This window comes from Dasypus novemcinctus, chromosome 19 (genome assembly GCF_030445035.2).
Source record: "Dasypus novemcinctus isolate mDasNov1 chromosome 19, mDasNov1.1.hap2, whole genome shotgun sequence".
NCBI classification, from domain to species: domain Eukaryota; kingdom Metazoa; phylum Chordata; class Mammalia; order Cingulata; family Dasypodidae; genus Dasypus; species Dasypus novemcinctus.
Window position 1 is genome coordinate 79,696,249 of NC_080691.1, and position 56,606 is coordinate 79,752,854.

General features: G+C 59.4%; 6 protein-coding genes across 8 annotated transcripts; 5 read left to right on the forward strand and 1 right to left on the reverse strand.

Moving 5' to 3' along the window:
• Positions 1–550: 550 nt before the first annotated feature.
• Positions 551–8,460, forward strand: LOC101439928 (phospholipid phosphatase 3-like). The gene is made up of 7 exons (XM_004450552.4): positions 551–737; positions 1,824–1,992; positions 3,999–4,156; positions 5,118–5,398; positions 5,491–5,545; positions 7,703–7,879; positions 8,055–8,460. Exons 1-7 carry the CDS (start codon positions 612–614, stop codon positions 8,133–8,135), a joined length of 1,047 nt encoding a protein of 348 aa, XP_004450609.1. The 5' UTR covers positions 551–611; the 3' UTR covers positions 8,136–8,460.
• Positions 8,461–8,523: 63 nt separating this feature from the next.
• TUBB4A (tubulin beta 4A class IVa) lies at positions 8,524–16,744 on the forward strand. The gene is made up of 5 exons (XM_004450548.5): positions 8,524–9,252; positions 9,956–10,113; positions 10,556–10,664; positions 10,780–10,890; positions 15,000–16,744. The coding sequence occupies exons 2-5, from the start codon at positions 10,057–10,059 to the stop codon at positions 16,055–16,057; spliced, it is 1,335 nt and encodes a 444-aa protein (XP_004450605.1). The 5' UTR covers positions 8,524–9,252; positions 9,956–10,056; the 3' UTR covers positions 16,058–16,744.
• A 4,330-nt stretch (positions 16,745–21,074) lies between these two features.
• Positions 21,075–29,959, forward strand: DENND1C (DENN domain containing 1C). Of its 2 annotated transcripts, none has more exons than XM_058281987.2 (23): positions 21,075–21,456; positions 22,385–22,449; positions 22,525–22,568; positions 22,692–22,741; positions 23,390–23,509; positions 23,591–23,660; positions 23,763–23,843; positions 23,937–24,002; positions 24,094–24,147; positions 24,265–24,375; positions 24,921–25,021; positions 25,102–25,147; positions 25,254–25,355; positions 25,446–25,571; positions 26,390–26,494; positions 27,317–27,407; positions 27,497–27,537; positions 27,765–27,836; positions 28,462–28,506; positions 28,583–28,690; positions 28,824–28,891; positions 28,983–29,190; positions 29,285–29,959. In XM_058281987.2, exons 1-23 carry the CDS (start codon positions 21,185–21,187, stop codon positions 29,909–29,911), a joined length of 2,673 nt encoding a protein of 890 aa, XP_058137970.1. In that variant the 5' UTR covers positions 21,075–21,184; the 3' UTR covers positions 29,912–29,959. The 2 variants fall into 2 exon arrangements, with proteins under 2 accessions (XP_058137970.1, XP_058137971.1); XM_058281988.2 differs by having other exon boundaries at positions 23,390–23,455.
• A 168-nt stretch (positions 29,960–30,127) lies between these two features.
• CRB3 (crumbs cell polarity complex component 3) lies at positions 30,128–34,966 on the reverse strand. Its single transcript, XM_012522233.4, has 6 exons — positions 33,059–34,966; positions 32,511–32,981; positions 32,124–32,299; positions 31,284–31,354; positions 30,738–30,881; positions 30,128–30,404 (listed from the first exon to the last, which is right to left on the reverse strand). The coding sequence occupies exons 3-6, from the start codon at positions 32,203–32,205 to the stop codon at positions 30,333–30,335; spliced, it is 369 nt and encodes a 122-aa protein (XP_012377687.1). The 5' UTR covers positions 32,206–32,299; positions 32,511–32,981; positions 33,059–34,966; the 3' UTR covers positions 30,128–30,332.
• Positions 34,199–47,435, forward strand: SLC25A23 (solute carrier family 25 member 23). Of its 2 annotated transcripts, none has more exons than XM_071209993.1 (11): positions 34,199–34,218; positions 36,296–36,422; positions 36,950–37,037; positions 37,398–37,509; positions 38,487–38,645; positions 38,745–38,897; positions 39,083–39,190; positions 40,167–40,334; positions 44,448–44,598; positions 45,497–45,677; positions 45,782–47,435. In XM_071209993.1, exons 2-11 carry the CDS (start codon positions 36,392–36,394, stop codon positions 46,461–46,463), a joined length of 1,833 nt encoding a protein of 610 aa, XP_071066094.1. In that variant the 5' UTR covers positions 34,199–34,218; positions 36,296–36,391; the 3' UTR covers positions 46,464–47,435. The 2 variants fall into 2 exon arrangements, with proteins under 2 accessions (XP_071066094.1, XP_058137972.1); XM_058281989.1 differs by lacking the exon at positions 34,199–34,218 and adding an exon at positions 35,101–35,256.
• Positions 47,436–51,394: 3,959 nt separating this feature from the next.
• SLC25A41 (solute carrier family 25 member 41) lies at positions 51,395–56,286 on the forward strand. The gene is made up of 6 exons (XM_058281994.2): positions 51,395–51,581; positions 52,189–52,341; positions 52,898–53,005; positions 54,671–54,838; positions 54,934–55,081; positions 55,843–56,286. The coding sequence occupies exons 1-6, from the start codon at positions 51,450–51,452 to the stop codon at positions 56,025–56,027; spliced, it is 894 nt and encodes a 297-aa protein (XP_058137977.1). The 5' UTR covers positions 51,395–51,449; the 3' UTR covers positions 56,028–56,286.
• The last annotated feature ends 320 nt before the right edge of the window (positions 56,287–56,606 follow it).

Sequence of the window (56,606 nt, forward strand, 5' to 3'; positions counted from 1 at the left end):
CCCCAGGGCACACAGGCCCCTCCCCTCACAGCAAACAAGTTCCACCCCTAGGGAACTCAGGTTCCTCCCGTCAGATCAGCCAAATTCCACCCCCAGGGGACCCAGGCCCACCCCTCAGACCACCCAAGCTCCACCCCAATCCCCGGAGGACACCCAGGCTCCTGCCCCTGGGGGGGCATGCCTCCTCTCCCCCTCTCGAGGTCCACCTCTGGGCCCCTTCTCTTCGCAGCTTCACCGAGTGCAGGCGGCGGGCGCCCCCTGGCCGACCAGGGGCCTCGGTGCAGGGGCCGGCGCCCTGGAGCCGTGAGGAGTGGGGGGGGGGGACGACGGGGGTGGGGGGGGCGTCTTCCCAGCATCTGCTGCAGCTCCCGGAAGGGAAAGAGCTGGGGGAAGCGTGCCCGGAGCCGGAGCCGACGGCCGTCGGCCCCGGGAGCTGAGCCGGGAAGCAGCCAGGGGTCGCAAGCCGGAGTCGAGGGTGGTGGGATGCAAGACCCTCCTCCGCCCGCCCCCACCATGCGGGCGGGCTTCCCATTGGTCCGCGGCCACCAATGAGGCACGGCGGAGCCCGGAGGCCGTTGACTCCGAACGAAGGGACCCGGCGCCGTCCGGCCATGGCTCTCAGCCCGAAAGACAGCGCCTGGGACCCGGCCCAGATGGGCGAGGCGCAGCGCCAAGCTACCTGGACCGGGAGTGCCACCACAAGCGAAGCGGCTTTGTCGCACGGGGAACCGAAATCGGTGAGCCCGCCCACCCCGGACGGCCAGCCCGGCCCGCTCCCCCGCCCGCTCCCCTGCAGTTCTCGGTGGGGTCCTCCCACTTCCCAGCCACGTGGCGCTCAGGCCCTGCCCACCCCCCCGCCTGCCCACTTTCCTGTCATTCTCCCTAAGCTCCTCCCACTTCCAGCTATCGCTTTTCCCAGCCGTGCCCACACTCTCCGCCCCGCCCACTCCCCTGTCATTCTCCTTGAACTCCTCCCACTTCCCAGCCACTGGCCTCCCAGGCCCCGCCCATAACCCGGCCCCGCCCACTCTCCTGTCATTCTTCTTAAGCTCCTCCTACTTCCAGCCATCACTTTTCCCAGGCCCTGCCCACCTCTCCGCCCCCGCCCACTCCCCTGTCATTCTCCTTGAATTCCTCCCACTTCCCAGCCACTGGCCTCCCAGGCCCCGCCCATAACCCGGCCCCGCCCACTCCCCTGTCATTCTCCTTGGGCTCCTCCCACTTCCCAGCCCCGCACCTCCCAGGCCCTGCCCGCCCCTCCCCCACCGCCGTCCGCCCACTCCCCTGTCATTCTCCTGGAGACCCCGCCACTCCCACCCACTTTTCCTGCTTTCTTGGTCCCGCCGCATTGGCTCCTCGGGCTCCGCCCCTCTGCGTCTCATCTAACGTACCCGCCCCCTTCTTGGATTCCACCTTCCCAATCGAAGCCTTAGCTCTACCCCGACCCCTCATCTGACCCCCCTAGAGATTTGCCTGTCTCTGATCCCTTTGTCTTATTCCTTTAGGTCTCTCCCCTTTTAATCTGCCTTACCTTCTTCCAGGCCCCCCACCCACCCAACCACCAAGACCCCCCCAAAAAACTGCTGGGCCCTGGTGTGGGAAGGGGGCCCTGCTTCCCTCGCTGCTGGGGCTAGAGGGACATCGACCTTCCGGCCCCGCCCTCCCTGGGGAAGCCCCGCCTCCCTGGCCGTCTGGGGGCCGCCCTAGAAACGGGACCCCGCCTGGCCCACCGTGGGCTTCCCCCTCCACGCTCGCCTCTCCGCGAGCTCTAACCCCAGCCTCGGGGGGGCGCGCCCACCCCATCCCCCCCGTCCCCCCCGCAGTGGACACACTCACCACACACGGTCATGGCCCTGCCGGAGCTGGTGGTCCGGCAGCAGTGCCTGTGGCCTGGCGACCCGCGCAGGACGCCCCCGTCCACGCTGCCACCGCTGCCGTGCTCCGGGACCGCCAAGATGTTGGTGGCTTTGGACATGCTCTGTCTGCTGCTGGGTGAGCCCCCTCCCTGCCAGCCGGGAGCACCCCCCACCCATACCGATCCCCGAGGGTCAGCGGGGGTGTCTGTCTGTCTGTCTTTATCTGATATGTGTACTTGGGTTGTGTGTCTCTGCATCCCCAGGTGCATCGGTGTGTTTCTGGGTGTTGAAAAGGACACCCCACAGCTGTGGCTTTTGTGTCCACAGCACTCCACGTGTGTAACTGTGTGTTGGCCCACCCCTCCTGGGACTGTCTGGTTGTTAGGTTTCTTGGGGGGGGTGTGTACCATTGGGGGGGATTGCCTGTGTAGCTGTGTCTGTGGGGAGGTGATCTGATTGTGTTGCCTGTCTCTGTGCATGTGTGTGTGTGTGTTGCTATGTGTGTAACTGGCTCTGTCTGCATGTCTTCACTGTACTTGAATCTTCGCTGTACTTGACTGTGTGTGTGTCTAGATCTAGGTCTGGCTAAGCCTGTCGGGAGAACTGGGTTGTAGAGGGCATCTGTGCATACCTGGTTCTGTTTGTGTGTGTAGTTCTGTGTGTAGCGTGTCTCTGGGTGTGCATCGCACTGGATTGGGGGAGGTATGGTGTTCGCGGTGGATCTATGTGGGTGGCTTCTGTGCATGTACCTGGTCTGTGAAAGCCTGGAACTATGCATATGGGTTAGGGGTGGATCTCGTGGTATTTGGGTACCCGGCTGCGTACCTGGGTCTTTCCAGGCCTACGTGTGTTGTATGTATGTTGGTGCACTGTGTGTCTATCTGAATCCATGCATCTGGGTCTGACTGCAGGGTTGTATTGTGTAGCTCTGGGTTGTCCAACTCTATACGTTTCTGGGGCCTGAGCTTGCCTGGGGTATCTGTGTATGGCAGAGCCAGTGACCCAAGCCCTCTCTGGGGAGGGGGAAGCCAGCCTGGGACCCTAGCTTTGCCCTCCCAGTCCAAGAAGGGAGTTGGGGCTATGGCTCCACCAAACTTCAGTGGGAAGCAGAAAGAGCCAGATCAGGGAGGTGGGTGAGGAGCAGAGGCCTCTCCCCTGGCTACTCACAGGGCCTGAGACCCCCAGGGACCCACAGGGAGACCTGGAGGAAGGACTTTGAGGTGAAGGATGCCTGGCTAAGAGTCTGGCACCAGCTGGAGACGGGCTCCCCTCCCCTGCCCAACATCAGGGCTCAGATACAATATTCACATCCATAGCCCCCAGCTCAGTCAGCTACAGAGCCACAGACACACACACCCAGACCCCAGATCCCACCAAGCACACATGCATGCATCAGCAGGATCCACAGACACACACACACACCCAGATCATGGACAAGAGCCCACACACCCAGTGTACCCATCTACACCACGAACACACGTCCACACAGATGTCCAAGAGGTGCACACACCGAAAAAACACGTCTGGATTCATGCGATGTGCACACAAATGCATGTGCCACTTCCATAGACTCACACAGCCACAAACACGAAAGACACATATTCATAGCCACAGTCTTACAGCTATACAGAAATACACACATACACATACCAGAAAACACAGACTCATAGACATATGTAGTGAGTGTCATGGATATAGATATACATAAGTGCACATGAACACACACATTTACAGATGCAAAGACACACAGAGCCACAATCACAGATACAGATATGCATATTCACCAAGACACAAATCCAGTGACACCCACCCCAGTAAAGGCCAGCCCTCCCACCCTTAACCCCTCACTATCCCGAGTCACTTACACAGCCCGTGGCCGCCACACCTGCCCATCCCACCCACCCTTCCACCATCCCGCACAGCCAGGAAGGGATGTTGACTGCAGGGGATAAAAGACAAGTGATGGGTCCCTGGGGTTCCTAAGTCCTTTGGCCTTCACACCAGACCCTCTTCCCTGCACACACTTCCTGGCTTCCTGCCCTCCCACTGCCACACAGCTGCAGGGAGGACAGGCTGGAGAAGGCATGAGGAGACTAAGCCTTGGGTGACCCGTGCTGGGGTGGGTCTCCTCTGCCCCTGCAGTGAGCACCCCCACCATACTGTGTGAGAGCGGTTTGATGGTGCCCCACATCCAGGGCTTCTTTTGCGATGATACCTCCATCAGCTACCCCCGGGTGGCCCATTTCACCATAGAGGACTCAGCCCTCATCACCATGGGCTTCCTAATCTCCATCTTCACGGTAAGGGGCTGGCCACCTTCACCCCATGCAGCGGCCACAGGCCACAGCAAGCTTGGCCCCTTTTCCTGGTGACCCCCGAAGCCCTGCCCCTTGTAGGCCTAAGGCAGGGAGCAGTCCCACCTCTTTTCCTCATCGAATGGGAAATCTCACCTCATGATGGAATAAAGGAAAATGTAAGGCTCAGCCATCATAGGAGCAAGGCAAGGAAACGTCTGCCTTAGCCCTGCAGCAAGGAAGGAAGTTCAACCCCTTTCCCTAGTGGATGGGGTAGCCCGGTCCCTATTAAGCATAACGCAGGAAGAAGTTCTGCCCCTTTTCTGGTGAGTCGGGAACTCTCCCCCTTCCAAACCTAGGGAGAAAGTCCAGCCTCTTTCTCCTGGTAAAGTCCCACCAGTTTCAGGAATTTAGGAGGAAGTCTATCCTCTTTTCCTGGTGTAACAGGAAGTCCCACCCCTTTCAGAAACAGGAAATCCTGTCTATGCCTGAAATGAAATAGGGAGGTGCCCCACCGCTTTTTCTGGTATATCAGGAAGTCCCGCCCCTTTCAGATGCAGGACAGCAAATCCTGTCCAAGTCTGACGTGAAGTAGGGGGATGCTCCACCCCTTTTCCTGGTATAGCAGGAAGTCCAACCCCTTTCAGATACGAGCCAGGAAATCCTGCCCACATCTGACAAAATGGGGGCTTCCCACCCCTTTTCCTTACAAAATGGGAAGCCATGCTTCTTGCCCTAGTGAAATGGGAAATCCTGCCCCTTCTAGGCATAAGAGTAGAAATCTCCCGTTTTTTCACTGTGAAATGAGAACCCCCCCCACCCTTTTGCTGGATGGACAGAAAGCCGCCCTCCACTTCCCCACGAAATGGGAAACGCCACTGGAGAGAACGGGTGGGGGATTAGCCACACTTATTGCCCATTCCCACCTCCCACCCCCCATTAACACCCCCCTCCGTCCACCCTGCAGATCAGCCTGGGAGAGATGCTGCACGTCCAGAGCCTGCAGCCAAACTCTTGGGCCTTCAAGAACAGCACCTACGTGATCCTGGTCTACAAGCAGCTGGGCACCTTCGTCTTTGGCGGCATGGCCAACTGCTCCCTGGCCAGCATCACCAAGATGACCGTGGGGAACCTCCGGCCCCACTTCCTGGCCGTGTGCCAGCCAGACCCGACCTCCTTCAACTGTGACAGCGGCTTTATCTCCAACTACACTTGCACCGGGGACCCTGCCGACGTCCTCGAAGCCAGGCGAGCAGGTGGGCGGGCAGGAAGGGGGAGTCCAGGCAGCGTCCACGCTCCAGCCCCCGCTGACCCCCGCCCTCTCCCTGCCCACCTCCCAGGAAGTCCTTTTCGGAGCACACCGCCTTCGGAATATACGCCATGTTGTATCTGATGGTGAGTGTTGACAGATAGCGGTCACACACCTGGCCAGGCCAGCGGTACTCCATTGTAACACACGCGTGCTTAGTGCCAGCTGTGCCAGGCACGGCTTACACAGAGCTTGTGTGTGCTCCTGGCGTTGGGGGGCGGGGACAAGGCAAGGGCCTCTCTCCTCTTAGGGCTCATTCAGCGTTGCTGCCCAGGAACAGCAGCTTCCAGAACCCTCTGTCTCCCCTTCCCTGCAGCTGGAGAGAGCCCGTGCCAGGCTGTGTCCCTGGCTGGGCTCTGCCAGGGCAGAGGGAAAGGAAAACAGACCCAGCTAAGGTCTGGGCTGTGGTGGGAAGAGGGGAAGGGGTGCAGGGGGGAGCCCCTGGAAAGGAGCCAGTGATCTGCGGGCAGACAAAGAGAGTATAGACTTGGGAGCTGGAAGCCGAGCACCCAGAGCAGAGCCAGCCCAGAGCACCTGGCACCCGGGTGGGCAGGCACGTGACCCAGACCTGGGGCACATGATGGTCACACGGATGCCTTGACACCAGCAGCACTTTTTTTTAAGGCCAAGTAACAAAGTAATGACAGCAACCTGTCGTGATAAAAGAACAGGGGCTGTCGAACCCGGCTGTACAGATTCTATTCTCAGCCTCCACGGTGTGTGACATTGGGTGAGATACTCGTCCTCCTTGAGCCTCAGTTTCCTCATCTGTGAAATGGGCGTGCCAATAGCGTCCGCCTTCTAGGGACGTGGTCTCATGAGTTAAAACATCAACGAGCTGATTCACATGTGGCCACAGGATTGAGTCAAAATGTCACTACCATTATTACTAATAGGCAACAGGACTCCTTGGTCCTCTGGGGCGGTTGGGGGGGTGGGGCAGGAGGGATGTGAACAATGCCCTGAGGCTCTCGGGTGGGGTGGAAATTTGCTCCCCACCCCCATCCCCACGGATTCAAGTCCTATACGGCAGGGAGGCAGGGCCTTTCCCCCGTTTTGTGGACCTCAGAAAAGGTGGGCCATTTCATGAGCAGAATGTTCTGGGTCTCTGAAATTCCCTAGCACTTGAGAGTCTGTCGGGCACTGATGGGAGATGGCTCTTCAAAACACAGGACAGTGACTTTCCTTTCTTCCTGCTCATGTCAAGGAAGCAGATTTTTTTTCTTTTATATATATATATATATATATTTTATTAGAGAAGCTGTGACCTTATAAAACAATCACACCCAATGTGCAGAATTCCCAGGCATCACCCCTCCACCAACATCTGACATTGTTGTGGACCATTTGTTACAGATTATGAAAGTGATAATCATCAGGCTATTACCACTAGCTATGGTCCGTAGCGTGTATTTGGTATATTTTTTTCCATTACACCCTCTGTTATTAACACCATGCATTAGTACTGTACATTTGCTGTAGTTCAGGAGAGAACACTCTCATATTTGTACTGTTAGCCACCACATGGCTCACGGTATCATACAGTCCCTGTACAATCCATCCAAAGTCTCCCCTCTGCGGCTCTCATTTTCATCACAGAGTTGTGCAGTCAGTGCCGCGGTACATTTTTTAATGTTTTCCTTAGTCCAAAAGAAAAAAACCCCATACTCCCCTATTTTGACCCTTAGCACTATAGTTATTAAGGAGAGTCTATAAATTACATGAATTGTATTTTCCCGTGTAGCACCATGTTCTTACCACCTGGCAATAGAAGGAAGCATGTTAAAGGGGGGGGTTTCACATTTCTTTTTTCTATTTTTCTGTTCAAAAGCAGAAGCCCAATGCTTTCCTTTCATGGGCCCCCGATGAGCCCACCTGGCTTGATTAGAGACCCCAGGCTTGTAGGAGGTCATGGAGAGAGTCTTGGGCTAAGGCACGGCCCCACCTGTGCATTCCTGGCTGCCTGCCTGGGAAATCCTCAAGCAAATATCTAGCGATGCTCTCAGCGCTGACACAGAGTACAGAGTTTAAAACTCTCTTACAAGGATGGGGGTGGGCGGCTGGGGGTGTACCAAGCAATACCCTCTTCAGATTCTAAATTCCATCCTCCTTATGAAAATGGCCTTGCAACATGGCCGCCTAGCATCAGGCAGGCAAGTGGGGGACAAAAATGCAGTCCCCGGCCGCCTGGACATGCCCCGCCCGGGCTTCAGGGCACCGCCCGCCTGCTCCCTTGCTCCCAGGTCTACGTGCAGGCCCGCTACCGCGGATGCAAGTCCAAGCTCCTCCGGCCCACCGCCCAGCTCTTTTTCTTGACCCTGGCGCTGTGTGCCAGCTACATCCACACCTTGGACTACTGGAACCACCCCCACGACGTGGCCATCCGATTCCTGCAGGGCGCCTTGGTGGCCGCCTGGGCGGTAGGTGCTGCGGACAAGGTGCCCGGGTGCCAGGAAGGGGCTGCTGGCCTGGGGGTCATGAGCACAGGTGACAGCCTTTTACCTGCAGGGATTGGAGTCCTGGAGAGGCCAGAGCCGGGGAGTGGCGGCCACGGGGTCAGCCCATCCCAAACCCCTCTCCCCGTCCCCCTCGCAGGCTTTCTACGTCTCTGGCCTCTTTGACCCCCAAAAGGAGCTGCAGTGCCAGGTCCCAGCAGCCCCAGGTGCTCAAGAATGACCCGCTGCTTTCACACCTCTTTCCCCTTGCCCTCCCTGCTGAATTGTTGTTCCCTGGGGACCATCAGGGACCCCAAAGGACGTCCTGATACGCAGAAAGGTAGAGAGTCCAGCAGGGCCTGCACTGATAAAGCAGCTGTCCCCTTCCAGGTGGACCCATCCAGGAAGGCCCCTCCCTCTGGGGCTATACCTGCACCCCCAAATCAGCCCAACCCTGGTAGCCTGACACAGGAAACCCCATTTTTCTGGGGCTAAGCCCATTCCCCCAATCAGCCCCTCTCCACCTGACCCCTTCCACCACCCCTCTTTTTTTTTTTTTTTTTTAAGATTCTTGATACATTAAAAACTTAAGAAATACCAACACAGTTATAATTCCTGATCTGTATTAGCCCAGTTTGGAAGCCCTCCTATTTCCATCCCAACGATGCCGTTTTCTCTTGGGATCACTTGTAACAACACATTTGGTGATCATCTGAAAAGTCTAAAATGAGGTGGGTTTTTTTCCCCCCCACCTCGGCACTCTTGACATTTGGGGTGGGATAATTCTTGATAGCGAGGAAGCGTCCCATGTACTGCAGGACATGTCGCAGCAGCCCTGACCTCTACTCACTGAATGCCAGGAGCGCACCCCCAATTCACATGATGGAAAAGGTTGCCCGAGGTGGCCAAGTGTCTCGGAGCCAGGGGTGGGGGGAGTGGGGGTGGAGGGTGAAGGAGCAGAGTCTCCCCCAGGTGAGAACCACTGGGGAGAATTAGGGGCCGCTGGAGAAAGTGAAGTCCAAACCCCATGGCCAAGTTGACTGCCCCGACCCCCGCCCGGCTCTTGGCCAAGTCTGTGGATGGGTCAGCCCTGGGGAAGGGGAGGGGGTGAGGAGGTGGCTGCGTGGGATGTCAGGGCGGGAGGTGGCCCCAAGAGCTCTCAGCTTCACTTGCGGTGAGGGGGTGGGGGCGCGGCACAGGAAGTCAGGCCCAGTCCTTGGTAGCCACTGTCATCTAACAGCTACAATTTATCCTTTACGCCGTGCGAGGGTAAACCGGGGCCAGCTCGCCCTTAACCATCTCATCGACCCTCCCGAGAGGCCTAGAGGGCCACCCCTTGTTACCACTCTCTCTGCCAGGTGAGGAAACCCAGGCACCGAGAGGCCGAGCAGCCGGCCCAAGGTCACGGGCACTGCGAGGCCGGAAGGTGGTTTGTCTTAAATTATAATACCGGAGCAAGGAGGCAGCTCATCTGGGCGGGGGGGAGCCGAGGCAGGCCTCGGGGCTCACTATCCCCCCCCCACCCCTCACTTCGGGTAATCCAGTAATAAGTCTCCCTCCTTGACCACCCCTGTGTGGGGCCAGAACTCCCCAGAGGTGTCCCGCGGGAGCTCAGAGCGCCCCCCACCCACCGAATCTCCATCACCTTCCACAAGCACCCCCCCCATCAACCCCACGCAAAATCGTGGTTGACTTACTAGGCAGTTTCAAGTCTCCCGAAAGCTGCCCCCCCATGCCCACCCCCACCCAGGAGCCTTCCCACTCTACGCCAGAACACGCAGGGACTGAAGGAGGGAGGGGGAAGGCTGCAGACAGAGAAACTGAGGCAGGGCGGGGGGGGGGGGGGGTTGCGTGCGGAGGGAATCGGGGTTGCCAGGTCGAGATGGGGGCGGGGTGGGGGGGCGGTGAATGGATGGAGCCCGAGGACGCGGCGGGAGAGGAAGGGCCCCTCCACCCCCCCACACTCCCACCCCACTCCCCCCCACTCCCTGCATCCCGGGGCGGGGCCGGGGGCGGAGCGGACGGTGCCGGGCGTGACGCGGGCCCCGCCCGCTCTTATAGAGACGCCCCAGCGCGCAGGGACCAGCTCCGCCGCCGCCGCCCGCCCCGCCGCAGCGCCAGCACCCGCGCCGCCCCGCGCCCCGCCGCCGCCCCCACCCACCATGCGGGAGATCGTGCACCTGCAGGCCGGCCAGTGCGGCAACCAGATCGGGGCCAAGGTGCGCGGGCGGCGGCCGCGAGGCGCGGGGCGGGGTCCCGGGGCTCCCCCCACCCCCCCGAAGCACCCCATCTTCGGCCTCCGGGGGGGGAGCGCCCCCAGGAGACCAGCGCCCCAGGCACCGGGGGCCAGCGGAAAGGGCCAGGCTGGGAACAAAGGGGCCGCCGGGGGGTGGGGCCTGCCACAGCTGGCCGCACAGCTGGTGGACGGTGCCCCCTCGGCGCGCACAAAGAGACCCGGGCCTCTCCCCCCGGGCTGTGGCCGAGGGAGCGCCGACACCCTGCGCCCCGGGATGGGGCGGCCAGGCTGCCTCGCCCCACCCCCACGCCTTGCTTCTTGCTGCCTCATCCTTCCCTCGCCACCAGGCCTCTGGGGCCCCCTTCACCTGGCAGGGAGGGGGCAGGGGGCGCCCTCCCCGTCCTCACCCTCCGCCCTCGCCCTAGTTCTGGGAGGTGATCAGCGACGAGCACGGCATCGACCCCACGGGCACCTACCACGGGGACAGCGACCTGCAGCTGGAGAGGATCAACGTCTACTACAATGAGGCCACAGGTAGGGCCCGCGGCTGGAGCGGACCGCGGGGTGGGCCGAGGGGCCGGCCGGGCACCCGAGGAGCCCGGGAGCTCCTGGCAGCCCCCCAAGCGGCGCTCCATCTGCTCCGCTGTAGGAGGAAATTACGTCCCCCGAGCCGTGCTGGTGGACCTGGAGCCCGGCACCATGGACTCCGTGCGCTCTGGCCCCTTTGGCCAGATCTTCCGGCCAGACAACTTTGTGTTCGGTGAGTCGGGGAGCACAGGCGGGGGAGCCCCCCTTTTCCTTTCGCTTGGGAAAGCTGGACGGACGTTCTCTACCCCAGCATCTATCCACGGCAACCATGGGTCTCAAAGACCAGCGGGGAGTGGCTGGACAGGGCAGCCGGGACGGTGATGAGGAGGGGGGATGCATCTGTGGGACCCAAGGGGTGGCTGGGGTGGAGGCAGTTAGGGAAGGCTTCCTGGAGGAGGTGACATTTTAATTTACTCATCTGGGCTGGAGGCAGACTGCCTGGGTGCTAATCTCAGCTCTGCCCCTTCATTGCAGTCAACAGATATTTGTCGAGCACCTACTGCGCGCAGGGCCCTGTTCCAGAAATGGTGGGGGTGGCAGCAAGGAAACAGGCAAAGCTCCCCGCCCTCGGGAGCTGACGTTCTGGTGGAGGGAGAAAGGCAAGTAGAGAAGCTAAATGGCTTAAAAATCAGCCACTGCTTGAGTCAACTGGGGGTTCTTTGGACTGGCTCCCTAACCCTTTCATACCTCAGCCTCCTCCTCTTTAGAAGAGGGATTCTAAAATTCCATACTTTTTTGGACCGCAGGTTAAGGTAATGAAGATGTAGAGAACGTAGATCAGTGCGTGGCACAAAGGAAGAGCCAAATAAGCACGAGTTGCTGCCGTTTCATTATGGTGATTAGCAGCCGCAGCCCAAACGATGAGTGAGATGGGAAGACTGAGGGGCACTGAAGGCAGGAAGGATGTATGAGACACGTACATGGAAAATGGGCACATAGGAGAGACACTCAGGCTGGGTGTCTGACCTCAGCTCCCAGGCTCCACGCTCCCCCAGCGCCTCTCCTCCTCTGGTATTTAAGAGTCTGGCATCTAAGGACAGACCTGAGTTCAAATCCTGACTCCAGCACGAAGGAGCTGTGTGACCTCAGACAAGTGACTGTCCCCCTCTGGTCTGTGCAGAGATGCAGCAATGATACCCGTGGGGGACCTGGCACGTGCCAAGTCCTCAGGAAATGGTTGTGGGAAGAACAAAGGAGGTTGGCCAAAGGACAGGAGGGATTCACGGGCTGTGCCAGCTGGCCAAGGGACGCTTTGTGAGCTCTGGAGGCCAGAGGTGGGGGCCGGGGCATTGTGGCCTCTAGAGGCCTCCTGGTTCTAATCCTAGCTGTACGACGCGGTCGCGGTGTGACACGCAGCACATGACCTGACCCCTCTGTGCCTCCACATTCTCATCTGTAAAATGAGAGTTAGAAGAGAACGTACCCCATACCTGGCACATTTCCAGTACCTAAAGGAGTCGGTCGTTCTAAACGTCCTCAGCACCCTCTGTGCGCCGGCCACTGCGCTGGGTGCTGGTGATGCAGAGGTGGGCAAGACTAAGTGCTTAGCCTCCTGGAGGTCACATGCCAGAGGGGGGAGAGAGACAGGGAGACACACACAGAGATCCGATGTGTGAGGCCGAGTGGCGCCGGGTGCTGTGCAGGAAGAGGAAACAAGGTAAGACGTGGAGAGGGGTGAGGGGGCTGCATCACAGACGGGGGGAGCCGTGGGCGTCCATTATAGATGAGGAGTGATGGGGTCCATCATAGATGGGGGGAGCCGTGGGGTCCATCACAGATGGGGGGAGCCGTGGGGTCCATCACAGATGGGGGGAGCCATGGGGTCCATCACAGATGGGGGGAGCCGTGGGGGGAGCCGTGGGGCCCATCACAGATGGGGGGAGCCGTGGGGGGAGCCGTGGGGGTCCATCACAGATGGGGGGAGCCGTGGGGTCCATCACAGATGGGGGGAGCCGTGGGGCCCATCACAGATGGGGGGAGCCACGGGGGTCCATCACAGATGGGGGGAGCCACGGGGGTCCATCACAGATGGGGGGAGCCGTGGGGGCCATCACAGATGGGGGGAGCCACGGGGGTCCATCACAGATGGGGGGAGCCACGGGGGTCCATCACAGATGGGGGAGCCGTGGGGTCCATCACAGATGGGGGGAGCCGTGGGGTCCATCACAGATGGGGGGAGCCGTGGGGGGAGCCGTGGGGCCCATCACAGATGGGGGGAGCCGTGGGGGGAGCCGTGGGGGGAGCCGTGGGGGTCCATCACAGATGGGGGGAGCCGTGGGGTACATCACAGATGGGGGGAGCCGTGGGGCCCATCACAGATGGGGGGAGCCACGGGGGTCCATCACAGATGGGGGGAGCCACGGGGGTCCATCACAGATGGGGGGAGCCGTGGGGGCCATCACAGATGGGGGGAGCCGTGGGGGTCCATCACAGATGGGGGGAGCCGTGGGGTCCATCACAGATGGGGGGAGCCACGGGGGTCCATCACAGATGGGGGGAGCCACGGGGGTCCATCACAGATGGGGGGAGCCGTGGGGTCCATCACAGATGGGGGGAGCCATGGGGGTCCATCACAGATGGGGGGAGCCGTGGGGGCCATCACAGATGGGGGGAGCCGTGGGGTCCATCACAGATGGGGGAGCCGTGGGCGTCCATCACAGATGGGGGGAGCCGTGGGGGTCCATCACAGATGGGGGGAGCCGTGGGGTCCATCACAGATGGGGGAGCCGTGGGGGTCCATCACAGATGGGGGGAGCCGTGGGGGGAGCCATGGGGGGGAGCCGTGGGGGTCCATCACAGATGGGGGGAGCCACGGGGGTCCATCACAGATGGGGGGAGCCGTGGGGCCCATCACAGATGGGGGGAGCCGTGGGGCCCATCACAGATGGGGGAGCCGTGGGGGGAGCCGTGGGGTCCATCACAGATGGGGGGAGCCGTGGGGGCCCATTATAGATGAGGAGTGATGGGGTCCATTATAGATGGGGGGAGCCGTGGGGTCCATCACAGACGGGGGGAGCCGTGGGGGCGTCCACCACAGATGGGGGGAGCCACGGGGGCCCATTATAGATGAGGAGTGATGGGGTCCATTATAGATGGGGGGAGTGATGGGGCGCCGTTATAAATGGGGGAAGCCATGGGGGTCCACTATAAGTGGAGAAATGATGGGGGGTCCAGTGTAGATGGGGGGAGTGATGGGGGTCCATTACAGATGGGGGAGTAATGAGAAGAATCATTTAAGAAGAGGTTGGAGAATGTCCAGGGTGCCCATTTTAAGCTGGGCGGGCGGTGGCCAGAGATATTCTGAGGAGGTGACCCACCATGTGGGTACCTGAGAGAAGAGCATTCCAGGCTTTGGGAGCAGCATGTGCAAAGTCCCTGAGGCAGCACCAGGCCTGGGATGTCGGAGGAACAGCGAGGAGGCCCCTACGGCTGGAGCAGAGGGAGTGAAGGGAGAAAGAGGAGGGAAGGGCAGGGAGGCGACAGGGCAGGGCGTGCAGGGCCTGATGGGCTGCAGGGAGGACGTGGGCTTTTACCCAGTGGGAGGTGGGAGCCATGGAGGGCTGAGGGCAGAGGAGGGACAGGCCCTGCTTCAGGTGCTCACAGGCACCGTCTGGCTGCTGCAGAGAGGACAGACACAGGGGACAAGGCAAGTCCAGTAAATGTTACCTGTTTGCAGTAATCCCAGCCCCTTCCTGTGCCTTCCTGGCTCTTGCATTCCACCGTGAGATTAGAGGCAATAAGCAAGATTAATAAGGAAGCATGGGCTCGTCAGGGTTAAGGAGAAACATAAAGCAGGCAGCGGGAGGGATTGCAGCTTCAGACAGAGTGATCAGGGTGTCAGCCTCACTGAGGGTGACAAAGACCAGAGGGAAGAGAATTCCAGGCAGAACAGGGCCTGGCATGGTGGAGGAACAGGGAGGCTGTGTGGCTGGAACAGAGTAAACGAGGTGGCGAGCAAAAGGAGGAGAGGGAGGGAGGGGACGGGGCAGGCCGTGCAGGGCCTGGCGGGACATGGGCTTTTACCCAAAGACGGCAAGAAAGAACATGATTTGGTCTAGGCTTCACCAGAATCCTTCTGACTACTGGGCAAAAGGCACAAGGACAGAAGCAGGAAAAACCGTAATAATGATCATTATTGTTTTGTCATTATCGTTCTCTCCATGATGATGATGATGATGATGATACACGTCTATAGGGGCCCGTCCAGGTGACCGGAGCTGGGGTTGAGTTTGGGGGGCGCTCTCATAACTTCCTGCACGTGTCCCCCACTTCCCTCTTCAGGCCAGTCGGGAGCCGGCAACAACTGGGCCAAGGGCCACTACACGGAAGGCGCGGAGCTGGTGGACGCCGTCCTGGACGTGGTGCGGAAGGAGGCGGAGAGCTGCGACTGCCTGCAGGGCTTCCAGCTGACGCACTCGCTGGGCGGCGGCACGGGCTCGGGCATGGGCACGCTGCTCATCAGCAAGATCCGCGAGGAGTTCCCCGACCGCATCATGAACACCTTCAGCGTGGTGCCCTCGCCCAAGGTGTCGGACACGGTGGTGGAGCCGTACAACGCCACGCTGTCCGTGCACCAGCTGGTGGAGAACACGGATGAGACCTACTGCATCGACAACGAGGCCCTGTACGACATCTGCTTCCGCACCCTCAAGCTGACCACCCCCACCTACGGGGACCTCAACCACCTGGTGTCGGCCACCATGAGCGGGGTGACCACCTGCCTGCGCTTCCCGGGCCAGCTCAACGCCGACCTGCGCAAGCTGGCCGTCAACATGGTGCCCTTCCCGCGCCTGCACTTCTTCATGCCCGGCTTCGCCCCGCTGACCAGCCGGGGCAGCCAGCAGTACCGGGCGCTGACCGTGCCCGAGCTCACCCAGCAGATGTTCGACGCCAAGAACATGATGGCGGCCTGCGACCCCCGGCACGGCCGCTACCTGACGGTGGCCGCCGTCTTCCGCGGGCGCATGTCCATGAAGGAGGTGGACGAGCAGATGCTGAGCGTGCAGAGCAAGAACAGCAGCTACTTCGTGGAGTGGATCCCCAACAACGTCAAGACGGCCGTGTGCGACATCCCGCCACGCGGCCTCAAGATGGCCGCCACCTTCATCGGCAACAGCACGGCCATCCAGGAGCTGTTCAAGCGCATCTCGGAGCAGTTCACGGCCATGTTCCGGCGCAAGGCCTTCCTGCACTGGTACACGGGCGAGGGCATGGACGAGATGGAGTTCACCGAAGCCGAGAGCAACATGAACGACCTGGTGTCCGAGTACCAGCAGTACCAGGACGCCACGGCCGAGGAGGGCGAGTTCGAGGAGGAGGCGGAGGAGGAGGTGGCCTAGGGCCGCCCCGTCCCTCCTGACCTTTGACCCCTCCTGACCTTTGACCCCTCAGGAGCCCGGTTTCCCCTCTGACCCTTCCCCCAGCACCCCACATCACCTTCAACCCCGCCCACCTCGGACTCCGAGAACCCAGCATGCCCTCTGGCCCCGTGAGCATCGCTTCACCCCGACTGTACCTTTGACCCCCATGAGGCTCACTTCACCTTTGACCCCTGAGCACCCCTTCACTCCACCGCCTGTGAGCTTTTCCAGCTCTACCACCCCCATGAACCCTGCTTGACCTCTGATTCCACAAACCCCACTTCACCTTGAACCCCATTAGTCCAGCTTCACCCCTGACCTCCCTGTCCCCTCTGACCCTTCCGTGAACCCCATTTCACCTCTAGACCTAGAAACCCTGTTACTTTTGATCCCTCCCTGGGAGTGTCACTTCACCTCTGACCTTGTTTCACCTCTGACCCCGTGAGCCCCACCTCCCCTCTGGCCCTGCCTTTTCTCTGCCCCCCTCCCCAATTCCCCCCTCACTTTGCCCCCCTCAGCTCCTGCTTAATTTAACCCACCAGGGGTGGTGGAGCCCTGTTGCAGGGGAGAAAGAAGGCCTGGTGCCTGCAGAGGGAAGGGGTTGTCCCCACCACCCCCACCCTCCCCCAACCCACCCTCCCTCAATAAATTAATTGCCATCCTGTCGTGATTCTGTTGGGTTCGTTTTTCATCTCCCCGTGGTGGGGCAGTAAACAAGGTCTCCTCCCCGCAGGATGGAGATGGGCGCTGCTGGCAAAGGAGGGAGGCTGGAGGCGGGCGGAGATTTTGGAATCAGACCAGACTATGCCTCTAACTCTCTGGTCTTGGACAAGCCACTTGACCTATCTGAGCCTCAATTTCCCTATCTGTAAAATGTGTTCCCCCATTTTCCGCACATGCCCGGATCAGGGATGTTTGTGAGACCTGGTGGGTGCAGTGGCTGGCAGACTGTGGGTGCTCGTGGGGAAGCTGATGCTATCCTCTGGGGCCTCTTGGGAGGATCCCCAGTGGCAGTGTGAGTGGCAGCCCTACCAAAATAGCTAACGTGTGTTGAGTGCCTCAGTATGCCTGGCATGTGCATGATCTCATGTAACCCTCTTGAAAACCCTGCAAGGTATTGGAGAGTCCAAGTGTATCAGCTAGCTTTTGCTGCGTAACAAACTATCCCAAAACTTAGTCGCTTAAAACAGCAACAATTATTTATTTTGCTCCCAAATCTGCAATTTGGGCAGCTCATCTCTGCTTCTTGTGGCCTCAGACAGTGTCTTGAGGCGTGGTGGGGAAGGGGCTGAAAGTGGCTCAGTCACATGGCTGGCAAGTTGGTGCTGACTATTGGCCAAGGGCTCAGCAGAGGTAGTAGGTAGGATGAGGGTCCCAGAACCCCACCATAATCTGTTTAGACTTCCTCACAGCATGGTAGCTGGGCTCCCCAAGAGCAAACATCCCAAGGGAGCAAGGCAGAAGGGCATGGCATTTTTACGTCCTAGTCTTAGAAGTTATGTAGTGTCATTTCCTCTGTACTCCCAACTGAGACAGCCCCAAAGCCCTGTCCAGGTTCAAGGGGAAGGAATATAGAATCCACCTCTTCCTGGTGGCATGGCAAGGTTCGAGAAGAATGTGTGAGAGGGAAAATATAGCTGTAGTTATCTTTGGAAAATACAATATGCACACATAACTGCATGGCCCTGGTCCCATGGCAATTAAGCTGACAGTTTAATTCTGGAATTCAGATGTTTCTTTGTCAGAGTTCAGCCCAGGGACCCTTCTAGGGATATTAAGCAGAAGGGGATTTAATACAAGGATTTAGGGATTTACAACATAGTTGGAGGGACTGGGAGAGTGGGCTCTAGGCCAGTGCTTCTTAAACTTTAGTATACAAAAGAAACACCAGGAAAACATAATTAAACACAGATTCCTGAATTCTGCCCTCAGAGTTTCTGATTCAGTAGGTCTGGGGTGGAACCCAAGGCTTTGCAGTCCCAAAAGACTCAAAGGTGTTGCCAAGGCACTCATATTTTGAGTAGCCCTGAAACAGGGGGTGCTTCCAGTGACAACCGCTGGAACGTCCCCAAGGGAGCTGCAACCTCTGAGCAGTGAAGACGGCGGAAAATCAGAGGGCTGCCTCCGGAACTATCGATTTGAGGATCCCTTGGCCATAGCACCCACAAAGCTGGAGACAGTTCCACAGGAGTGCTGGACAAATATTAGTTAAATCAAATTCCACACCACCACAACCGCCTTGCCTACCAGCAGGATCAGCACAGAGAAAGAGAGGAAGAGAGAGAGCACTTCGGCTGCCAAACCTCTCATGAGCATGTCAAAGAGTAGGACCCGTTCTGCATCCAGAAGCAGAGCTGCAAAGGAGCCGGAAATGTAGTTTTTCGCTTTCCAGGCTCCACAGTACAAAAGAAGGTAAAATAGGAGAAAAGGCAGGAGGGAGGAGTTGGCAATCCAAGGTGTTCTCTGCCTCATTCGTCCAGGGGGTTTTCCCCTCTGTCTGCCCGTGTCCAATTTTCCCCCTTCTTATAGGGACCCCAGGCGTGTGAGATGAGGAGTCACCCTAGGTCATTCCGGTCTCGGGCCACATCCTATTTCCAAATAAGTTTCCATTCACAGGACCGGGGCTTGGGATTCAAACCTCTGTCTTTGGAGGACACAGTTCAAACCAGAACAGGTTCCAAGTGCTTGAGGCCCCACATCAGGGATGTGAATTTTTTTTTTGAAACAGCTGGGGCTCTCCACCCCACCCGCCCAAGGAATGCATCATCTGGGACTCGGCCTGAAATGGAGTGGATTTTTAGAAGCAAGGACGTCTCTTGCATCTCCAGGTCCGTATTAACCAGCCAAAGGGGTGCCAATGCAAAACCCTAGAACTGTATTAGGTTTTTATAAAAGGTATTTATTTGGGGTAGGAGCTCACAGATACCAGGCCATAAAGCCTAAGTGACTTCCCTCACCAAAGTCTGTTGCCACGTGTTGGAGCAAGATGGCTGCCGACCTCTGCAAGGGTTCAGCCTTCCTCTTCCCCTTCAGGCTCCATGGTCCCAGCTTCTTCCACTATCAGGAGCAGGCTGGGATAAGTCTCGTTTCTCTCCGGGCTCAGCCGCTCTGTTCTCTCCACAAGGTCAGCTGTAGACTCTCAGGCTCTTTTCCCAGGCCCTCTGCCGTGTCTAAGGAGCCATCTCTATTCCTCTCGTTGAGAAATAAAAAGCATAACCTTGCAGGAAAAAATATCTAATGAGCCACTCCCGCCCCAGCTTCTGTAAATCAGCCCGTGGGAATATGGCCTTGCAAGAGACTATCAAAGAACAACTCCTGCCCCCCACTTCTGTAATTTAACTAACCACTCCGGTCCCCCACTTCTGTAAATCAGCCCACAACCTTGCACCTGCATTCTGCTTCTGTAACCCCGCTTACAAAATTTCGCCTAGCAACGCATTAGCCAGTGAGCTAAAGTCATGCTGATCCCACATAAAATCCTATATAAAACTATGAAAACTGAAAAACGGGGCTCAGAATTTGGAGAGTGACTCTCCTCTGAGCCCACACATAATAAATCTGTTCCTCCACTTCTCCTGAGGGCCAGTTTTGGGTTTTTCTGCCGTTCAGAACTCCTGGCTTTGCCGCAACACTCTGTGCTCTTCTCCTGTGCGTTTACCTCCCTGGGCTCCAGCATCCAAACTGCAAACTCCTGCCAAGTCCTTTTCTCTATGAGTCCCCACCCACCAAGGGGGCGGGGACTCCACATCCTACAGGCATGGCCCACTCAAAGCCCTAACCATGATTTGATCAAGTAAAAGTGAAACCTCTGACGATAACACAATCTCATGCCCCAGAGCAACAGAGCGGTTTACAAACATAATCCAGTATCTATTTTTGGAGTTCACAAACACTACCAAACTGCTGCAAGGTCCAAGGGCGTGAGAGGAGAGGGGGATGTCCCAAGGATGCTGCAGACCCTCAGACCCAGCTTCCCGCGAGGAGAAAGGAGCCCCTGAGCTCTGATCACCCTCGTCCACCTGTGTCCCTGCCAGGGATTTTAGAAGTGGGGGGTGGGGGGTGGGGGGGAATTCTTCTCTCCCTTCCTCAGTTTCCTGCAAGATGTTGGGGGTGTGCGTTTGTATGAGTCCGCGGGTCTGGCATGTCTCGGGGTCCCGGGGGCCGAGTGGAGGGGTGGAGGGGTGTCAGTGCACTCGTGGGGTTTGTGTCTGGTCCCTCCTAGTGTGGGTGGGCGAGCCGGGTCTGCAGCGGGGGGATCTGATTCTGTGTGTCCGTATGACCGTGAGTACGAGGCGCTTTTCCCCGTAAGTGTGCCCATCTGTATCTGTCTGTGTGCCTGACAGTGGGCCTGCGTGTCCCTGCATCCGTCAACGGGACTGCATCTGTCCACCCGTGTGTCCTTCTCAGCCGGTATCTCTGCTTTGGGGAGTCAGCTGTAGCCTGGGTGGCTGGGTCTCTCAGTGTGTTTGTGTGTGTCTGTCTGTGCCATGTCCTGGCCGTATCTGAGTCCCAGTGCCTGCCCTGGTCATGTGTGTGTGTCTGTCTGTCTGTGCCATGTCCTGGCCTTATCTGAGTCCCAGTACCTGCCCTGGCTATGTGTATCTGTCTGCCTGTCTGTCTGTGCCATGCTCTGGCCCTATCTGAGTCCCAGTGCCTGCCCTGGCTGTGTGTCTGTGCCATGTCCTGGCCGTATCTGAGTCCCAGTGCCTGCCCTGGCTATGTGTATCTGTCTGCCTGTCTGGCTGTGCCATGCTCTGGCCCTATCTGAGTCCCAGTGCCTGCCCTGGGCACTGTGTGTCCCCCTGTCTGTCTGTGCCATGTTCTGGCTGTATTTGAGTCCCAGTGCCTGCCCTGGCCACGTGTGTGGCCGTTGTCCGTCTGTCTGTCCCTGTACTCTCCCTGTCCACTCTCTGGGCTGGCTCCCTCTGGTGGTCCTGCAGCAAACGGCCAGGCCAGAACGAGGGGACCGAGGGCCGGGAGAAGAACTGAAGAAAGGGGAAGCAGTTGGAGGCAGACTGCGAATCCTTGGCTGCCACAGGGTGGGGACGGAGGGATCTGGGCCCGGGTGTGTGCTGGCGGAGCTCAGACACGGTCCAGCCAGGCAGGATGGGCCCGGGGGTCCCGGCCTCCACGCCTGTACCCCCTCCTGCCTACCCATCCCGGGGCGGGCTGGGAGCCAGGATGCCTGGGTCTCTCGCGGCGGGTGGGGGCTGGGGCCTCCCTCTGGGGACGTCACCCGTTAAACTTCCTCTCTCAGCCACACAGGAAGCTGAGCCGGCCCTGGGCCCAGCCCTGCGCCTGCACAGGACCCCAGGACCCCCCGGGGCGAGGGCCCAGCCGGGGGCCGGCTCTGCAGGGACCATGGGATCCACAGTCCAGTAAGAGTGCCCCCCTCCCCCCAGCCTCCGGACCAAGATTCCAACCCGGGCCGGGCGGGGGCAAAGGGCAGCAGGGCCCGGAGGGAGCGTGACCCACGGGGGCCGAGGGCAGGTGGCTTCACCGTGGACTCAGCTGTGCTCCGATCCTCTCTGCGCCTCCTCTCTCCCCGCTCCGTGTCACTCTGAGTGTGAGAATCCCCGGGTGTGTGTGCCTCTTGGTGTGTCGGAGTGATGGTGAGCCGGGCTTTGGGGGGGCCAGCCGGATGGGGGTGCTGGAGGGGCCCAGGTGAGTGCGCAGTTGTATCTGCGATTGTATTCAGCGTGAGGTGCTGGGGGACCCCAGGTCAGGGACTGTGTGTGTGGAACGTGATGGGGCAGAGCATGTATAGTTTGTCCCCAGCCTCCTCTCCCCATCTCTGGGGCTCACCCTGGGCAGTGTGGGGGGGGCAGGGGCAGAAGGCAGAGATTGTAGAACTTACAACACCAGGATATCCTGCCCTGCCCTCACTGTGGAAAGCCAATGAGAAGTGTGGGAGCCCCACAGAGACTCACACAGAGACACACAGGCAGGGTCTTGATTTCCAGCAGCACCCAGCCAGGCACGCAGGCACACAACCTCACACTTCCTCAACCACACACTCACCCGGCGGGCACTGAACTTTCAGGCAGACCCCAGCCGGACTCACAAACGCACGCGCACAACGGCTGGCTCACCAGCTTGCCCGCTCGTTCACACGCGCCCTCCCTCGCGCGCACGACTCTGCACCATCGCGCACGCGCAATCGACGCTGCTGCGCGCCCAGCCTCGCGCAAGCACGCGCTCTCCTCCGCCGACCCGTGGAGTCATTCACGCGCACCCGCGAGCATGGCAACCACACACGCGGAGGAGCAGGTCCGTGGACCAACGAAGCCCTTCCACCTTCCACAGAGGGGACCCCCCTGCCGTGTTTGATTGGTTCTTCCAAGCAGCCTGCCCCGCCTCCCTGCAAGAGGGTGAGTTGGGGGCCCCAGATGGTGGAGGGAGGGCCGGAGGGGTGCTCTGGACTTAGGGACCCGCCCTCCCTACAGATCCCCCCATCCTGTGGCAGTTCCCCCCAGACTTCAGGGATCAGGTATGGAGGCTGGCTCCTCGCTGCCCAGGCCAGGGCCAGGCCATCTGGGGGGAGTGGGGCCTGGGCTGGGGGTGGAGGCTCAACCTGAGTGGCCAAGCAGTCTGTGCTTCTCTCCACCCCCAGGAGGCTATGCAAATGGTGCCCAAATTCTGCTTCCCTTTCGATGTGGAAAGGTAAGGAAGGGAGTGGGGATTCCTGGGACCCAGGGAGTCAGACCACCTGGGGACCCCGAGACTCAAACACCCAGGGATCCAGGTGCCCAGACACCCAGATGCCCAGGGACCCCAGGACCCAAAAACCCAGAGACTCAGACACCCAGACACCCAGGGACCCCGGGACCCCAAAACACAGAGACTCAGACACCCAGATATCCAAATACCCAAGGACCCAGATACCCAGGGACTCAGACACCCAGATACCCAGGTGCTCAGACACCCAGGGACCCAGAGCCCTAGATACCCAGACACCCAGATGCCCAGGGACCCCGGGACCCAGATACCCAGGGACTCGGACACCCAAATACCCCAGAGACCCAGAACCCAGGGACCCAGACACCCAGACACACCCAGAGACTCAGGCACCCAGGGACCCAGACACTCAGATACATAGCAACCTAGGGACTTGGACACCCAAATACCCAGATCCCCAGGGACTCAAACACCCAGAAACTCAGACCCCCAGGGACCCTAACACCCAGGAACCCAGAATCCAAGGGACCCTGACACCTAGACTCCCAGGTCCCAACACAATACTAGGGGCATTGCTGGGGGGAGGCTGGGCACTGGGCTGCGGGATCTCTCTGAGAGCCTTCCCCCCTCCAGGGAGCCCCCCAGTCCCGCCGTCCAGCACTTCACCTTCGCCCTCACGGACCTGGCTGGCAACCGCAGGTTTGGTTTCTGCCGCCTGCGGGCTGGCGCCCAGAGTTGTCTCTGCATCCTCAGGTGTGGGGCAGGGGGGCAGGGGCTGGGGTGGGTCACAGGGCCTGGGGACACTTCACAGAGCCCCCCCTCCTCACCCCGCAGCCGCCTGCCATGGTTCGAGGTGTTCTACAAGCTGCTCAACAACGTCGGGGATCTCCTGGCCCAAAACCAAGTGAGACCAGCCAGAGTCCCAGAGCCGCATCCCCCCCATCCCCGGGGTCCCCAGCCCCTCTCAGAACGCCCACCCAGCCTGAACCCACCCACCCCAATGCAGGTGTCGGAGGCCGAGGAACTTCTTCTGGATCTGCTGCAGCAACCCCTGCCGGGGGCCCAGGTCTCCATGGCGCTGGAGCTAGTGAGTAGCCCCCAACCCCAGGCCTGGAGGCGCAGGTGGACGCGGAGCCCGCGCCCCCGCCAGGACGACCCCACAGCTACACCTCTTCCCCAGGGCGGCGGAGTGAAGATCTCCAGCACGCAGTGTGCCCTGCCCCCTGCCCCCGGGAACAGCCAGCCGGTGAGCGGGGCGGGGGGACCCTGAAAGATTGGGGACTCAGGTGAAGCCAGCTCCCTGACTGACCCGGCTCCTCCGCCAATCCCCCCACTAGCTTTCTTGCTTCGTGGCCCCCGACTCCGGCCGCCTGCCATCCATCCCTGAGAATGTGAGTAGGGATTTGGGGAGGGGGGTGCTCACAGTGGGGGATGCGGAAAGACGTCGCGAACCCCGGGCGGGGCCAGCTGGCATCCGTCCGCGCCCAGTGTGTCCCTCTGCTCCCCAGAGGAACCTGACGGAGCTGGTGGTGGCGGTAACCGACGAGAACATCGTGGGGCTGTTCGCCGCGCTGCTAGCGGAGCGAAGGGTCCTGCTCACCGCCAGCAAGCTCAGCACGGTGAGGGCGGGGCCTCCAGGGCGGGGCCTGTGCCTGGCTCCGCCCCTGGGGCGGGGCAACGGGGGGCGAATCCTTAGCCTCCCATGGCTGGAGACCTAAGGACAATGTCCAGGCTCCGCCCCCTTGGAGCTCCAGGGCGAATGAACTCCTGACTCCACCTCTATGGGGCGGGCTCAGCGAAGGCTGCTCTGTAGCTCCTCCTCTTTGGTCTATAGCCCTGGCTCCACCCCCTATGGCAGGGAATTGCTCCGCCTCCAGGAGCGCTAAACTCTAGCTCCGCCCACAGGGGGCGGGGCCAGGGGCTCCACCCCCTAGGAGGCGGGCTCAGAGCGGCTGGGCCCTAGCTCCGCCTCTTTGTGGGTGGGACCAGTGAGGGCTGAGCATTAAATTCTCCCGCCTGGTTCCTAAAGGGGGTCTGAGTTTTCGCCCCTTATCCCGTAATGGGTGTTAGGGGGAGGAGGGCAGAAAATGGGGACGCGGGAGAGCGGCCGTCCTTGAAGCTGGGGGTCCAGGCCCTGACTCCACAGACCCCCACCCACCCCCAGCTGACCTCGTGCGTCTACGCCTCCTGCGCGCTCTTGTACCCCATGCGCTGGGAGCATGTGCTGATTCCCACGCTGCCCCCGCACCTGCTGGACTACTGCTGGTGAGGAAGGGGCTGGGGAGGGGCGGGACCCGGGGGGCCGGGGGCGGTGCCTGCGTGACAGCCCCGCCCTCGGCCCGCAGCGCGCCCATGCCTTACCTGATCGGAGTGCACGCCAGTCTCGCGGAGGTGAGTGGAGGCGCGGTGGGACGGCGGGGTCCCCCCTGCTTTCCATCCCTAGGTATCCCCCGCCGGGGCTCCCCGCGTTCTGAGCGGCCGCCCCCTTGCCCCGCAGAGAGTGCGGGACAAAGCACTGGAGGACGTGGTGATGATGAACGTGGACTCCAATACCTTGGAGACGCCCTTCGACGACGTGCAGGCGCTGCCCCCGGACGTGGTCAGTCACGCGGTCACACCCCCCCCCCCGCCCTCCTGCCGCAGGAAGCCCCCACACGCGCCCACCGCCACCCTCCCACTCCGCCTCCAGGTGTCCCTGCTGAGGCTGCGGCTAAGGAAGGCCGCGCTCACCCCCGGGGAAGCGGTGTCGCGTCTCTTCCTCAAAGCCCAGGCCCTGCTCTTCGGAGGGTACCGGGACGCGCTTGTCTGCAGCCCGGTGAGCAGCGGGGGCGCCGCGGGGCCGGGGCGGGGCAGAGGCGCCACGGGTCCCTAAAGCACAGTGCCTCCGTTTGCGCACCTGTAAAATGGGATCCCCTGGGACCCGCCCCAGAGGGTCGTGCGCGTCAGTGAGCCCGCAGGCGCAGAGCGCTTGGAATCGTACCTCGCCCCAGAGCGAGCGCTCGGTAACCGCTAGGCGTCTCGTTCACTGCTCACGGCAATATTATGGGATGGGTTCTACGATGGTCCCATTTCACACGAGGCAGCCGAGGCTTGGCGAAGTGCCCCCGCGGGTGAGTGTCGCAGGCGGGGTCCTGACCCCTCGTCTGCTGGCTCTCAAGTCCCGCCTCTCCCCTCCCCCATCTTTCACAACTATTCTATAAAAACTTGGGGGGTTCCGGGAGCATTTGGAGCATCTGACGTTCTTGAGGGCTTCGCCTTTAACGCACATCCCCAATCCGCCCACGTCTCCCCCCTCCGCTGCCTCCACCTGGTCCGGAAACCCACCGCCCACCTGGACCTCTGTACTGGCCCGCCACCTCCCGCCCGCGACCCCCACCGTCTGTCCTCCCCGCAGCCGCCAGAGGGCGTCTATGAGCCCCCGAGTCAGGGCGGGTCCCTCTGCCCACAGCCCTCCAGGGCTCCCACCTCCCTCTGGGGAAAAGCCCAGCTCCTTTCCCCGCGGCCCGCAGGGCCAGGTACACAGCAGGCGCTCAGTCAGTGTTGGTTACGGGGATGGATGGTAGAATGACGACGGCAGCTGGGGGGGCGGGGCGGAGAGCCGCGGGGAGCTCAGGACGCGGATCCCCCTTCCAGGGCCAGCCCGTGACCTTCAGCGAGGAAACCTTTTTGGCTCAGAAGCCCGGGGCGCCCCTGCAAGCCTTCCACCGGCGGGCTGTGCACCTGCAGCTGTTCAAACAGGTGCGGCAGGGCCCTGGGGGCGGGCCGGAGGGGAGGGGCTGGAGGCGGCTCCTGGGGGCGGGACGGGGCGGGCTCTGGGGGCCAGGGGGTGGGGCCAGGCGGCGGAGAGGCGCTGGGCGGACTCCTGCGTCCCTGGGGGCGGGGCCTAGGGTTCCTACGGGGAGGGCAGGAGCGAGGGATTCGGGAGTGTCCCCCACTCTTCTTGGGTCCTAAAGATGGGTGGCCCCGACTCCTGGGCGTCTGAAAGGGTGGGCTTGGATTCCAGGGTTACTGGGGGCGAGACCTATACATGTAGATCCCTTTGGGGTGGGGGAGGGGGGAGGGGTTGCAAATGCCTGAGTCCCTGAACTTCCGGGAAGCCTGAGTCGGGGGGTGGGGGTGGGGTGGGGGGGTGATCCAGACTGCCCACTCCCCTTCCTGGAGGGGTTATGGGAGGGGAGGTGGGTTCGAACCCCCGGGCTCCTAGGAACACTGGGGGAGGGGGCAGAGGGGAGGACTCCCGGGTTCCTGGGAGAAGGGGTCCTCCAGAGTCCTCCAGGGAGGGGCTGGCTCCTCGGGTCCCTGAAGGCGGCAGTGGACCTGCTCCGGGGTCACTGAGGAAGGGGGTGTCCGGGTTGGGTCCCTGTGAGGGCCAGGGCCTGGTTTCCGAGGAAGGGTCTTAACTGTTGGGGGTGGGAGAGAAGCGGGGGCATGCGCGGAGTGGAACTCTGGCCTTCCAAGGTGGGGTCCTGGGGGTGGGGCAGGGATGGCTCCTGGGTCCGTGCATTCCGATGTACCTGTGGCAGCCCTGCCTCTACCTTCCGACCTCTCCCCCACCCCCAGTTCATCGAAGGGCGCCTGGAGAAGCTCAATCTGGGGGAAGGCTTCTCGGATCCCTTTGAGCAGGAAATCACCTGCAGTGGGACCTCCTCAGGTGAGCCCCGAGATCCGCTGGGGAGGCCCCACCGGCACCCCCCAACCTCTCACCCTGCCGGCCATGACCTCGACCCCTTCTCATCCCAGGCATCCTCCGCTCTTACCAGCTCTGGGCAGACAACCTCAAGGTAATGAGCACCAAACGCTAGTTAAAGGCTGGTTATTAATTTAATCCCACATCCATCCCCAGGTAGGCCATCAGTACCTCATTTATACAGAGGAAGACATGGAGACTCGGGGTGGGGGGGCTTGTCTGGTATCCCACAGCCTAGAGGGGGGCAGCAGGGTCTGGGGTCCAGCCCTGGGGGGACCTCAGGGGCCCAGGGCTCCCTCCCCAGGTGTTTTGTCTCTCCAGAAAGGTGGCGGTGCCCTCCTGCACTCCGTCAAGGCCAAAACCCAGCCGGCCGTGAGGAACATGTACCGTTCGGTGAGGCTGGACTGAGCTGGACAGATCACATTTGCTGGGGTGACAAGGGGGGGAGGTGGGGACACAGGACATCCTGACCCCACGGACGTTTCAAGTTCAAACATTTCTTATCAGAACCCTCCGGGCATCGAACCCATGAGCAATTCTCCCCACTTATTTTACATTTTACCATCTGTGTTTTTTTCCTCGGGATCTTTTCTAGTGAAAATTCACAATCAGGAGATTCCTAGGTGGATTATCTTTTGTCCCCCAGCTATTACAATCCCTGCTTTTGAACTTGGGCTTTGGTTTTTTATTTTCCTCCCGACGGGGCCAACTTCTGCAGCTCTAAACTTCCCATTGGGTTATTCCGCTTCTCTCAGCTTTTAGACACAGGCACCTTTTGGAATGTTCTGTTTCTGCCATGCTCTGCTAGACCTGGGGGTTATTTCATCCAGAAAGGGAGCAGAGTTGGTGCTGACTTCTCAGGGGATGCTTAGGGGGTTGTGAGCAAGTTTGTGACACAGAAATGGACAGAACAGCAAGACGGAGAGGCCACAGCTGTCCCAGGGGACAGAGGGCTTAGCTCTCAAAGTGCATGGGGTCAAATCACCCTGAACCTAATTCTCTCTGGGCTTCTCCATAGGCCAAGAGTGGCTTGAAAGGGATGCAGAATCTTCTGATGTACAAGGTAAAAGGCCAAGGGCCGGGGGCTTGGGGGCGGTGGGAGAGGGGTTCCTGGATCATCCATCCCCCCCTCCCCCTAGGATGGGCTGTCTTGTCTGCAGAGGGGGGGCTCCCTAAGGACCCCCAGCCTCACCAGCCGCTCAGATCGCCTGCAACAGCGCCTGCCCATCACCCAACACTTTGGGCAGGTAAGACGGACCCCGCCCACCCCAACACACACGCAGGCCTGGAATTACCAGATATTCCCTTAAGACCCTCCTCCAGAAAGAAAGGCCCAATTCCCTGACATTGCAGCTCCTCCTCCCCCACCCGCTCTTGCAGAACCGGCCTCTTCGCCCGAGCAGGAGATTCAGGCTGGAAAAGGAACCTTCTGAGCCGCCAGCGGAGAGGTAAGGCTCTGGGCTGGAAGCCGGAGGCCAGACCCCAAACGCCGGGCGGGTCTCAGGCAGATCCCAGAGGCGGCTCCCCCTCCCCCCCCAGGACGCCCCCTCTGAGCCCCGAGACTGCCGGGAGCCCTTGGGCAGAGGACACCCTGGACAACAGCTTCCTGGAGTCTGGGGAAGAGCTGGACCTGCTGAGCGAGATTCTCGACAGCCTGAGCGTCGGCGCCAAGCACGCAGGCAGCCTGCGGCCAAGCCAGAGCCTGGACTGTTGTCACCGAGGGAACCCGGACGACTGCTTCAGCCTGGTGAGAAATCCCCCCTCGTCCCGGACGTGCCCCTCCCACTAGCCCACTCCCCTACCCCACCCCCAGCTCACCTGGCTTCTCCACACCCCCGCAGCTCGCCGTACCAGGGAGACCTCGATGGCAGACAGGCGACGAGACAATGCCAGAACCCCAGCCCCTCTCCCTGCCCACTGACCTGCCATCTCTGCAAGCGCCCCAGCCCTCCGATGCCACGGACGCCTCTGAGAATCCCGGTTCCCATCTGCCCACCGACGCCAACCAAGAGAGCACCTCGCCATCCCAGCCTTCACCAGCTTCCGAGGACCCGAGCTGCCTCGGGGACCCCACCTCTTCTCTCCCAGAGCCCCAGCCGCCCGTCCTACGTCTCTCCCCTCTCCCAAAGGCAGCCGAAGATCCCAGAGCCTGGGAGAGCCCCTGCTCCCCGCTCGCCACAGACGCTACCCAGCCCAGCCCTCCAGAAAGCCAGTGTCTGAGCCCCACAAAGTCCCGCCCCGATATCGCCTGCCTGACTCAGCCCACTGAGGCTTCCTCCGATTCCGGTCCCCCCGAGAACCCCGGAGCCCGGTCTTCCTGGGTCCCGCCGGCACAGCCTGCTCATCTCCAGCCCCTCGAGGCCCTGGAGACCCCCAAATCCCCAGCTGCACCCCCCAGCAGCTGGCAGGAACCCCAGGCCAAGAGCCAGCTCAGAGTAGCTGAGCTGAAGAAATGTTTTGAGGGCTGAGGCTCTCTGAAGTTGTCCAGTTCCTCAGTAAAGCCACAAGAGCCCAAAGCCAGTTTTTCCGGGTGAGTTTATCTGGATCTTTCTCTCTCTTTCATACTCCCACCCATCCCACTGCTTCTCCTGGGGCAGCCTCCCAGCCCCTATAAACTTCCCAACTGGACCCTAGAGCCCTGCCTTTGTCTCCTCGATCAGAATTAATTCCTGCCCCTGGCCAGCTCAAAAAAAAAAAAAAAATAAGGTTTTATTATAGCTATCAATTTAAAAAAAAAAGCAACCCCACCTTCCCTTGCCCTCAGGGGCAGAAATTTTCAGCGTCTTCAACCCTTGTAGTCTTAAAACTGGTGAGTCTAGACGGCCCCAGAGGGCTCTGCCGGGCCCCGAGGTCACAAAACAAGGAAGAGGCCAGGCTGGGCCAGGGAGCCTAGATGGGCAGGCAGCCCTGCACCTTCTCCTTCGAGTCCTGGGGGGCCTGGACCTCAGCTGCATGGGACAACTGCAAGGAAAGGAGAGGGGCGCTATAGGGCTGGGGGACAGACGTCAGGGAAGATGGCGCAGTAAGCAGGAGATGGACCCTCGGCCCGGGCCCCTCCAGCTCCACGCAGCTTCAAGCAGAGGCGGCATGCTGCACAGAGCCCATCAGGGGGTGCCCTGCCAGCCCCGCCCCCCCACACCAAGTCCTCCCGAGGTGTCAGGGGCTGGTCAGTGACGGATGCAGGGTGCACGCCAGGCAGTCCTCAACAGCAGCGGCCATGGCTCCCGGGGTTCAGATGAGCCGCTCCTCGGGGGGCAGCTTGAGGTTGGGGGGCGGCGGCGCCCGGGCACCCACCTGCTCCTCGCTGCTGGGCCGGTAGGTGCCCTCCGTCTGCCGCTTCTCGCGCAGCTTCCGCACCGCCAGCGCCAGGCCCACGGCCAGGAGCAGGACGGCCAGGATGGAGAAGACCACGATGATGGCGGTGAGGCCCTCCTGGGACTGCAGGAGAGGGGACAGGTGTGACCCGCCAGGATCTCGGGCTGACGGGCATCGGGCGGGCTCACCACCCCCAATCCCGACACCTCCCACCCAGGGTTCCCGGTCCTGAGCTGTCTTGCCTGGAGCGTCCAGATTCTCCCACCTGTCACATCTGGGCTGCCACCCACATACCTGCCACATCCGGGGCTCCCCCCTGCCTGAGAGGCCTCTGACGCGCAACCCAATCCCCCTGCCATCACACCCAACCCCCTGCCCCCCCCCCTTCATGGGACTGCCGGTCTCCCCAGGCTGGGGCTTTTGATCCCCACATTTGGGGCTCTCCAGCTGCCCTCCCACCACCACCACCGACCTGCCACCTGTAGCTCCCTGCCTGCCCTCTTCCCAGGTATGCCCCCAACTCACCAGGCCCCCATCAGAGCCAGGGTGGGTGGGTGTGACGGTGCTGTTTCCAGGTATTTCAGTGGGGCTCGTTGCTGGGGGGGGCAGGGAGTGCAAAATATATATGAATCCCCTTCTTTTCTTCCCATCTCAGCCCAAACTGCACCTTCCCTGGGCATCCCACCCCAGCAAGGCACAGTGAAATGTTTCCCCTCCTGTCTTCACTCCTGCAGGTGGAGAATTTGGGTGCAAGTAGGTGAGGGCTGGCATGGGTGTTTGGGCTGGCCGAGCCGCCCCCAGCCCGGCAGAGCTGAGCAGGGAGGGATGGGTCCATGGTGTTTGCCGCAGAGTGTGGGGGGCTTACTATCAGAGCCCCTAAACCTGAAGCCCAGCCCCCCACCTCTCCAGCCCTAGGGCCCTCTGGGATCTGGGCGGATCCTGCCTTCGGCCGGGAGCGTCTGACTCACACCTCCCCCCAGGCTCCCGAAACTAAAATCCACACCGGTGGCCGGCCAAGCCTTGTCACCTGGGATCGGGGGTCCCGGGAGGGCCTCCCCCGGACACCTCGGCTAACACCGAGGCTGGGCAACAGTCCCCCGGACTCCCAACTCCCTCTGGGGAGTCCTGCCCCGCGGCCTACAATTGCACCTCCTCCAAGAGACCAGCTCCCACCTTCCGAGGAAGGAACTAGAAATTCCAAAGCCCCAGCCCTGACCCTGGAGGACCTCCCGCCCCCCAATTCTCGACTCTCTTCGAAGCCCCGGGCACCCGGTGCTTTCGAGCTCCGCCTCCAGCGGAGTCCCAGGAGCTTTGGGCTCCTCTGCCCAGAGAGCCCACCTCCCCCCGCCCCCGGCCGATACCTACTTTGACCCCAGGCCTGGCGCCGGCGGGCGGGCAGCAGGGACAGGCCGAGCGCCAGGAGCAGCCCCAAGCCGGGGCTCGCCATGGGCCGGGCGGCGGGTGGGTGGCCTCAGGGACGCGGCTTCTCGGGCGCGCCGTTCCTACCGCATCTCGGGTCGGGGGTCCCGGCGACCGGGCACCTGGGGGCGAAGGAGGAGACAGGCCGGGGCGTGGGGGAAAGGGCTGGCTCTGGACGCAGGTCCCTGGGAGGGGCGACAGGAGGGCCAGGACATCCCGGAGTCCCGCCCCGCCGCCGGAGGTCAGAGATTAAAGATTAACTTGGGGCCGCGCGTTCCCGGACCGGCGCGGGGAAGAGGGCGCCGGGCCGAGCCGCGCATCTCGTCGCCCTACCTGGCCCGGGCGTCTTCGACCTTGTCCAGCTTCCCGATTCCGATCCGTCGCTCGAACCCTCGGTCCGTCAGTCGGTCGCTGGGTAAGACTCCAGCCGGCTCCGCCCGCTCACGTGACCCGGAAAGTTTAGTCACTCACCTGGGAGGGGAGCGCACTTCCGGCCGGTGCACCTGAGCCTAGCTGAGGGGGCGGGGCCAGGTGAGGGGCGGAGCCGCACCGCGGGCGCACCTGTAACGGGAGCTCCAGGCCGGCACCCGGCGAGGTGGAAAGGGGCGGAAGCGCACAGGTGTAAGAGGGCTGTCACACCTGTATAGTGGGCACACCTGCAGAAAAGCGTTGAGACACCAGTGTTTGAGGCACTCCTGCCGGAGGCACACGCGGATGGGAAGCCCTTAATGGAAAGATCACCTCTGGGGTACACACCGATGGGGGAGGCAAATCTGTATAGATCACACCTGCATGGATGTTCACCTGTAAAAAGAACAGCTATGCGGTGCATCTGCACTGACACCGCATCTACATGGGGGTAGAGCAGAATGGAAGCATACCTGTACGGAAAACATCTCTAGAATACACCGGCATGGCAACACCTGAGTGAAGAACGGTCGTGTGGGGTGCACCTGCTTGGGAAACGCATCTGCATGGCTACCCCAATGAAATGAACACTTGTATGAGAAATTTCTGTGTGGGAGCCCGCTCGTATGAAAAACACCTGTATGAGACACACCTGCATGGAAGCACTCCTATATGAGACCCAGTTACATGGATACATGCATTACAACATCCCCGTATGGGGGAGGGGATGGTATAATGCACTCCTGCGTGGGGAAACACCTGTTGAGGAATGCACCTGTGAGGCGAAAGGACTCACCTGCCTAGAAGTGCGCTCAAGTGAAAGGAAGACTGAACATCTGCAAGAGGCACACTTACCTTGAAGCACATCTGGGAGGGGATAGCAAGACAAGAGGTTAATATGAGGACCACCTGCCAGGAAGGTGTCTGTGAAGAAACACCAGTCTGGGACATCCCCAAGAAAAAACATCTGTACCCCCTCCCCATGTGGTAGGACACTTCCAAGGACCACCTGTGAGTGGAACATCTGCTGGGGACCCTCTATAGAGGTTCCTCCGCTTGGGACACAACTGTTTGGAGCACACCTGTCTGGGCAGGAGCCGGGAGTCAAATGTGGCCTCACAGCCGTATTTAGATAAAAGAAGATGATAACAAGACGACCCTCTTGTGGGGACTCCGGAGTGAAGAAGGAGGAAACAACTTGACTCTTCTAGGGTGGAGGGGGAGGAGGGTGGTGAAGAGTCCCAGGTCTGATTGAATCCCTGCTTTGTCCTTTACCGGGCACTTGGACTGGGGAAGGCGGCTTCACCCCCTTGATCCTGTCCCCTCATCTGTAAAGCGGGAATGCCAGTATCACGGACCTTATAGGGTTTGGGCGAGGACGACACGAGATGTGAGTAAAAGGCTTGGCATGCGTAGCGCCCTCAATAAATGTGAGCTATTGCTATTATTTGCTGTCAAGTGCTTCTGCCTCCCCTCCCCCTAATGGCGAGTTGAGTAACTGCGCCTGAAACTAGTGGGCGGGACATGCGGCAGGTGCAGCGAGCGCGACCGACAGGGGACCCGCCTCCAGCGCTCAGCCACCCGGTCCTCTTCCGCAGCAGGGCCCAGGACACTGAGGCCCACCCCGCCCCAGGTCGGTCTGCAGAGGGCAGTCAGCCCGGCTTCCGCACCAGGCCGCGGCCCCTTTAAGACTGCCTGGCCGGCCGCTGGGCCCAGGGGCAGGAGCCAGCCAAGGGTCAGCAGGGAGGCGCCGCCTAGAGGGGAGGGCGAAGGCAGGCGGGCGGGCGCAGCCCAGGCGGCTCTGGCCAATAGGAAGGCGGCTTTGCAGCCGCGCCGCGCGTTGATCTTCCGTTTCCTGGGCTGAGAGGGACCTGGAAAGCAGTCGCGCGGGCGAGAGGATGGGCTTGAGCGCGCGCGCCGCGTTTTGATCTTCTGTTTCTGTGGCCGAGTTGGGAAGGCGACACGAGCGGGAGGTCAGATGGAGGACTAGATGGCGCGGGGTTCTTGCGAACATCTGGGAAAGGCCAGAACTTTAGTTTTTGAAGGAGATTAGTCGAGGGGGGAGGTCTGGTGGAAAGGAATTACGAGACCCAGTCTCTGACATCCCCCTACTTCGCCCGCTGTGGGAAGGGGCAAGAGGGTAAACTGAGGCACCCAAAGGCAGAACTCTGGGACCACTGATCTCCCTGGCCCCTCTTCCCGGGAGGAACCCTGAGGCCCCCTCGGCAGTACAATACTCAGCATCCCAGACATCCTTCCCCACCCCCCCCAGCTCCGCCCCCGGCCCCCTTCCCCCAATGCGGGGCTGGCAGGCGACGAAAGTTCTGGCGCGGGCGGCAACGGCTAGCAGCCACCGCCTCCTGCGAGTGCGGGTGCCAGGCGGGCAGCGCCGAGGCTTGGGTGGCTGTGGCCGCGGAGCTGGCCCTGCGGGGCTCCTGGGGGGAGGGGGAGCCGCGAAGCCCCCACTGAGGCCGCCGCCACCGGGCCTCCCCTCCCCCCACCCCGGGCGGGCGCCATGCGGGGGGGCCCGGGCGATGCGGAGCGACGGCAGCGCTGGGGTCGCCTCTTTGAGGAGCTGGACAGTAACAAGGATGGCCGCGTGGACGTGCACGAGTTGCGCCAGGGACTGGCCCGGCTGGGCGGGGGCGACCCGGACCGCGGCGCCCACCAGGTACCCCCTGCCGGGAACCCCTCCCCGGGCGGCTCCTGGTAACCCGAGCAGCTGAATGGAGCACCCCGAGCCGCCAGGGGCTGCCTGTGGCCGGACTTGGGGACCTGGGTCCAGCCTGGGCAGTGCCTGTCCCCTTTCCCCTGCCCACGCGTGTCTGGGCCTAGTGATGGGGCTCAAGCCAGAGCCACCCAGGCCTGCGGCTCGGGGATCAAAACCCCCTGGGGAGGTTTGCCAAGAAATGGGGCAGGGGTCTGCTTTCCTGTCCCACCACCAGACAGACCCCTCCGGACTGTCTGCACAGAAGTCACACCCTCCATAGCTTCCTCCAGGCCTTCTGGGGACCCACTGCTCTCCCAGGCTTGGTTTCCATTCCCTCACCTGCCATGTCCAGGTCTTGGCTCAATGCCCCAGGCTGCCCCAGCCAGAGCCCCAATCCTGTCTGAGGCTACCCCCGAGCTGGGAATGCAGCTACGAAGGCTGGCACTCTCCTCCCACAGACACACACACCCTCCTGGGCCACGCAGGTGTCTTCCACACCTGTGGCCCCAGATGCCCAGTCCCAGGACCTCCAGTCCACCCTCCCACGCTACAGATGGGAGCGCAGAGGCCCTTGGCTACTCAGCCTGTATCCGCCGCACCCCACGCTGCCTGGAGCTTCTCTAACGCAAGCTCCTGAGCCTGCCGTTGTGGGCAGGTTTTTCTAAGAGATGGCTCAGAGGGGCTGGTTTTAGAGACAGGAACCCCAGGCTGCCACTTGCCGGCTCTGTGACCTTGACCAAGTTCCTTGACCTCGTGGCGTCTCACCAGGAAGACTGGACAAGCGCTGCCCACTCCCCAGGCCCGCTGTGGCCTTGGGTCTCTTGCTGAGAAGTGGGGGGGCGGGGGCGGGGGTGGGGTTGCTGTCCCCTGATACAGGGCACTGGGGGACGAGGAGTTGTTTCTGGGTTCCCGAGGCAGATGGCTAGTGGTGGGAAACCACCCCCGCCCCGGTCGGAAAGCAGCCTTCCGGAGCCCCCTCTGTCCCCTTCCCCACGGCCAGGGCGTCTCCCCAGGAGGCGACGCGGATGCGGATGGTGGCTTCGACCTGGAGGAGTTTACTCGCTACCTGCAGGAGCGGGAGCAGCGCCTGCTGCTTATGTTCCACAGCTTGGACCGGAACCAGGACGGTGAGGCCGGCCCCGGGGCCGAGGCCGGGGCCGTGGGCGCCCGGGAGATGCCAATGGGGGCAGAACTGGCAACCCCAGGAGGAGGGGGAGGGCGCTTCTCCCCGATGACTCACAGGCTATTTTGGGAGCGCTCCCCACCCCCAGCTAGGTGGTTCAAGCCTCAGTCAGCCCATGATGCCTCCTTTTACCTTCTGGGCGGGGCGGGACCCCCCTCTTAGCACCCTTGGACAAAGCTCCCCTACATTGCTTCTAGATTCCTCATAGGACAGAGACCACCCATCCCCAATAGCATGGGGACGCCCATTATGGCCTGAGGAGTCGTTCTAGAACAGTAGCCCCTCCAATGTGGCCCCAATCCCACATCTGTGATCCCAGTGAGTCAGGGGCCCCTCTCCCCCCAGCCCTGCTTCAAACCTCACCCGGATTTCGGGATCGGCTGGCCTTGCGTAGACCGTGCGCCTCCCATGCCGGCCTGCTTCTCGGCGCACCTGCACAGCCTCTACCTCCTCCTCGAATCCCCTCCCCAGGTCATATCGACGTCCTGGAGATTCAGCAGAGTTTCCAAGCTCTGGGCATTTCCATCTCGCTGGAGCAGGCCGAGAAAATTCTGCACAGGTGAGGAGCTGGGGGACCTGGGGGCTGGAATTCCTGGGATCTCGGGCTGTGTGACACCTGGACCGCCTCGAGCCTCTGGGCCCCAGGCCCTGTCCCTGGGGAGGGTGGCTGAGCAGTTTGGGGTCAGGCAGATCCGGGGCCAGCCCTCAGCTTCCTCCTCTGTAAAACGAGCGTAATGATATCCTCTCCCTGATGAGGTTGTTAGCAGAAATCCAAGTGGACAGTCCATGGAGTATTCAGTGCCCAGAGCTGCAAGTAGCCCCAAAGCAACCCCTAGTAGAATGTCGCCCTAGCACTTACCAGGCACCCCCCCCCCCGACCCCAGGCACTGACCCTGTGTCCCAACCCCACCCCCCCCAGCATGGACCGCGATGGCACGATGACGATTGACTGGCAGGAATGGCGAGACCACTTCCTGTTGCACTCGCTGGACAACGTGGAGGATGTGCTCTATTTCTGGAAGCATTCCACGGTGAGGTGGGGGGGTGACTTTCCCAGCCTAGTGGCTGTCCCCCTCCCTGTCCTCCCCTCTGGAGCCTGGGGCCCTCCCTGCCTTGCTCTGGTCTTCCCAGGGCATGGGGGTGGGGGCTGGGCCCAGGATTCTAGAAGGAAGAGCCCGCTGTGAGCCTCAGAGGGGCGAGGTTCTTCTCTCTGCCTCTCTCTGAGTTTGAAGGCGTGGGGGACCCGTGCTGGGAGTTCTTTGCTCTCAGATTTGCAAGGAATGTTCACTGCAGGGCTGTAGGAGTAGATGGTGGAGGTTGGGGTGCAGGGAAAAAGGAGTTTCCAAGATGGGGCGTCACACACACAACTCCCCTCTGCCAGATTTCTGTGCCTCCGAGTAAAGGATTCTGTGGTTAGAGACCACTTAGAAAGCCACTGGCTTCCGGGGAGCCCAGTGGAATCCACTAGAGGGAGGAGGGCTCTAGATGGCCAGTTCCTGGTTGAGGACATCTAGAGGGGATCCCTCCGCCGGATCTGGTGAGATCCTCTTGGGGAGATCCTCTGTGGCTTCTGCCCTGGGGGACCCATGGGGGTGCCTGGCTGGGGGCTAAAGAGGTAAACTTAATTGGGGATGTTCCCCGGGTGGGACTTGCCACAAGGAGATCTCTGGTGGATGGTGTGAGGTCCTAGCAGAAAATTTTTGCAATTCCAGACGTGGGGGTTTCTTGGGAGGGGTCTGGTGGGCTCTGGAGGGATCTTGGCATGGCAGATGCTTGAGTAAGATCCTTTGGCAGGATTTGGTGGCAGTGCCCACGGGATGTCAGGGTCTCTATATGGGACACTGCTGGGTTGGAAGTTTCAGGGGAGCCCAGTAAAGGGGGATCTCCAAGCTCTCCCAGCAAGATTCACTGGCAGTCTCTCTGGGGTGTCCTAGATCCCCTGTTTAGGACCAGGTCCAATCTCCCCACCCCTGCCATGGCATGACATCCCCGGCCCCTGCGTCCCCAGGTCCTGGACATTGGCGAGTGCCTGACTGTGCCGGACGAGTTCTCAGAACAGGAGAAGCTGACGGGCATGTGGTGGAAGCAGCTGGTGGCGGGCGCCGTGGCAGGGGCCGTGTCGCGGACCGGCACAGCCCCCCTGGACCGCCTCAAGGTCTTCATGCAGGTGAGGGGCCCCGGAAAGGCCGCCCCGCTGCCACCACCGCCCCCCTCCCCCCGCCCCAGGCAAGAGCGGACCCCAAAGCCGCCTCGTCTCCCTGCCCAGGTCCACGCCTCCAAGACCAACCGGCTGAACATCCTGGGGGGCCTGCGGAGCATGATCCGTGAGGGGGGCGTCCGCTCCCTTTGGCGGGGCAACGGTATCAACGTCCTCAAGATTGCCCCCGAGTCGGCCATCAAGTTCATGGCCTATGAGCAGGTGGGGCAGGTGCGGGGGGCGGGGGGCCGGGCCTGGCGTGGGGAAGCTGGGCTGGACACAGGGGCTGCAGGCTTGGCCTGGGACTGGGGGATGCACCGCCTGGTGCTGGGAGGACAGGCAGAGCCTGTGGACAAGGAAGGTTCAACCCCCGGGGTCCTGCCCGCCCCTGTGCCTCCCTCCCTTAGATAAAGCGGGCCATCCGGGGACAGCAGGAGATGCTGCACGTGCAGGAGCGCTTCGTGGCTGGCTCCCTGGCCGGAGCCACAGCCCAAACCATCATTTACCCCATGGAGGTGAGAAGGAGGGACCCTGGCAGGATTGGGGGGGTCCACAATAACCCTTCCACTCTGGGGTGTGCTATGCATTCATTGAAATTGTGACCGTGCCCCTCCCTGATTACAATGATAGCGTGTTTCAGCCCTGCTGTGCCGGGTGTGGCCTTACTGGATATGGCTTCCATGGTGTTGATTATAACTGTTTGGAAGATGGTCCTTGGGCCCAGGTGTTTATGGATATGCCTCTTCTAAAGATACCGGTTTTTCAGGACACCAGTTCCTAAAGGAATCGTTTCTGAGTGTTGCTGTTTTCAGAGAAACCGTCTCAGTTTCAGGTTGTGCAGTTAGGATTCCGAAAGTGACAGAAAACCCAGAGCACGTAGATGAAGTCTGGGGCTGAGCAGTTCAGGCCTGGTATAGTGTGAGAGACCCAAGTTCCTTCTATCTCATTCCACCACCTCCATAGATGGCTTCCTCCTCATGGACCGAGATGGCTGCTTGTGCTCCGGCCATTCCATCCACATTCCTGCCAGCAAGAAGGGAGATGAGACAAAGGAGAGAATGTCCCCATGCCTTCAAGGGCCCTTTCTGAAAGTGACACTTACCTTCTCCTCGTATCTCATTGGCCAGGACTTAGTCACGTGGCCACACACCTAGGCGTGCTGAGGAGTAGAGGCTTTATGCGCAGTGGCTGTGTGCTCACCAAAAGTCAGGGCTCATTAAGGAAGAAGGGGACACAACATCAGGGGACAGTTAGCAGTGGCAGCCACAGGCAACTCTGGTAGGCGTAATCATTGGTAACGTAGAGATTTAGGGGTGGCAGAAGATTCTAAAGTAAGGGGTTTTAGACCGAACTCTTCTCAGCGTGTCTCCTTCTAGGAGCTATTTCTAGGTGTCTTTATTCCCCGATGCTGTGGGTCTCTGGGGTTAGCTTTCCCAGGGATGCCTTTCCTGGAGATCGCCATTGCCCTGGACGTCCCCCCACCCCCGCCAGGTGCTGAAGACACGGCTGACCCTGCGCCGGACCGGCCAGTACAAGGGGTTGCTGGACTGCGCGAGGCGGATCCTGGAGAGGGAAGGGCCCCTCGCTTTCTACCGCGGCTACCTGCCCAATGTGCTGGGCATCATCCCCTACGCAGGCATCGACCTGGCGGTGTACGAGGTCTGTGAGCAGCCCGCCCGTCCCTCTGTCCCTCCCTTCTCCTCGCTGGGGTTCGCCCACAGCACTCCCTTTCCCTGGGCGGGGGGGGGGCTGGGTCAACTGACCTCCTTTTGCTGGAGGAGCTGTCCCAGAGTGAGGGAGCACCACCGCCCCAGAATCCTTGGGAATTCCTCGAAGCATTGGACTCCCCAACCCCTCCGCTGACCCCTGCCAGCGTCTCCCGTTTGCAGCTGCGTCTGCCCAGGGCTTAGGATAGCGTGAAAGGCAGGGACCACCCTAGCTCACGTGGGAACAGGCGAAGATGGACCTCAGGGATCCCCGACTGCCCCTATGTGTGTCGGAGGTTCTCCAGGCCGATATCTGCTCCCGGACCTGCCCGTTTTGAGCATCTGCCAGATCCATCCCCGGTGCCAGGCTCCTGGGGCCTTTGTCAGGACGGGCAGGAAATGGGGAGGTTTTGCTGTTTCTCTTTGGGGGGTGGGGCTCATCCATTGCTGTTATCGTCTCCCAGTGGGATCACCAGTTAGCACAGCCCGAGGAGTCCCTCCCCATGTCTTTATAGCCCAGACAAGGCCAGCTTCATACCTGCAGAAGGACCTTCCCGGGCTCAGAAGGGCTCCGTGCTTCATTCTAACGCTCTGCTGTTGCCATCTTGAGACGCTTGATTTTTGGATGAGTGCCCACCCCCCGTTTGTATTTAGCACTGGGCCCTGAAAATTACGGAGCCCGTCCTGATCCAAGAAACTCCATGCTTGCCATTCTTGCCTTCCCAGCTCCCAGCACACATACCGCCAAATGAGACGAGGCCATCATTGGTTCATTCATTCATTCATTCAGCAAGTAGTTACTGAGCATCCATTCTGTGCCAGGGTCGGTGCCAGTTGTTGCAGGTGCAGCACTGAGCAAGCCTGCCACAGCCCCCGCCTCCTGGAGTACCTACGCCAGCGGGCTATGAGATATCTTACGGCCAATGAGAGAGTTTCAGATCCTCTGAGTTCCCAGAAGATAGTGAAACAGGAAGTGTCATGGAAAGTAGCAGTGGGGGAGAAAAAAAAAAGTAGCCGTGGGCGGGAGGTTACCGGAAGGCCTCTGAGGAGATGACGCTGGAGTTGAAGCCTGAGCTGTGAGTGGCGTATCCATGTGAAGGGGGTGTGAGGAAAGCAGAGCACGTGGCACATGCAAAGGTCCCGAGGCAGGAACACATTTGCCCTATTGGAAAAGTGGAAGGCTTGAGTGGTTAGAGAGAAATCGGGAGAGAAGACAGGATCAGAAGAGTCAGCAGTGACTCGATGGGTTTATCCTGAGTGCAATAGGAAGCCCTTGAGATTTGGGGCAGAAATAAGAAGCAACCTGATCAATAGAGTCTTCACCAAAATAAAGGAGTTCAGAGGTCTAAGAAGTTTGGGAGTCTCTGCACCCTCTTGGAGTTTCAAAATGTAGGTTAGTCCCTTAAAGGCTCTGAGAAGTCCTGCAGTAGTTTATTAACTTTCTTTTTAGCTAGTGTTTGTCACACTAATTCAATCATCAGAATCTCTTTTCAAGAGAACAGCTCTTTTTTTTAAAAAGATTTATTTATTTCTCTCCCCTTCCCCCCCCAGTTGTCCATTCTCTGTGTCTATTTGCTGCATGTTCTTCTTTGTCCTCTTCTGTTGTTGTCAGCAGCATGGGAATCTGTGTTTCTCTTTGTTGCGTCATTTTGTTGTGTCAGCTCTCCGTGTGTGCGGTGCCATTCCTGGGCAGGCTGCATTTTCTTTCGCACTGGGTGGCTCTCCTTACAGGGCTCACTCTTCGCGTGTCGGGCTCCCCTATGCAGGGACACCCCTGCGTGGCAGGGCACTCCTTGCGCACATCAGCACTGCGCGTGGGCCAGCTCCACACGGGTCAAGGAGGCCCGGGGTTTGAACCGCGGACCTCCCATGTGGTAGGCGGACGCCCTAACCACTGGGCCAAGTCCGCTTCCCAGAACAGCTCTTAATAACGCATGGAAGACCTGTCTGACAAATGCTGCTCCAGACACAAAAGGAAGCTATTGAGATGGCAAAGGCAATAGTGATAAATATTTGCCTCTCCCTGCCCAGGCCATGCCCAAATCAGACATCACTAATCAATCACAGCAACGTTTCCCACTGAGGTCCTCTCCATGCAGATCCAGGCAGCCATTACTAATAGATTAGAACTGACAGAGTAAATGAAACCAATGCATTGCCTTAGCCCCAACGCAAAAAAACAACGACAACAACAACAAGGTCCTGTCCTTACAAAGTCTTTATGGAAGGCTTCAGAGGGGATTAGCCACCCCGAAATCTGAAAGCGCACAGCTCTGGACTCAGATGTGGCTCTGAATGCCAATTTTCACCTTTATTTGCTTTGTGGCTTGGGGCAAGTAATTTCCCCTAGCCTCAGTTTCTCATCTATAAAACGGGGCGGGGAGGGAATAGTACTTGTTTTAGTATGAGTTCTCCCAGAAGCAGACCCCGCGACAGGGATGTGAGGGCAAGTGGTTTATTTGGGAGGTAATGAGGGAAGGGAAGGCAGCCAACAAAGAGGGAGTTATCAAAAGCAGGTTCCAACTGTGGCCTACCGGAGCTCCAATCCGGCTGCAGAACGTGCTGGAAGGTTGCTTCTGGGGATGTGGATTCCCCAGTGCTTCCCGCCGGCTCCTCTTGGTGGGCAGTTGAAGTCAGCAGGTTTGAAGTGAAGTGGCAAGGGGCAAGGACACGACACCCAGTGTCGGCCACAGGTGGGTTTCCTATGACCCCTTTAGCAAACAACCACAAACTTCGCATCTGGAAACAACACAAATGCATTATCTAACAGAAATCTGGCATGGGTCTCACTGGGATGAAATCAAGGTGATGGCAGGGCTGCCTTCCTTCCAAAAGCGCTAGAGGAAAGTCCACTCCCGTACTGTATCAGCCAGGGGTCTCTAGAGAGACAAAACCAGCAGGTGAAATGGATGGACAGGAGGTGGGGATGGGGGATGCAGGAATGGATGGCTGGACAGAGGGATGATGGAAGGAAGGGTGGGTAGATGGAAGGAAGGATGGCTGGACAGGGATGGATGGGAGGATGGGTGGGTGGATGGAAGGAAGGACAGGTGGGTGGGTAGGTGGATGGGGGAAGGCAGGAATGGATGCTTGGAGAGGGAAGGAAGGATGGATGGATGGGTGAATGGACCCACAGAGTGATGGACAGGTGGACAGATACTGATTAGATGGTTGAATGGATAGGTGGATAGATTGGATAGACCGATGGATATGTAAAGAGATTTATAACAAAGAATTGGCTCACACCATCGTGGCCAATCCCAATTCCATCAGACAGGCCACAGGCTGGAAATTCCAGCCAAGCTGACGCTGACGCCCTCGGTGGTAACTCCTTAGGGGAAGCTGGCGGGCTGGAAATTCCAGTAAGGCCCCTGGAGCCCTCCGTCTCTTGCTGTTGTCACATCCCGATGCCTGGAAAAGGCCCGCCCGCGTTGCCGATCGCCACTTAAAGCCACCCGGTTGTAGGCGCTAACTCTGTCTGCAAATTAGCCCGATGGCAACAACCGGGCCAGTGTTTGACCAAAGACACGGACACTGCATCCTAGCCGAGCGGATGCGTGAACTTAATCGTCACGCGTGCCTTGTCCGGCTTCTAGAGACCACTTAGGCGCCTTGACCTGTGGCCCCTTCCTCCAGCCTCGGTGCCCGCAGCGCAGCATCTTCCACTGTCTCTCTCTCCAACCCCTGCTTCCGTCGTTGTCTTCTCCGACCCCGACCCTCCCAGCTCCCCTTAAAAGGACCCCTGTGCTTACCCTGGGCCCACCTGAATACTCTGGGATAAATGTCCCGTCTCAGATGTCCTTTGCAGGGCCCGCCAGGTAAGGTAACATGTGCACAGGCTCCAGGGACCGGCAGGGGGAGGCCGTTATTCTCCAGACCCCAAGGGTCAAGGTGAGGATGCAGCCAGGGGATGCGGGAAGGTGCTCAGGCAGCACCTGGCAGATACCAAGCGCTCTGTTGGTCTCGGCCGTCGTGGGGTACCGAGTGGCCGGCGAAGCCTCCGAAGCCAGGGTCCCGGTGTCCCCCACCCCCCAACCCACCCCAAGCCCTCCTTCCCTCCTGCCAGACGCTGAAGAACCGGTGGCTTCAGCAGTACAGCCACGACTCGGCAGACCCGGGCATCCTCGTGCTTCTGGCCTGCGGCACCGTCTCCAGCACCTGCGGCCAGATAGCCAGTTACCCCCTGGCCCTGGTCCGGACCCGCATGCAGGCCCAAGGTGAGGCCTGGGCGGGAGGGAGGGGCTCGGGGCCTCAGTTTACCCACTGGTGGTATTGCGGGCGGGAGTCCTTCACCCCTAAGGAGCTGAAGATTAAACAGAACAGACACAGGGGAGACCGGGAGAGCGCCCTAGCAATCTTCGCTGCGAGGCCGCGGGACTGGCGGGTGTCTAGCGTTTCCCGGCTGGTACCTCGGGGCTTCTAATTTGCAAGGCTGGGTTGGAGTGAGGAGGGGGCGGCTGGGAATAGGGGTGAGCCTGGCAGGGCAAGGCTGGTTGTGTTTTTTTTCTCTTTTTCTTCAATGGGGTTCTTTTTCATTTTCCTTCCCGCTCTCCCCCGGGGATCAGTTTGGGGCATTTCCTTGGGAATTTGAGCTTTCGTGTTCCGTGATTTGCGCTGGGGATGTTATCAGTGCCCCCGAGCCCTCCTAGAGCTCACAGGTTGGAGGGGAAGAAAGACGCTAAATAAATCATTCCACAATTAAGTATCCATTTAGGGTTGAATGAAAAGGAGAATGAGCCTGGCTTAGACCGGGGCACCAGGGCGGGCTTCCCTGAAGAGGCGGCTTTGGAATGGAGATGGCTGGGAGTTAAGGAGTTAGCTGGGAGGAGAGGGAGAGAATCGAATTCCAGGCAAAGGAAATTTCTGGACACACACACACACACACATACACGTGCTCTGTTTCCAACCATCCCCAAACTCATGAGCACAGGATTGGGGTGAAAAGGTAGGCAGCTAGTTCCAAGGCCAGCGGAATGCCGACTCTGAGTGGTAGGTCCCACTGTTAGTCTGATCCTCTTCCCTCCTGCTGCAACACCCCCTGGCCTGGCTTGGGGATTGGGAGGGGGACGTGCACAGGGACCCTCTGGCCTTACCTGGCCCCGCACCCCCTCCCAGCCTCCGTCGAGGGCGCCCCCCAGCTCTCCATGCTGGGTCTGCTCCGGCACATCCTGTCCCAGGAAGGTATGCGGGGTCTCTACCGGGGCATCGCCCCCAACTTCATGAAGGTTATCCCGGCCGTGAGCATCTCCTATGTGGTCTACGAGAACATGAAGCAGGCCCTGGGGGTCACGTCCAGGTGAGGGGCCCACGGCCCGCCCCGCCCCAGGACCCCTTGCCCCTGTCACGGCACCCCCCAGGCCTCGGTCACTGGAGACTGACAGCCCAACCACTGGATCCCAGACCCCCCGCCCACAGCACTGGATCCCCTGTTCGGCTCCTGGATCCCACACGTCAGCAGCTCGAGTCTGCTATCCTCGCCACCAGATCCAAGTCTTTGCACCCTTGGGGCCCCGGCCCCCCAGACCGTCGGATCTTGCGCCCCATGTCTGGCTGCTGGGTCCACATTTCCCTACCCGGCTCGCTGGGTCCTGCGGATCTCTGGGCTCTAGCTGCTTGGTCCCCCGCACAACTCGGCTCGCAGATCCCAGGCCGCCCCAGCCCCACCCCAGGAGCCCCTGTCCCCAGGCCCCAGCTCCCTCAGGCACGAGATCCAGGGCAGCACTGGATCCCAGCCCCCCCCACACACCTCGAGCCCTGGATCTCCAAGCTCTGCCACTGGATCCCGGATCTCAAGAAACCCCAGTCGCTGGATCCCAGATCCCCTCGCCCCAACCACTGGATCCCTGGATTCCTTTACCTCGCCCACTGGATCCCAGGTCCCTATGCTTTGCCTGTCGGCCCCCTGCGTTTCAGCCACGACACCCTCAAACCGCGCCCCCCCCCCCCCAACTACTGGATCCCAGGTTCCCATGCTCCCACCCACACTGGATTTTGGCTCTGGAAGCCTCAAGCACAAGAGCCCAACACTGGCACTGTGGGATCCACTGGATCCCAAATCCCTTCGCCCCTTCATCGGCCCTAAAACCTCACTCAACAGAAGTCCCACCCCAATAACTGCAGGCACCGGGTCCCCACCGCTTAACCCCCGGCTTCTGACCTCCACCGCGTGGGGTTCAAGTCCTGGGTCCCAAAAGCCCACTCCCAGGATCCTGGGTCCCACGCACCCCCAATGCCAGATGCGCCCAGACCACAGGGCCCCGCCGTCTCGGGAGGCTGCGGGGACGCCCAGGTCTTGGCTTCGTGGTTCCAGAGCGCCCGCGGGGTTTGTCCAGTAGCCCTGACGCGGCTCATTTCCAGACAGCTGGGCCCCCACCACCACCCACGCACCCTCCACCCCCCCCACCTCCTCAGCACGGCTGCACCTCCAGGCCCCGCGGGGGAAACCGCCCCCTCAAACCGCCTCAACGCCCCCGTCTCACCAGCAAATCACCCCTGCAGTTGGAGTCCGCCTGAAGCAGCCGGTCACTCACTCGCAGGGGCTGGTAAGGAGGCAATCTGAGGCCAGGGACAAATTTAGGGGTACCCCCCACCCCACACCACCCCAGCACTGCCAGCCCCTCCCCAGCCGGCCTCAAAGAGAGTTGAAAGCCAGGGGCAAGTCTACACTGACGGTCTATCCCTGAGCCCAAGGCTCCAATTATGCAAAAAATAAAAATGATAATAAATCCAAACTCCCAAACCCATGCCAGGTTCTATTTTTCTATCAGAGGAGCAGCCCCAACCCCCAGGCCCTACCCTCCGCCCAGTGCTCCGTGTCTTATGCACTTTATAATTGGGTTCTGAGCTTAGGGTAATTGGGGGTCCCATCCCTCCCCTGCTCCCCGCTCCTTGGGGGACCCTGCTGAGGGCCTGTGACAAACGACCTCGAATCTGGGGGACTGGAGAGCCCCCCACAGCTTCCACCTCCCTCCACCCATCCTGGGCCTCCCCCTTCTTGCCTGTGTGTGTTATTTCAAAGGAAAAGAAAACAACGAATAAATTTTCTAATATCTTTCATTGTGGTTTTTACTGAAAGGCAGGTGGTGGGCGACATAAGACAAACTCAAACCACCCACAGGGAAGGGACACGGGGCCATGTCCCCTCACGCCCAGTTCCAAGAGACCAGGAAATGGCTTTCCCTCTTTGAGCCTCAGTTTCCACATCTATAAAGTGGGAGCAGGAGGCCGTCTGACTTTTCCAAATCATACGAGAAGTTCAACTGCACCGCAGAAAAACAGAAACTTCAGAGGACAAAACCCCTAGACAACCACTGTTAAGCTATTAATTTATATTCCCCCGAACGTTTTCCCATGGAGACTGTAGCAGCTACCTTTCAAGATGGCCCCAGATGACCCTACCTCCACCGAGGTTTCCCATTTTTCTGTGGTCCCCTCCCTTGACTGTTAGACTACAGCAGACTGGATAGTGTCACTTCCAAGATTAGGTTATAAAAGATACTGTGGCTCTTGTCTTAAGTCAAACTGGTTCACTCTCTCTCAAATCATTCCCTCGGAAGGCAGCCAACCTGCATGTGCCGAACCATGTCAGTGAGCTTAGAAGATCCTGAGCCCGCAACCTCATGGGAAACCCTGGATAGCCCAGCCATCGCAGAGTCCCCCTATCCACACTTCAGCCATTGCACCCCAGTACCCAAATCCCAGGCCCCAGTGCTCCAACCACTGATTCACACGACCACCCAGCTAAGCCACTCCTGGATTCCTGACCCTCCAGAGCCTGGGTGAGATGATAAATGTGTATTGTTTGAAGATGCTAAATTTGGGGGGTGATTTGTCACACAGCAATAGCTAGCTAATACACATACATATGCATGATTTTTCACGCATTAAATAAGGGATCAAAGTTTGCTGACTGGTTTGCACTTCTACTTCCTTTGGATTATGTCCTTGGGATCAACACTCAGGAGCAGGATTACTAGGTTAAAGGATATAGCCATCTCAGGAGCATGCCGCCCAGAAGAATTGTACACAATTTGCACAACCACCAGTGAGGGACCAGTATTACCAATTTTACTGCAGCCACACCAGCATTGAGTATTACTGTTTTATTTGTCTTTAATTGGGCCAGTTAACATCCATTTTCTTGTCCCCATTCTTATATTCCATTACACTATCGCTGTAATTTAGGATCCTCTGCTAAGTGACATTGTGACCTTTCTCAGCCTCAGTTTCCCCACCTACAAAATAAGGGGTGATTCCACCTGATGGTTTTAAAAGGGAAAAGAACTTAGATTTAATGAGTTCTTACCATGTACCCATGCTCTGGTGCTATACCCTTTGAAGTATTATCTCCTTCATTTATTCATTATATATTTAGTGAGCATTTATTAAGTGCCAGACCCAGTTTTAGATACAGATATGGACGTGAACAAAATAGACAAAAATCTCTGCTCTCATAGATCCTATGTCCCAGTCAGAAGAGACAGACCATAAACAAAGTAAATATGTAACATTGTAGGAAGTAAAGGTGCTATGGGAGGGGGGGGAGTAGGGAAGGGGGATAAGAAATACTGCAAAGTGGAGTTTAAATTTTAAACTAGATGATCAAGAAAGGCCCCATGGAAGAGATGACATTGGAATAAAGATCTAAAGGAGGTGAGGCAGGGAGCCACTGGGATGATTGGGGAAATGCACTCCAGCAAGAAGAGCCCACGCAAAGGCCCTAGGGCAGGACTGGCCCTGCAGTGTTTGGAGGAACAGCCGTGTGGCTGGAGAGGAGGGAATGGGGGGATAGGTGGGAGGAGGGCAGGGCAAGGAAGGGGCGGGACAGGTCGTGCAGGACCTGAGGGCTGCCAGGAGGAAGGGGCTTTTACCCCAAGAGAGGTGGGAGCCGGGGAGGGTTGTGGGCAGGAGAGGGACGGGCCCTGATTCAGGTGCTCACAGGCGCCCTCTGGCCGCTGCAGGGGGACAAGACCGAAGGGGCGAGGGCGGAGCCAGAGACCCGGGCTGTGTCCAGTGCCCTGGTCCAAGCGATGACGGAAGCGGTGCCAACGTGCCAGCCGTGGCCGTGTTAAGAAGCAGCCAGGTCCTGGATATATTTTGAGGGTTAATCCAACAGGATTGGACGGTAGAATGAGAAAGAGAGGAGTCAGGGCAGGGACAAGGTTTGGACCTAAACAATCCAGAGGGAGATACTCACTGGACCCTTTTTTCTTTTTCTTTTTTTTTTAGGAGGTACCGGGCCTTGAACCCAGGACCTCGTACATGGGAAGCTGGCGCTCAACCACTTGAGCTCCATCTGCTCTCTCACTCTGGATCCTCTGACAACACCTCGTGGTGGAGTTTCTCATTCCCTCCATTTTCCAGATGGGGAAACAGAAACTCAGAGAAGCCAAGTGAGCACCCCAAGGTCCCACAGCAAGAAGCGCTCCAGGTGGGATTCGAACCCGGGTCCATTTCACACCAAACCTTTGCCTGTTTGATTTTGGGGACCACCTGTGTGGGGACCACCGTCCCTACCCTTCTTCCTTCTTCCTCACGTCCATCTCCAGTTGCCGTGGCAATGAACCCCAGTGTGTGAGTCTTCCGGGGCCGCACTCACAAATGACCACAATCTCTGCGGCTTAAAACACCACCAGGGAAACGGACTTTGGCCCAGTGGTTAGGGCGTCCGTCTACCACATGGGAGGTCCGCGGTTCAAACCCCGGGCCTCCTTGACCCGTGTGGAGCTGGCCCATGCGCAGTGCTGATGCGCGCAAGGAGTGCCGTGCCACGCAGGGGTGTCCCCCGCGTGGGGGAGCCCCACGCGCAAGGAGTGCGCCCGTGAGGAAAGCCGCCCAGCGTGAAAAGAAAGAGCAGCCTGCCCAGGAATGGCGCCGCCCACACTTCCCGCGCCGCTGACGACAACAGAAGCGGACAAAGAAACAAGACGCAGCAAATAGACACCAAGAACAGACAACCAGGGGAGGGGGGGAAACTAACTAAATAAATAAATCTTTAAAAAAAAAAACACCACCAATATTTTGTCTTACTTCCTGGAGGACAGAAGCCCAAAATGGGTGTCCCTGGGCTACCATCCAGGTGCCGGTTAGATCGTGTTCCTTCTGGAGACTCGAGAGGCGAATCCTTGCCTTTTCCAGCTTCTAGAAGCTGCCATCTTCCGGGCCCCTGGCCCCTTCCTCCCCCTGCAAAGCCAGCAGTGGCTGGTGGAGCCTTCTCTCGTGACATCCCCTGACACTGAACCTCCTGCCTCCCTCCTTCTCACCTGAGGACTCCAATGATCTCCTGGAGCCTACCTGGCTCATCCCCATCACCCCCACAGCTGAATGGCAAACTTAACTCCATCTACAGACTTGGCCGTGGAGCATAACGTATCCACAGGTTTTTTTTCAGGGGGGGGATCAGGACGTGGACATATTTTTTGGGGGGACATCATCAGTCTGCCTACCATGCCTGGTGAGATCACAAGGGACTCTGTGACCTCATCGGCCCCTGGGACCCCAAATTCCCAGGCACCCCTCCCGCTGGCCACTCCCCGTGTGGTTGGATTGGCAAATGGCTCCCCAGGGATTTGAACCCAGGCGTCCTGTCCCTCCAGCTTCCGTGGGAGCCCTCCCCGAGGGCACTCAGAAGCCTTGCTCCAGGATCCAGACCCTGTTTAAGAGGGTCAAGGTCCTGCTTGGCCAAGCCCCGCCCCCACCCCCACCCCCGCCCCCACCCCCGTTCCGGAACGCGGGCTGCGCACACGTGTATGGGTATGTGTTTGGGCACACGCGTGAACACAACCTGGAACCCCATCACGCAACGCAGCAGGTGAGTTGGGGAAGCAGGAGGAGCCCAGCGCCTCCAGCCTGGCCTGCAGGGGGGGACGTCCCCTCGATTGGCTCTCTCGCCTCGAGGCAGGCCCACCTTGAAGCCAGGGTCAAGGTGGGCCCGCCCGAAGCAGAGGCCGGGTGGGCCTTTCGCCCAGGACGGCCACGCGTCCAGGAAAGGACCTGAGGGCCGACCGAGGCTGGGTGGGGGGTGGGGGCTGGGACTGCCCTGCAGGTGCTGGACACGGGGGAGCAGCTGATGGTCCCGGTGGAGGTCCTGGAAGTGGATAACGAAGGCACCTGGTGGAAGTGTCTGCTCGCAGGGGCCGTGGCGGGGGCCGTGTCTCGCACCGGCACGGCTCCTCTGGACCGGGCCAAGGTGTACATGCAGGTGTGTGGGGTGGGGGGAGAAGGGGCACGGTCCTGGCGCCGTTGGGGACAGCATGGGGTGGGGACGGATGGTCATCCGGAGATGGAGTTCTGGATGGGGTTGGGGTGCACCTGAGAATAGGTGCGAGGGTGGGGTTGGGACAAGGGTTGGACTTGGGAAGGAGGGTGGGTGGAGTTCAGGTTGGGGACCGTGCAAGGTGGTGTTGAGAGGGGAGCGGCGGATGACAGTGGAGCCGGTGTGGATGGGACTTGGAGTCGAGTTGGGGAAGGAGTTGAGAGAACGGTCCCAGGGACAGGGCTCAGCGCTGGGCAACGCTTGGGGCTGGGGATCAGGGAATTGGGGGTGGGGTCTCTTGGCTGTACTTCAAGACAAAACAGGACTGGAGAGGAGAGAGAGATGAGGGATGAGATTGGAGGGTGGGTCAGCGCTGGGATGGTTCTGGGGGGTTGAAAAAGTGACAGGATTGGGTTAGAGGAGTCTATGAATAGCCGGGCAAAGAGCTGGGGATGGGATGGAGAGAGGATGGAGTGGGGCTGGCTGGGGGTGAGATGGGGATGGCGACGGGGCTGGGGGCTCCTCACAGGGCCAGGGTCCTCTCCACCCCTAGGTCTACTCCTCCAAGAACAACCTCATGAACCTCCTGGGGGGCCTGCGGAGCATGGTCCGGGAAGGGGGCTTCCACTCCCTTTGGCGGGGCAATGGTATCAACGTCCTCAAGATTGCCCCCGAGTACGCCATCAAGTTCTCCGTCTTTGAGCAGGTAGGGAATGGTCTGCTTTCCCAGCTCCAGCCTCCAGCCCCAACCTCTCCTGTTTTAGTTCCTTAGAAAACAAATACCACACAAGGGTTTGGCTTAACAACAAGAATTTATTGGCTTCTTCTGGGATCAGTGTCTTCTGGCTGGCAGGCATTCTTGGGGTTCCTTGGCTTTTCCTTCAAGTGGAGATGCACATGGCAGTATCTTCCCCTTCCTCTTTCTAATTGACTCCCAGCTTTTGACTGCTCCTTGTGGCATCATCTTCGGGTCCAATTTCCTTTTCTTATAGGGATTTCAGCCGTATTGGATTAAGTTCCACCCTCATTCCATTTGGGCATGCCTTCACCAGTAACGTCTTCAAATGGGTTCACACGCACAGGACCAGGGGTTGGGACCCCCTTTTGTGGGGGGCCTGATTCAATCCCCAACACCTCTCCCCCAACCAGTCCCGGTCCTCTTCCAAGACATACTTTCTCCAGGTCCCAGACCTATCCCCCGGGATGGGTTTCAGGTAGGAAAATGATTAACTGCTCTCTCATACCCCTCTCTCCTGCCCCAGTGCAAAAATTACTTCTGTGGTGAAAACGGCTCCCCACCTTTCCAGGAACGCCTTCTTGCTGGTTCCCTAGCCGTTGCCATCTCTCAAACGCTCATCAATCCCATGGAGGTAAGAGAACACCCACCCCACAGATGATGAAACGAGAAGAAAATAAAAGTAACCACAGCTTCCGCCCACCAACCTTCAACGACCCACCAAGCACCAGGCACTGTAGTGAACCATTTGCAAACACAACCTTGTCCAAGACTCCCAAGGATCCCATGAGCCTCTGTTATTATCTCCATTTTGTAGACTTGGAAACTGAGGCACTTAACTAGGACAGGTTAAAGTGCTGTCAATGGACACAAAACAGAGGGACCCAACACCAGATAAATTTATTTCATGCTCAGGTCAAGGGCTGGGTTAAGATCTTTGCCACAAAAGTATTCAAGGATCCAGGTTCCTTCCATTTTGTTTCTGCCATCTTCAAGGTCAGGGGTTGACAAAATATAATCCTTGGGCCAAGTCTGGCCCATCGTCTGTTTTGTAAATCAAGTTTTATTGGTACACAGCCTTGCTTTATTCATTTACATACAGTCTGTGGCTGCTTTCACACTACAATGAGAGTTGAATAGTTTTGACAGAGACTGTACAGCCTACAAAGCCTAAAATACATGCTTTCTGGCCCTGGACAGAAAAAGTTTATTGACCCCTGCCCTAGAGCCTCATCATTGTCTGCAAAGAGCAGGCAGCAGCAAAACATGGAGGAAACTAAGTGAGGGGTTCTATGGGCCAGCCCAGAAGCAAGATGCATGATTTCCCATCACATTTCATTGGCTAAAATGAGTCACATGGTCATAATAAACTGCAAGGGAGGCTGGGAAATGTAGTCCACTGGATGCCCAGGAGAAAGGGCAGACTAGATTTAGGTGGACAGCTAGCACTCTCAGTCACAGGTTCAGAGGGGTTAAGTGACTTGCTCATGTTTGCACAGGGAGAGATGAAGCCGAAATAGGAGTTTGTCCAGTCCAGAGCTTAGGTATGAAACGGTATTGCCTCCAAACTTGCACTTAACACACTGCCTAGTACCTAGTAGGTGCTAAATAAATGTAGGGTGGGCATGGCTGGAAGCCCAAGTCTATGATCCCAGATTCCTCTCCCAAACAATCTGGTGGTTATCATACAAGATTATACATTGAAAGGGCCACCTGGTGGGGTATCTAGACCACAGATAAGGTGTATTTGGTCCTGCATGCCATTTCTTCTTTTGTTTTTAATTATATGAGGATTCTATCAATCTTCTATTCCAAATGACAACCCAGTTGGGTTGACATCAGTGGACCATTGAGTGGTCCATCCTTCCCCAACGATGACCCAAAATGGCACCTCTGTAATTTACTGAACTCCTTTCTGTTTTGGGGTCTATTTCTGCCCTTTCTCTTGTTGAGCTGGCATCTGTTCATGTACTACTGTCTGAATCCTGTTTTGGTTTTTGTTTGTTTTTTTAGGAGGAACTGGGACCTCAACCCAGGACCTCGGACGTGGAAAGCAGGTGCTCAATCACTGAGCTATACCCACTCCCCAACTGTCTGAATTCTTGAGGTCAACGGCATGTTTTCTCATCCTCTTCTTGGGAAAGTAGTTTCCCAATCTATTTTCATACGCCGATTTCCCCAGATGAACTTGGGAGTCAACTTGCCTGTTTGAGAAAACTGAAATGCCTCTTGTTGTTATCATTACTTTTTTAGTGGGGTGGGGTTCTGAGCCATCTGCCCTCCCCTCCACCCTCCCCAGGTGCTGAAGACGCGGCTGACCTTGCGCTGGACGGGCCAGTACAAGGGGCTGCTGGACTGCGCCCGGCAGGTTGTGGTGCGGGAGGGCACCCGCGCCCTTTACCGTGGCTACCTGCCCAACATGCTGGGCATCATCCCCTACGCCTGCACCGACCTGGCCGTCTACGAGGTGTGGGACCCACCGAGGGGGTGCTGGAGCGGGGGGCCGGAGCCTGGGTCCACAGTGAGCTTTCTCCCCGCTCCCCACCCCACCCCCTCTTGCAGATGCTCCGGCGCTTCTGGCTGAAGTCTGGTAGGGACATGGAGGACCCCAGCGGCATGGTCAGTCTGTCGTCCGTGACACTGTCCACCACCTGCGGCCAGATGGCCAGTTACCCGCTGACACTGGTGCGGACCAGGATGCAGGCCCAAGGTGAGCCTGGCCCTGGAGGCCATGCTGCCCGTCTTCCGAATTTTCTCAGCCCCCAAAACAGACTCCCCAGTTTTCTACATCTGACCATCGCTGACCACCCCATCCCCCAAAACCTATCAGTATTTATGCTCACCTCCCACATCTCACCCCAGTCCCTCCAATTAACCCTAAATGTCACGAAAATGATCCTCTGTCCCCCAACAGAACCCAAGAAATTCTCAGAATGTGACAGAGGCTCCCACAGTGACCCCCGAGACAAATCCCACCCCCTCTAAATGACTTTCCAACTTCTCTAGACCCAACCTTTAAATAGCCCCCAAAGCCAAAATGGTTCCCACACCTGCCAAATCAGATCCTCAGGCTGCCCCCCAAACTCATACCCACTCCCCCTGCCACTTAAAGAACTCCCTCAAATATGACCCACTCCCCCCCTCAGTCCCCAACCAATCTACAAGCCTCAGAGCTGCCCCTTAGCCTGCCCCCTGATCTTGGAAACGTCCCCAAACTACCCGAGCACTTTCCAAAATCTCTAGCCGACCAGACATTCTATCCAAGCTAAGCTCTCCTGTTTCCCAAGCTAAAACGAATTCTGAAAACTTCCCAAATTGATCCATTCCTTCCACTCCACCCCACCCCAAACTGACCAATTTCCTCTAAAAGCTTCTAAACGCCTTTCCAGCGGACCCCTCTGGACCCCTGCTTCACCCCCCCCCCCCAATCCGGTAACGTGCCAGCCCCTCGAGCTTGCCCTGCTCCCGCAGACACAGTGGAGGGCTCGAATCCCACCATGCGCGGCGTTTTTCGGCGGATCCTGGCACACCAGGGATTGCCGGGGCTGTACCGAGGCATCACCCCCACGTTACTGAAGGTGTTGCCGGCAGGCGGCATCAGCTACGTGGTGTACGAAGCCATGAAGAAAACCCTAGGAGTATCGGCAGTGGGCTAAGGGTACGCCCTGGGCGGAAACAGGCAGCAGGGCGAGTTTCCCCTGGCCCCAAAAGAGCCCTCCAGGCTCAGGACTTGGGCCATTTTTTGGAAGGCTGCGGGCCTGGGTCAGAAGATTCCTGGGGCCCTCCCCTCCCCGGGGGTGCAGCCCGGGACCAGAGTTTGGCCTCCAGCCTGGCCCCTCGTGGCTAGCCCTGGCTCCAGAACAAAATGATACCGGTGAAATCGATCAGGAATAAAGGAATGATTTCTGCTGGGCATGACTGGGCTACCTGGGTTCAAGAGGGGAGCTGGGGTCCCGGGAAACACCTGGGTGCGGAAGGGGAGCTGGGAGTCCTCGAGTCCCTGGGTCCTGAAGGGGAATCCGGGAGCCTGGGAGAGCCTAGGTCCTGGAGAGAAGTTCGAGGCCTGGGGTAGGAGTTTGGGGCTCCGGATTGCAGGACCTTGAGGGCAGAGGGCAGGTGGTGGGGGGAATTGGAAGCTGGGTTCCGTCGGTCCCTGGAGGGACTGACTGCTCTGGACCCTTGAGTTCTGGAAGAGAAGCGGGACTCTAGCTGCGCGGGTCAGGAAGAGGACGGGC

Excerpts from the sequence above, each read along its gene's own strand:
- SLC25A23 (XM_058281989.1), top strand. The coding sequence starts at position 35,101 with ATGCGGGGGGGCCCGGGCGATGCGGAGCGACGGCAGCGCTGGGGTCGC. Across the intron at positions 35,257-36,295 it reads CGGACCGCGGCGCCCACCAG|GGCGTCTCCCCAGGAGGCGA; the intron begins GTACCCCCTGCC and ends CCCCACGGCCAG. Across the intron at positions 40,335-44,447 it reads TCGACCTGGCGGTGTACGAG|ACGCTGAAGAACCGGTGGCT; the intron begins GTCTGTGAGCAG and ends CCCTCCTGCCAG.
- DENND1C (XM_058281987.2), top strand. The coding sequence starts at position 21,185 with ATGGGCCCGGGGGTCCCGGCCTCCACGCCTGTACCCCCTCCTGCCTAC. Across the intron at positions 25,356-25,445 it reads AGGCGCTGCCCCCGGACGTG|GTGTCCCTGCTGAGGCTGCG; the intron begins GTCAGTCACGCG and ends CTCCGCCTCCAG. Across the intron at positions 27,837-28,461 it reads TGAGGAACATGTACCGTTCG|GCCAAGAGTGGCTTGAAAGG; the intron begins GTGAGGCTGGAC and ends GCTTCTCCATAG.
- SLC25A41 (XM_058281994.2), top strand. The coding sequence starts at position 51,450 with ATGGTCCCGGTGGAGGTCCTGGAAGTGGATAACGAAGGCACCTGGTGG. Across the intron at positions 51,582-52,188 it reads GGGCCAAGGTGTACATGCAG|GTCTACTCCTCCAAGAACAA; the intron begins GTGTGTGGGGTG and ends CTCCACCCCTAG. Across the intron at positions 52,342-52,897 it reads AGTTCTCCGTCTTTGAGCAG|TGCAAAAATTACTTCTGTGG; the intron begins GTAGGGAATGGT and ends CTCCTGCCCCAG.
- TUBB4A (XM_004450548.5), top strand. The coding sequence starts at position 10,057 with ATGCGGGAGATCGTGCACCTGCAGGCCGGCCAGTGCGGCAACCAGATC. Across the intron at positions 10,114-10,555 it reads GCAACCAGATCGGGGCCAAG|TTCTGGGAGGTGATCAGCGA; the intron begins GTGCGCGGGCGG and ends CCCTCGCCCTAG. Across the intron at positions 10,665-10,779 it reads CTACTACAATGAGGCCACAG|GAGGAAATTACGTCCCCCGA; the intron begins GTAGGGCCCGCG and ends GCTCCGCTGTAG.
- CRB3 (XM_012522233.4), bottom strand. The coding sequence starts at position 32,205 with ATGGCGAGCCCCGGCTTGGGGCTGCTCCTGGCGCTCGGCCTGTCCCTG. Across the intron at positions 30,882-31,283 it reads CTGGCTCTGATGGGGGCCTG|TCCCAGGAGGGCCTCACCGC; the intron begins GTGAGTTGGGGG and ends CCTCTCCTGCAG. Across the intron at positions 30,405-30,737 it reads GGCCCAGCAGCGAGGAGCAG|TTGTCCCATGCAGCTGAGGT; the intron begins GTGGGTGCCCGG and ends CTTTCCTTGCAG.
- LOC101439928 (XM_004450552.4), top strand. The coding sequence starts at position 612 with ATGGCTCTCAGCCCGAAAGACAGCGCCTGGGACCCGGCCCAGATGGGC. Across the intron at positions 1,993-3,998 it reads CATGCTCTGTCTGCTGCTGG|TGAGCACCCCCACCATACTG; the intron begins GTGAGCCCCCTC and ends CTGCCCCTGCAG. Across the intron at positions 5,546-7,702 it reads ACGCCATGTTGTATCTGATG|GTCTACGTGCAGGCCCGCTA; the intron begins GTGAGTGTTGAC and ends CCTTGCTCCCAG.